This window comes from Peromyscus californicus, unplaced genomic scaffold, assembly GCF_007827085.1.
Source record: "Peromyscus californicus insignis strain IS unplaced genomic scaffold, ASM782708v3 Scaffold_17__1_contigs__length_78620276, whole genome shotgun sequence".
Lineage (NCBI taxonomy): Eukaryota > Metazoa > Chordata > Mammalia > Rodentia > Cricetidae > Peromyscus > Peromyscus californicus.
The window spans coordinates 54252363-54316900 of record NW_026294469.1 but is presented as its reverse complement, the minus strand read 5'-3'; the positions used below and the strand labels follow the sequence as shown (position 1 = coordinate 54316900).

At 46.6% G+C, this 64538-nt stretch overlaps 1 protein-coding gene across 1 annotated transcript; it reads right to left on the bottom strand.

Moving 5' to 3' along the window:
- Positions 1-5822: 5822 nt before the first annotated feature.
- Positions 5823-59026, bottom strand: LOC128112910 (O-acyltransferase like protein-like). The gene is made up of 15 exons (XM_052742353.1): positions 58337-59026; positions 48084-48223; positions 46301-46379; positions 40343-40484; positions 38342-38565; positions 35755-35934; positions 34944-35046; positions 29561-29662; positions 21073-21238; positions 18594-18673; positions 16445-16558; positions 13335-13467; positions 10552-10738; positions 9027-9169; positions 5823-8744 (listed from the first exon to the last, which is right to left on the bottom strand). Exons 1-15 carry the CDS (start codon positions 58482-58484, stop codon positions 8619-8621), a joined length of 2067 nt encoding a protein of 688 aa, XP_052598313.1. The 5' UTR covers positions 58485-59026; the 3' UTR covers positions 5823-8618.
- Positions 59027-64538: the final 5512 nt, after the last annotated feature.

Below are 64538 nucleotides of genomic sequence, written 5' to 3'. Positions count from 1 at the left end.
GGGAATGTGCCAGCTGAGCCTGCCAAAGAAACAAGTAGGCCAACGAAGCAGGTAGGAGAGCTCCACATCTTCACTTTCCCCATATTCTCCTCTCCCCCATATCCAACCCCCAGTTTCATCCTGAGCTCTGTAACAGACTACCTGTTGTGGCCTTTCCTCCCTCTGTCCCTGTTCCCCGGGGACTAAGCAGCTCCTGGTAGAACATTCTGCTTTCCTTCCTCCTACGGACCTACCCACCCCCAGCCCATCCCCATGCCTAAGTGTCAGCTTCCAATGTCTACAGACACATTACCTGGAACCCCCAGTGGCCACACATATTAGGACCTAGAAGAATTCCCAACCAGGCAACACACAGTCACCACACCATCCTAAGAACCAGAGGGGACAACAAAAACCAAGGAACACAACACCCACCCAACACAGACAAGATCAGATGTCAGCACCTAGAATCACAATCAACCCAACTAGATATCAAGAAAACAAATAACTCAGTTAAAAATGGGGTGCATATCTAAACAGAATTTTCAAAAGAGGAAATGCAAATGACTGAGAAACACTTAAAGAAATGTTCAACATCCTTAGTCATCAGGGAAATGCAAATCTTACACCCATCAAAATGCCCAAGATCAATAAAACAAGTGACAGCTCATGCTGGTGTGGATGTGGAGTAAGGGGAACACTCATCCATTGCTTGTGGGAGTGCAAATTAGTACAGCTACTATGGAAATCAGTGTGGTGGTTCCTCAGGAAGATGGAAATCAATCTACCTCAATATACCACCACTCTTGGACATACACCCAAGGGATGCTTCATCCCACCACAGAGACACCTGCTCAATCATGTTTATTGCTGCTTTATTCAGAGTAGCCAGAAATTGAAACACTGTAGCTGTCCCTCAACAGATTAATGGAGAAAGAAATGTGATACATTTACACAATGGAATATTACTCAGCTGTTTAAAAAAATAAATCATGAAATTTGCAGGTAAATGGATAGAATTAGAAGAAAAAAAAATCATCCTGAGTGAGGTAACCCAGATCCTGAAAGACAAATATGGTATGTACTCACTTATATGTGGATATTAGCTGTTAAATCAGTGATAATCAAGCTACAATTAATATAACCCCAGAGGTTAAGGTACAGAGTAAGGGACTAGGAGGAAAAGATAAATGTCCCTAGAAAGTAGAACAAGTAGTTACAGATGGGGGACAGGGATTTAGAGTAGGAGGATCCAGAGGGGAGAGACATCTAAAATGAAGACCCATTTGAGGGGTGGTGTGGAAACATAATACAGCAGAAGCTTCCTAAAATATATCCATATGTGAAGGCGATCTAAATGAAACAGCCAAACAATGGTGAGTCAGAGCCTCACCTGGACATCTCTTGTCACCAAATGAAGCTTCCGGTACTGGGAATAGGTTGGCCACAGGGGTTCCATGGATCCCTTTTGCTCCCTCATCCCAGCATCACGGACTCTCACCCTCTGAAACCATCAGCCCGATTGAACAGTCTCTTTCATAAGTTGCCCTGGCCACGGTGTCTTATCACAGCAGCAGAAAAGTAACTAAGACAGAGGGACAGCAGTGGTCACCTGTGCCTCAACTTTCTTACTGCATCCAAAGACAATGAGTCTCCATCAGAATAAGTGAAAGGTGCGACTTTACCAAACACATTGTGCCCGTTAGTTTTTATTGTCCACTTGATACATTTAGGGAAGAGAGAAATTCGATTAAAGAGTTGTCTAGATCAGATTGGCTGTGGACATATCTGTAGTGCATTTTCTTGATTGGTAGTTAATGTGGGGAGGCCCAGCCCACTGTGCATGGTGCCATCATGCCTGGGCAGCTTTCTTCCATGGTTCCTGCTTCCACTCACACCTTAAGCTCCTGCCCTGGCTTCTATCAATGATGGACAGTTAGCTGGAAGTGTGAACAGAAATAAACCATTTGCTCCCCGAATTGCTTTTGGTCCTGGTATCGTTTACAGCAACAGAAAGCAGATGAGAACACACGTGAGGACATTAATACACAGCTTCGGTGCCTAGCTGAGCAAGTGTGGGTAGTACGAGATGAGGCAGAGAACACTTTTCAGTACGTGGCACCTGTTGGGATCATTCACACTCTGAATGGACCCTGGAGTCTAAGCAGCAAGCTAGCCCAGCTCACAGATAGCTGTAGAGATGCTGTGGGACACCATCAGGGATTGGAAGCATTGCCCACATCTCGTCTGTTTTTCTCCATAGATGGTGGGTAGATGGTGATAAAAACCACAGATTTCAGAACTTAGAAGGACTGGCAGAAGCATCCACACACTGACCCTCCACTTTGAAAGTACTATTCCTATAAATTTGGGTTTTTGTTACTACATGAGTTTCAAACACATCTAAAATTGGAGAAAATGTATAATGAAGTCCCATAAATCACTGACGAGCTTCGAAAACCAGATACACAACTGATCTTGCTGATGGGCTGTCCCTATGCCAGTTCTTTCCAGTAGTATTTGGAGGCAGAAATCAGATTTTATTATATAGTTTTATCCATAAATATCTCAATATGTATCTAAAAATAAAGGCTTTTCAAATAAATATAACCACAACACCATTATTGCAGAAAATGTTAAGCCCTCAATATCAATACCTACTGATTATCAATTTTTAATTGTCTCATAAATACCATAGTTCTTTAACATAACTGTTTCAGGATTCAAATAATTTCAAATATTCTATAGATTTTGTATTTTCAAATAGAAACAAAATCCAAAATTAAGTTTCTTTATTCCTCCCTTATATTTATGGAAGTACAGTAACAGGGAGAGTATGTTTTATTATTATAAAGGTCTTGCAAGGCTGTGTTAGTCACTAGAAATCTATTCTCATGGGTCCTGTGTCTAGAGCCTCACACAACTAGAAGCATTTGGCTGTTGAGCTGCAGAACATGTTGGCAGATGGGTCATTTCCCAAGGGAGTCCAGTCACATTGGCAGTTAGTTACCCCATCTATGCCCCCAGCCCTCCAGTGCTCCTGTGTGGCCTTATTAAGTTAAAAGGTTCATGGAGCCTCTGCTGTAAGATAGCATCTTCTGTGCATGACAGGAAAGCTGCACCCATTAAATCTCGACAATATGGTCACCTAAAGAAAACCTCCACCGTGACACCACCTGATGACATTCTGTCATGAACGGGAAAATCTCACAAAGCCCCCCCTCTAGAGGAAGAGCTTCAGGCAATTGAGGGCTGCTGAGAAAGGGGGAATCAGTCTTCCCCAGGGACTAGCCTCCTGATAGACTATCCAACCCCAAGTGGTCAGCCCTAAAACCATACACATACAAGTAACACTAAATGGTCTTAGCAGGTTATATGTGCGAGTGAGTGTGTGTGTGTGTGTGTGTGTGTGTGTGTGTGTGTGTGTGTGTGTGTGTGTGTTGTGTATATGTATGTCTGTAATAAAAACAAAGATGAGGTAATGAAGTCAATAGGGAGTGGAAGGGACATGAGAAGGGTTAGTGAGGGAAATCTCTACCCCACCCTCACCCCCCCCCCAAAAAAGGGAAACTAAATATAAATTTAAAAAGAAAAAGCTTGAGGGTGCAGATGCCTGTGAAGCCACCAGGGGGCACTCGAGGAACTTGCTGAAGATCAGAGCCGCCTAAAAGCCAATTGGGCAGCTGCATCACAGAGGAGAAAGAAACGCCCAGATGAAGCTGGACTTTTCCCTGGTGCAGGCCAGATTCTGCCAACAGAAGGCAACAGGCCTCAGGAAGCTGTGCTTCGTTCCCACACTGCTGGGAAAAGGCCAACATTAGCCATCATGTCTTATCAGAGGATTTGGTGGTTTTTAGTCCTCCCACTGGGCAACGGTTTTCCTTACATATCTGCTAGACAAAAGAGAGAAATGTACAGATGTGAGCACTTGGTAGCCCTGTCGCTCTTGGTGTTTGGTTTTGTTGCTTACTTGTTTGTTTGGGGGGAAGAAAAGGGTTTATTTCAGCTGACAGTTCTCTCAGGTCACACTTCATCCCAGGGGCAAGTCGGGACAGAATTTAAGACAGGAACCTGGAGACGGGAACTGAGGCAGAGGTCATCGAGGAATGCTACTTACTGGCTTGCTCTTCTGTTGAGTCCTGCTCAACCAGCTGAACGGTTCTGGAAGGGGGAGTGTGGAATTAAGAAGTGATATCTATGAAATACAGATGTAGATGAAGAAAAAGACAGAGACACAGGATAGCTTCAGGAGGGCTCTGGGTCAATACCACAGACCCTGAGTTTATTACTCACAGCCTTTAAATATCCAAAAGCAAGGTGGGGCAAAAAGACCTCCCACTTTCAAGGACATCACAGTTCAAAGTACGAAGTACAGTTAAGTGTAAATGCCTCCTTAGCACTTAAGACATCTGGTGACCACGCCTATGGCAAAACATCCTGTAATTAGGCCTTGAAGTATAAGACACCTGGTAACCACGCCTTTGGCCAAAACATCCCATTATGCAGCCTTACAGGGCAAAACAAGCTCGGACTCTCTGACCCTGAGTCAAGATGAAAACAAGCCACAAGCTGGAGTCTCTGTGGGCCCCCACACTCTTCCCATCATTCTTAGTTCATATCTCCATTACTAAGTAAACAAAGGCAGCTGCATTACAAACAGTATTAACGCCACGTTACACACCTAGAAAAAGACTCAAAGCCGGCAACCTAGACACCCAGATTCTCCAATGGACCTGGCAAGTATCCCCTCCATCTACCTCCTTGCTAGAAACGGAGGAGGATGAGACAGAAGCCGTTCACAAACGGCTAAGTGGCGGCGCTTGTCAGCCATGCCGACGGAGGAGAGCGCTGGTTGGCGGAAAAATCACGAGCCATGGCTACCTTTCTAGAGCTTTATTGGGAGAGAGAGGGAGAGAGGGGGGAGAGAGACAGAGAGACCGCACGGAGGGAAGAGAATGGAAGGAGAGAGTGCGGAGAAGAGAGAGGGCACAGAGGGCACACCGCTCTTTAGGCTGGGAAACTGCCGCCGTCGCAGGCTGGTGACGTAATTAGGGACATAATCCTTGCACCTTCTCTCCTGGTTAGTTTTGCCTGGCACTTACACGCCAGCAGTCCACATTCCCTGATGTGTTGTATTCCCAGATCTCAGTTATTCACAGTTAGCAGCCACTGTCTGAACATGTTAAGAAGGAACTTTCAGAAACACTTTCTGCTTTCTTTTTTCTTCCTTTTTTCTTTTTTTTTTAAGTTTATTTATTATGTATACAGTATTCTGTCTGCATGTATGCCTGCACGCCAGAAGCTCTCATTACAGATGGTTGTGAGCCACCCTATGGATGCTGGGAATTGAACTCAGGACCTCTGGAAGAACAGGCAGTGCTCTTAACCTCTAGGCCAGGCCACACTTCTGTTTTCCATCACTCCCCATGTGGAGTTGTGTGATGAAGCCTCTACTCGTATTCTCCGCAAAGACGAATCACCCCTTGGTCTGAAGGTCAATGCCTCCCTGTTTTCCACTTAGGAGCAGATTGAAATCTCAGTGCCACAGAGTTCTTGTTTAGGTAATCCCGATTGTGATTAATAACAACCCCAAAGCTCAAGAGTAATGATGCTGGTAATTCAGACAGTAAAAAATACAGAACAAAGTACTTTCAAGAGAGGAGGGGCCGGGCGGTGGTGGCGCACGTCTTTAATCCCAGCACTCGGGAGGCAGAGCCAGGTGGATCTCTGTGAGTTCGAGGCCAGCCTGGGCTACCAAGTGAGTCCCAGGAAAGGCGCAAAGCTACACAGAGAAACCCTGTCTCGAAAAACGGAAAAAAAAAAAAAAAAAAAGAGAGGAGGGGCCACGTTCACAAAACTTTTATTGCTATCATAGTTATAGAATTAGTATATTGCAGTATATTATAATTATCCTACTATGAATTACTATTAGTTATTGTTTCTTTCTTACAAATTATACTTTATCATAGGTATATATGAATACAGAAAAACACAACATACAGAGGTTGATAGTCTACCATAGTAGCTTCAGCCATCTACTGGGGGACTCCTGAAATGTACCCTCTGTAGATTAAGGGGGCCACAATAGCTTCCTAAGGCTGCTATAACAAAATACTCCAGCTAAGTGACTTGAAACAACAGAAATGTTCATCTGTCACATGCTGTGCTGGCAGCCAGATGTCCATCGTGGGTTTGTTTGGTCCTTCCTGAGATGGAAAACGGTCATCTTTGTGGAGGGGCCCCAAAACAGCTTGACCACACAGTAGCCATGACAGGCTTAGGGGCCTAGGCACAGCTTCTGTGACAGGCTTACTGGCAGGCAACACCCAGATCCAGGAAAAGCCTTAAGCTGATACCACCCAGGGATCCACCCAGGGGTGAGGAAGTACCTGACATCCCAAACGTTCCAACCATTAGATAAGGTGGCCAAATGTCCTTGAGTCTAGCACACACCTGTTTTTTGTTTTACAGATACTCCCTAGACAATTGTCAGCCAATCAGGGTCCTAGACCCTGGAATCCCCTTATCCCAACCTCTGCTATGATAAAAACTCTGCCCCCACCTGAGCTCAGGGCTCTCTGCTCTCACCTCTGTGTCAGACAGACAGAGGGACCAAGCTCTGGAGCTTGAAATAAAGGTTCTTTGCTTTTACATGCGGTATTCGGTCTCCGTGGTGGTTTTTTTGGGGGTCCCTGTGATCTGGGCATAACAATCTTCATCTAGTGTCTTCACATCATCTTCCCTGTGTGTGTGAGTGTGTGTATGTGTTTTAAGTATGTGTGTCTGTATGTATCTTTTATAAGAACACTAGGCATTAAACTGGGGCCTGAGGCCTCAGAGACCTCATTTAACATAAGTACCTTGGAAATCTCTCTAAAAAGGCAACATTTTGAGGTATGGGGGACTAGAACCTCAACAAGTCTTTTAGGGGAATATACATAATTCAGCTCATAATAGGAACCGTGTTTTAGGAAAGATGACTTTTAAAAGCCTGTGTTGACAAAGTCTTATGAGTCATAAATGCTAGTGGGTCACAGCACCCTAAGGACTCAAGGTAAAGTTATAAATCCATAGGGCATCATAACAATACATGGACAAAGCTAGTTGTTTCTACAATAACACATATAGAAAGCTATATGAAGCAATTTTGGTGAGGATAACAGCATTATAAACCACATGAGCTTTAAGACCTAAATGATGATACATGTACTACATTGGGTAATTGCCTGATGCTAAAATGTAAACTGAGGCACAAAAAAAAGTTTTAGAGTATATTTGAGCAAGCACTAATTGGTACTAGGCAGCTCCAAACCCAGTGTGGTCCAGGTACTTCGCATGGGAACTCATCAGGGCGGCATGGAAGCCAAGCCAATGTGATTGGTTACAGTTCCACAGCTGTTTATTTGGTCTCCTCCCATTAGAGAGTTTCCAGTTATGTAAGTTGTTTGTCTACTTCTGATTGGTTGCATTTAAGTTTTGTTTTTCTTTAATATGCAAATGTACAAGAAGTAGTTCAACTTACGGTTTGCTTAGGTTTTCAAATCAAGCAAAGCTAAGGTCATGTAGAAGGAAAACTCCAACTGTGTGGCTTTTTATGGTTTGGGCCTGGCCTCCATTTTAATACTTTAACACTATGGTCAGCAGTACAGAAAATCAAATCCAAGTCAAGAGAGAAAGGGAGAGGGAAGGAGAGGGGAGAGGGAGGGAGGTAGGAGGGAAAGGGAGGAAGGGAGAGAGGGAGAGGAGGGAGGTGAGAGAGGTCAAAAAGGGGAATTTATGTGCTCAAACTATATTCTTAGAGGTGGTTATTAAAATGTTAGGAGTTGTATGTCACTAAGTCATGAGTAAAATAAAACTGCCTTTTTCCCCTTTGGAGCCATATCTGTCTCAGTCTAATCTCAGCTGTGCCGTTTTCTGGCAGGATGGGGGAAGTGAACTCAGTAGCTGGACAGCCTGTGTCACAGCTTGATGTACCTGGTTTGTAAAAGCCCTTTTGTTCTGGGCTTTTGTTAAAGGGGAACTTGGGCTATGGGAGAAAGGAGGGTTTAAGCTTAACTTACACAGGAACAAAGCTTTGTACCTAACATCTGCCTGGCCTTGGTGGATATTTACCTTACTTCAGGAGGCTAGCAGGTGGTTTGATGCTTATCTGCAGTCTGCCCTTGGATGTTTGAGAGATGTCTCAGATAAAATGCTTTTGTCCAGAGATGGCCCTGGCCAGATACTTGCTCATGGAGATAATTATAGAAAGGCAAACTTCTTGGTCTAATGATAAACAGGAGAACAAAAGCCTGGGGATCTTATCCAAATACCCCAATAGGGGAAATTGTGCCTAATAAATTATCAATCAAATGGAAAAGCTATAATAGCACACAAGAAATTCACTGTAGGAGATAGCTAATACATACAAAAGCAGTATCACCAAGACTCCTTGATTCTTGGCTTTATCCTCTGGAAGAGTTCTTTTTGCTACCGTCAACTGAATTCCTATTTCATATTTCTGTGGCTCGCAGCACTTTTTATAGTGAACACAGGTTATCCATACACATCGTACACAGTAAATGTTCACAAAATCAGATTCACATTCCTTCCAAGGACCACAGGTGGGCTGTGGTTCTCCAGGGTTTCAGTCGGAATGCTCATGGCCCAGCAGGCACTGGTCCCCACAGGCCCCACTTCAGCTCCTGCCATGGCCGCTCGATGAACAGCGTCAGGGCCAGCCCACAGAGGAAGGTCAGCACACAGTGTCCAGAGAAAAGATAGAACTGTGGACAAAGAGGGCACAGCGGACAGCTTACTCCATAGGTCCCCCCATGTTTGGCTCTGAGAGTACAGTGCCCCCATGCCATGAGGCAGAGCCAGGAATACACAGCCCCAAACATCAGAACAGTTTACCCTGGACTGAAGTCCTTCCCCTCCCTCCTTCAGCTAAATCCTGGAGCAGAGCAACTCTAGAAAAGAGCAACAAAAGCCAGCTGTTGGCTCTGCTGCTCAAGAAGAGCAAGTGGTGGAGCTAAGGCAGGACCCAAGGCCAGGCCCTCGCTCACCATATTGGTGTCAGTATAGTGAAGAAGGGTCTCCTGCAGTCCGTTATAGAGGATGATCACTATGGGGTGGACGAGGTAGCAAGCGTAACTGATGCTAGCTGGGAGACGCCAGATGCCGCAAGAAAGCACACGCGTCACCAGACCTGGTGGGAAGAGGGACAGAGTCACAGAGTCGCAAGCCCATCTGTGATGCTACCTTACACATTGCAGTATTCTCTTTTTAAAAGAGCACGTGTGTGTGTGTGTGTGTGTGTGTGTGTGTGTGTGTGTGTTGTATGTTTGTGTATATGTGTGCACTCTGTGTGTGTGTGTGTGTGTGTGTGTGCATGTGCATGTGTCTCTTGGAGGCCAGAAGAGGGTGTTGGATCCCCCAAAGCTAGAGCTAGAAGTGGTTATGTGAGCTGGCCAACATGAGTGCTAGAGCTAAACCTGGGTCCTTCAGCAGCAAACACTCTCAATTGCTGAGTCATCTCTCCAGCCCCCGCAGGCCCCTGTTGTGTCTCTAGACATCCCCTGGCCTCCCCCTGCCCCACTCTACTGCAATGCCTTGCAAGAGAAGAATTCTTTCTTATCTATTGGTGGACCTTAAATGCATAGAACGTCGTCTGGCACAAAACAAGTATACAAACACATTTATGCAATTCAATGACTAAACCTGGAAACACTCAGCCCAGCCCCCAACCCCTGGTAACACCTGGGGTCCCTTTGGTGACTGCTTCCACGAGGCCTGGAAGATGCGTGTCCTATCAGAAGTTGGGGCCACTTGTTTTCTCTTTAAGCCACGGGGTCCCACCATGTTGGCTGAGGCTAATACTAAACTCATCCAATGATGTCCCTAGAGTACACAGCTGTCCTGCCCACTCCCCATCCCCACCCTCCACCCCTGGGCTCTGCTCCATGGCTTTCAGGATTCAAGGAAGTTTGGAAACAGAGATTTTTCCGGGTGGTGCCTGAGTGGTGTTTGGTGGTACCTCTTTACCTCATCCCTACCTCAGGCCAAATAGAGACGTGGGGGAAGGAAATGCCAGGAGTCTTGAACATTGTTCTCTCTCTAATCGGGAGAAAATTCCTTTCTTTCTATATATGCCCGTCATCTGCTTGCCCCCTCTGCCCAGCAAAAGCCAACGGCACAAAAATGTTCCCTCTGGTTATGGAAGGGACCTTAGTGACTCTTTAACCTCCTCCCCTCAGACAGAAACTGAGGCCTAAGGTGAGTGTGATCAGTCCTCTGTTACTATACCACCTCATTTTCTCACTGTTTTTTCAGAGTTCTTGTCTAGCCTCTTAACTAGCTTTATGGGGAGACCCAAACCTTGTCTTTCAGAACCTACCTTATAAGGTACATAAACCAACACAAAAAATAATAGATCGAGCGTTATTTACCCCAAAGATAGAGACAAAGTATTCTTCCTGCGTTGGTATCAATCATCCCTCCCTACCTCTGGGTGCACACCTTGTCTTTTAACTTTGTCACCCTCTGGAACAGGGTGTGAGCCCAAGAGCAGAGCCAGTGGCCCCCTCCTACCTCCATAGCCTTCCTGACAGGCAAAGATGACCCAGCCCACGGCTGCCGCCCACAGGGTCCGATGGAGGGCCTGGTAGATGGCAGCAGCCATAGGAGAGGTGGGGGAGGTGTCATCCACTATGTATGCCAGCGAGACAACTGCAAACAGCGTCAGCAGAGAGAAAGTCCAGCCCAGCGTGGCCTGCATCTGAGGGGAACAAGGGGCAGTTCACAGCTGTGAATCGCTGCATCCTTTTGCATACGCTCGCTTCTTTGCAGCCATTTCTATCACTTGAGATCTCTGGGTGTAAACCTCAATCACTACAGATTTCACTAAAACATCAGCTTAGTGGTAGGCAGGGGTTAGGAACAATGCCGGTGAAGGGGGTGTGTACCTATAAAGGGATGAGCTGAGCTGGGTGTGGTAGCATATACCTATAATCCTGTTGCTCAGGAGACCGAGGCAGGAGAACTGTGAGTTCAAAGCCAACTGGGCTACACAGAGAGACCAGATCTCAAAAAAACAAAAAGTAATTGTAGAAAATAATAGCCCATTGAGTGACACAATGACTCTGCATGTTCAACTGTCATTAGATCACTTTCATGCACATACATCATGTGCTTGGATCAAATTTGCTCCCTACTAATCCACACATACCCCATCTTCCCTCCCTCTGGACACCTTCCCATCCTGATAGTCTCTCTGCTCTTCTCACACATTTAGTTTTTAATACACCTCAGTCTATTCAGAGACAAGCAGGGAGGATTGGGGTGAGGGATTAAGGGCTTATGGTGACAGAAGAGCCCTTGCTCCTTGATTGCAGTGACATGTACAAATCTCTACACAGGACAGCAATTTCCAGAACTACACACACACACACACAAAGACGTACAGGGGATACTAGCAGTCTAAGGTCCCGGAGTTGAGCAATGTCAGTTCCTGGGGATGATAATATACCATGGTGTGGGAGCCTGTTCTCGGGTTCCTCGTGGCTTTACCCAGCAGGTCCACATAGAGGATGATTAGGACCACGGGCCTGAGTGCAGGTGTCTGAGATGGTCTGCACTTGGCTGTGCTGGGGGGAGGTCTTTTGCTCCACCCCTTGGCATCTCTATAAACACCCTGGGGCAGAGACAGTCGGGGTTCGTTGGAATAGCTTCCAGGCCCTCTTAAGGCTATCCTTTATTTTTTATCTATTTATCTCCACAAGATCCTCCACAATAAATCCTTCTATCTAATATTTCCTGCTGCTCTCACTCAAGAATACTCTGTGGACTGTGGGGTTGGTGGGTAAACACCCCGCACCATGATTCCCTGGCATGGTGCCTGATGCACAGCCTGAAGGATGCGCAGGGCCTCTCACACTGTTTTGTTTTGTTTTTACAATTTCCCACAAATATATAATCAGTTCAGAATCAGTTAGAAGAGAACTTTCCTCTCCAACACTCCCTCTACTCCTAATGTCCCACTCTGTCCCTTAATCAAAAGGATGCCTCCATCCCCTGGCTTGGTTTAAGTCCTGGATTTTATGCTACATGTCTTAATCTCTTCAGACCCAGACCTATCTTCCAAGGCTCTCTTGCTTCTCTATGCTCTAGCTCGTAAGCCGCCATGATGACCAAGCTGAAGTAAGAAGCTTGTCTACCCTCTTGTCTCTGAGACCTACTTGGAGCTCAACTACCTGTCCTCGGTTGGCTGTAGAGAAGGAGAGGAAACTGTCGGGGGGTTCCTACTCTTTTAGTTTGAACTAAGTCAGTCTCAGCCCCTCACCCTTTGCTAAATCTTAGTGTCAACAAGTCCGCGATCTCAAGAAATACAGCTGAACCCATGCTGTCCTTCGCCCCTTGCCTACCTGTCTGCTCACAGGGCCCTCCCTGCCTCATCCCCAGCAGATACCGCATGCTTGGCTTCCTCTGGTAGGAACCGGAGTTCTCCTTCTTCCCAGCACTCAGTTTTGTTTCTCCAGCTCAGTCTGTATCCCTAGCTGCATGCTCCCGACCCCAACACTGCCCTTGACATGGTTCCCCAATGCTTCCCTTTGTCTTACCTTCTCCCCTTGGCTAATAAATACCCTGTGCTCCCTGGAACCTCGTGTCACCTGGGCTGTGTTCAAGGGTCTCTTGGATGGCTCTGTGTTACATTCTACAGCCAGACAGTGCATTTCCAGAACATCAAAATGCTGACATGTAAAAGGTACACTCTTCTATACAGTCACTTGTCCTGATGAATCTTTCTGTTTGCTTGCTTGTTTGTTGGGGTATTTTTTTTGTTTTTTGTTTGTTTGGTTTGGTTTGGGGGTTTTGTTTGGTTGGTTGGTTTGGTTTGGGATTGAGGGAGGGTTGGTTTCTCAAAAGAGGGTGTCTATGTGTAATCTTGGCTGTCCTGGAACTTGCTCTAACTCACAGAGATCCACCTGCCTCTGCCTCCTGAATGCTTGGATTAAAGGTATGAGCCGCCACACCCAGAAAATTCTATTTCTTCCTGTTGCTGTCAGTCATAGAAGTTTTCCTAAGGACCAGAGTCTCTTTTCTGAACTGTCTATGACAAAACCAAGGCCAATGAAGGTCATACAGAGCCCTTGGAGGGGCAAGAATTGTGCCCCAATAGTGCAAGTGGATTCTTGGTCCTTTAGCTCAGAAAGGAAAAGTCCTCCTCACGGTTTAGCATGGATATACAACACACTGCATCACAGTAATGAATCCAGCAGCCTGGCTCCACCTCCACTTGGAAGAGCCATGTGAGAGAGGCCACGCCAATCTTAGCCAGACTCAGGCCCTTACGGGGAGGCAAGGGGACAACATACCGTAGTTTTGAGAACGCTTGTAGGGTGGTCCGAATGCATGAACATGCTCAGGAAGAGGCCCACAAGGAACGGGCCGCACCGGCAGTAGGGCTTGGTATAATACTCTGAGAAATACAGTGCAGTCTCGTTTTCACTGGAAACAAACAAGGAAGCAGGGCAGAAGCTCAGTTTTGAGCTGGATGAGGAAAAGGGAACGTCCTCTGGGGTGATCCACAGGTCTAGAGCCAGATTTCCCAATAATGCAATAATGATCCATACACAGTGACCACCTAGGCCCTAGACTCTAGGGCCTTGTGTCACAGCTGGCTTGTTTAAATTCTAAATTCCCTTGGGCTCCGTACCCAGATCTCAAAGACATGTGATGATTTCATTTGTTTTAAATCCTTCTTCGTGGTGGCTGATCCACCGCCTCTAGGGGTGAATGGAGTGCCCAGAAGGATCTGGGAGAGTAGGGGAGTTCCAAACGAGCTGGAGACATTTGAAAGCTGGGACGTGATGGTGAAGACTTTTAATCCCAGCACTTGGGAGGGAGAGGCAGGCAGATCTTTGTGAGTTCTGGGCCAGCCTGGTCTATATAGCTAGCTTCAGGACAGCTGGGGGGGCTGCATTGAGAGACCCTGTCTCCAAAAGAAGAAAGAGAGAGAGAGAGAGAGAGAGAGAGAGAGAGAGAGAGAGGAAGAAGAAAGAAAGAAAGAAAGAAAGAAAGAAAGAAAGAAAGAAAGAAAGAAAGAAAGAAAGAAAGAAAGGAAGGAAGGAAGGAAGGAAGGAAGGAAGGAAGGAAGAAAGAAGAGAGAAGAAGAAGCAGGAGAAGAAGCAGGAGGAGGAGGAGGAGAAGGAGAAGAAGGAGAAGAAGAAGGAGAAGAAGAAGAAGAAGAAGAAGAAGAAGAAGAAGAAGAAGAAGAAGAAGAAGAAGAAGACGACGACACTATTCAATGCTGTGATCATCCCCTGGCACTACCAGCTGCAGCCTGTTAAACCTGAGAACCTATTAGGAAGCCAAACTCATGCCTCCCCCAAGAACACTGATGAGGAGGAAGCTGGCAGAGGACATGCATGGTAATACACCCTCCAAGTGATCTCATTGTCCTTCGAGTTTGAAAAGCCCTGCCCACAGTATCCATCACAGACGTCCAGCTGACACCAAGACCTATGAAATCTGAATCTGGACGTGGGACCCAGGGCTGAGGATTATCTAAGTTCCCTGGCACTCTAAAGTACAGAGAAGCTCGAGAATGCCTGCTGGGAAGCTTTCACTGTTTCCCAAGGAGGCTGGAAGATGCATTCAGCTGAGGCCCCCTCGATGTCCACACAGGGATGATCAGAGGAGAGGAAGTTGCTGGAAGATCAGTGGGTGGTTCTCCAGCTCTGACTAGGAACTCTTTAAAACATCATTTCCCTGGGCACCAGCACCAGGAAGTCTAAACAATTGGTCCAAGTTAAGACTGGAAGCCTCTGTTGGACCTAAAAGCTTCAGTGGTGGTACACACCTCAGTCCAGCAGTCAGGAGACTGAGGTAGGAGGATCATGAGTTCAAGGCCAGCCTGCATTGCTCAGTGTGTTTGAGGCCAGCCTGAGCTACAGAGTGAGACACTAAAAAAAAAAAAAAAAGAAAATAGAAAACAAAAAAAAAAAAATCCCAACAAATAAATTCTCCCCAAGGGGCTCTAATGAGCCCCTAGAGGTAGGAACCATGGGGCTACACATAAGTAAGCTGCCTCCCCTGCCGCCAGGGCACCCACAGAAGCTGACAATGTAAGGGCACATGCTCTCCTACCCAGGAGGCTTGCAGTGAAGTCATTTGCACTTACATTTAGTTCTGGGCCATGGTGCGTGTGTGTGTGTGTGTGTGTGTGTGTGTGTGTGTGTGTGTGTGTGTGTGAGAGAGAGAGAGAGAGAGAGAGAGACAGAGAGACAGAGAGACAGAGAGACAGAGACAGAGACAGACAGAGAGAGACAGAGAGAGTGAGACAGAGAGAGAGAGACAGAGAAAGAGAGAGAGAGAGACAGAGAAAGAGAGGGAGAGGGAGAGGGAGAGGGAGAGGGAGAGGGGAGAGGGGGGGGAGAGGGAGAGGGGAGAGGGGGAGGAGAGGGAGAGGGAGAGGGAGAGGGAGAGGGAGAGAGAGAGGAGTTTCGGATAGCCTGCAGGCGCTGACTGAGCTATCTTCCCAGCCCCTCTAGGCTTATGGTTTTGGGGGGCTGTTTGTTTTGTTTTGTTTTTTGAGACAGGGTTTCTCTGTGTGCAGTTTTGGTTCCTGTCCTGGATCTCGCTCTGTAGACCAGGCTGGCCTCGAACTCACAGAGATCCCCCTGGCTCTGCCTCCCGGGTGCTGGGATTAAAGGCGTGCATCACCACTGCCACCCGGCTAGGCTTATGATTTTATTGGGAGGTCAGGAAGGGCTGCTTTGGAAAATGTGACATTTGCATGGACATCTGGAAAGACGGGCGGGGGGCAACCCTGACAGACCCCAGACGCTGATGGAAGATCGTTCTAGACTGAGAGAACAGCAGAACCACGGGCTCCGGTGTGGCTGGTCTGAAGTCAGCAAATAAAAGGTTGCAGCCAGGTGGCTTTGGCTTTGAGCTTCCCAATGGCTCGCCTGATTTTCACGCATGCGGTGCTGACTGCTGTATTGAGAAGAGTCTAGCTCCTGTTTATACACGGACTTCTAGGGCAGGATCAGAAGGAGCTTACTGTGGATGCAAAAGAGCTTGGAGAGGTGGATCCTAAGTTCAAATAACACCTACGCTAGCCTTTAGCTGCTGTATGACCTTGAAAAGGTAACCCCAACTTCATCAGGGGTTCAGTTTCCCCATCCAGCAAGATACCTGCTACACTAAGGGAGAACCCCATTTCAGCCACATGGGGGTGCTCCTGTCCTCCGAGAAGCATTTCCTTGAGTCAAATACATGTTAGAGGACCCATGCCTACGAGTTGAAAGGTTGGGAAATTCAGAAACGTTCTTCCGGATCAAAGGTGTATAACCCAATTTTCCCACAAGTTGATGGGCATAGGACGAACAGCCTGATGGCTCTGCAGACCTCTCTGGGATACCCTGGCCCTGGTGAGGTCACACAAGGGACCAAGAGGACCAGGTTGGAACTGTGTTACCTGGCTGCTGATGGGGACGCCACCGGGAGTTTATAAGCCAACGTGAGCAGAGCGGTGGCCGCGAAAGACGTCAGGAACAGCAGGGCCCCGAGGAGGACAAGGACACGTTTATTTCTGTAGATGAGAGGGCAGGGGAGAATGCCTTTCAGTTGCCTTCCCCATAGCATGAATGAGGGAGGCACTACCATCCCAAGAGCCCTGGGGCCTTGCTTTCAAGGGAGAAAGGGGGGACTTCAGTGGAGCAGAGGAAGCTGGGCTGGCTGGGAGTTCCTTCCTGAACTGCCTGATCTTGACCACTGACCAGCAGTGAGACTGTGGACAGGACCTTGAACTTGGGCTTCTCTTCTAGACAGGGATAGGAAGAGCACCCTTGCCTTCCCTGCCCAGAAGCTTGTACTGTGGCTCCAAAGGAGACCATTCTTGGAAACGTTGCTTGTCATCTACGGAGCGCTATATGGACATGAGAGGTGGTTGACTTCGAAGTGGAGTGAGCTGTTCAAGGCAGGATGGGACACAGATAGGACACAGCCACCCACTCCAGGGAAGGGGAGGGAGAACAGAACAGGGAGGAAAGCCCAGCTTTCCTCGCCAGCATAAGCCTGAGACAAATGTCGATGTGGGAGGCTTGTGTGGGAGTGGAGAAGAGAAGCAGGAAGGCAGGGAGAGCCAATGCAAGGTAAGCTGTTGAGGTAACCAACACTCAATTCTTCCAGCGTGTTCTACAGCTTTACGTAATATGTCTTAGAACTGTCTGAGGGGATGAAGGAAAAAAGGATTTCCCCAATATCTTCTGTTCCACAGGTGGCTACGCACATCAATTCCTGCACTCTCAGGGGTTGTACACGAAGGAGTCCCCGCTGTTACATACTGCAGGATTCTGCAGGCAAGGAAAAGGCCTGAGGACGCCGGCTCTAAGTGAGGCACTGTCTGGTGACCGGGAACAGAACTGGGCGGATGGGGACTGTAAGGATTTGCTGTGCCACAGAAATGTGGACACTCATGTCTCCATCTTTTAAAAGCAGTTTCCCATTGTGACTCAAGAGCTTTCAAGACATTCATGCCCTATGACCCACTGATTTCCCCCTCAGGATATGCATTCGGAAGAAACACTGGAGTTGGAGACAAATGGTTGTCACGAAAATATTCATGGGAAGTTATTTATGAAAGCATAAAATTGGAAGCAATCCAAGGATATAACAATGGGAGAAGGTACAAGTAAATTATGGTTCATTCAGGAGATTAAATGTTAGGCAGACATTACAGTTATGTTTACAATCAGGAAAATAATATAGTAAAACTACTTTTAAAAGCTGTGGAGGAGCATGCTTTCGTCTCTTAAAAAAAATTGAGCAGGAAAAAAAAATCAAAAAGACAGCACCAGAATCTTGACAGTGAACCTAGTTTGCCATGAGTGATGGACTGGGGTGAATATTTTCCTTCCTCTTAATCCTAATGTTTCCTAAATTGAACACATATTTTAACAAGGAGGAATAATAAATTTCTTTTTTAAATGGCACACTATAAATCTTCCCGCGAATTACTGAGACTGTAAAGCGTTTCTAAAACTAACACAATTAAGGTGATAGATACGGGCTGTGGGGCGGCAGGTACATTGACACATGGCTAAGGGCAGTGTAAATTACTCCCCTCTTCCCAGGGAGCCATTTCCCAGTATGTAACAAACACTTAGGAATCCCTGCCACCCTTTAACCTGGTGATTCCACATAGAAATATGTCCCCATGGAAAGAGCTACAAGGAAAAGTGGAGTGTTCAAAGGCAGTCATCACAGTGCCATTTATAATCATGAAAAATTGGGCACCATCTAGATACCCAACCATAAAAATGGAATATAAATCCTGCGACTGACAGGTATGCGGGCTATGTCAATATGTGGATATGTTTATGTGAACAGCTGGAATGGAAAATGCTGAGCACTGGGTATTCCACACACCGGTGATAAATCTGGGAAAACATGATGATTTATACGTGGCTGCCAGAAGACGTGGAAGGAAGAGGGAGCAGTGCCTCCCGATCTGGAAAGTTAATTTCCTACATTGTAAAAAGCTGCTTTCTACAAGGCTGAAACATATCTGAGAGTTCCGGGCCAAAGGACCCATGGAGGGGAGGGGAGGGACATCTCAGACCCACTTTCCATGGACGAAGAAGATCAGCGGCGTCAGGAGGTGGAACTGGAAGTCGCTGGCGAGGTACCAAGTCCAGCCATGGCACTGGGAAAAAGGAGAAGTAAATGTGACTCCTCCCTTCCAGGTACAGGGGCTGTAGTGTGTCTGCAGTTTGGCCTGTTGAGCAGGTGGGCGGGGCAGCTTCCATGGGAAGAGGAACTAGATACCCTTTGTCCTTCCTCAAATCAGCCTTTGGACCAAGCCTGATGACAGGTCTCATGGAGATTCAGACACTCTTCTCTCTTGTTTCTAAAAACCAACATAGCTTGTCTCCTAGGACAGCCATGGGAACGGACTGGGGTCATGATTCAGGAATGCAGGAGGTGGCTGTCCTCATGGTGTGACTGGAATTCCAAGAAGCCAGAGAGGTCCTTTCCCTTGCCTGGTTCCCACTCCCAGCTCTAGGTGGAGAAATTGTGTTCTTTCAAAAGCAAATATTTGGCTCACATTCACAGTTCCCACTAGAACCAACATGGATGCCTGGCCAAAGTCACGGGGGCCCACCCGCTCTCCATGCTTGCGGTAAATGAAGCCAGCCATTGTGGACATGTTTTATCTCACATAAGAAAATTCCTAGTGGCAATTTTCCTGTCATTTCGGATCCCAGGGCTCAAAGGAGCCCAAACTTCCTCAGGATAGAGGGAAGCTTTGTCCACAGTTAAAAAGACACCTTTGAAGCCAGGCGGTGGTGGTGGCGCACGCCTTTAATCCTAGCACTCGGGAGGCAGAGGCAGGCGGATCTCTGTGAGTTCGAGGCCAGCCTGGGCTACCGAGTGAGTTCCAGGAAAGGCGCAAAGCTACACAGAGAAACCCTGTCTCGAAAAACCAAAAAGAAAAAAAACCAAAAGACACCTTCGCCATGGAGAAAACGTGAATGGTCAGGCTTGAGAGCCATGGCACCTTGCTTCTAAAAATCTAAGGTAGGCTTCCACTCAAAGGGGCAACTGGCTCCTGTCCTTGCCCCTGATTTTTTTTTTTTTTTTTTTTTTTTTTTTTTGGTTTTTCGAGACAGGGTTTCTCTGTGTAGCTTTGCGCCTTTCCTGGAACTCACTTGGTAGCCCAGGCTGGCCTCAAACTCACAGAGATCCGCCTGCCTCTGCCTCCCGAGTGCTGGGATTAAAGGCGTGCGCCACCACCGCCCGGCTGCCCCTGATTTTTTAATGGCCCAAGCTAGTCTGCATCCAGGAAAATGACCCCACCCATCTCCTGGGACCCTATCACAGACGTGCGCTCACCTGCAAGAGATCAGCATGGACGGTGCCCTGTCAAAACTACTGGGCGTGGCCATCTCATGAAAGAGCGGTTACAGGCGAGAATTAGGGACCTGCCATTCAGCCCACAGGAGGACTTAAGGACATGACCGAGTTATAGCTACCTCATTTTCTTTCACTCCAAGTTCATTATTGTCCTGCTAGATGTGTATTGTTATTGTTGTTGTTGTTTTGTCAACTTGATACAAGCCAGCATCTTCTGGGAAGAGGGAACTTAAACTGAGGAAATGCCTACAGTATATTGACCTGTAGGTATGTCTGTGGGAACATTTTTTTAAGATTTATTTATTGTATGCATGAGTACTCTATCTGCATGGACACCTACATGCTAGATGATAGCATCAGGTGCCATTATAGATGGTTGTGAGTCACCATGTGGCTGCTGGGAATTGAACTCAGGACCTCTGGAAGAGCAGCCAGTGCTCTTAATCACTGAACCATCTCTCCAGCCCGGGAAACATTTTCGTGATTGATGACCGACGTGGGAGGGCCCAGCTCCACTGTGGGTGGTGCCACCCTTAGGCAGGTGGTGCTGGGTTATATAAGAAAGCAGGCTGAGCAAGTAATGGGGAGCAACCAAGCGTCCATAGTCTCTGCTTTGGTTCCTGCCTGGAGATCCTGCCCCGATTTCTCTCAGTGATGGGACCGTGACCCAGGATGTCTAAGCCAAATAAATTCTTTTCCTTCCCAGGTTGTTTTCGGCTAATGTGTTTTCATCACAACGATAGAAAACAAACTGGAATAATTATGAAGATTTAGATTATGTAGGCATAGATCCTGTAGCTCTGAACCAGCTCTGTCCAGACTGGCCTGAAATTGATTCAGAGTTCACCAAGGTGGGGTGGGGGTGGGGCATTGCTGTGATGTCTCACCCCAGCATAGCCCCCCTGTGTGAAGGCAAAGAAACTGTCCTTTCTGCTGTGGTGACCTGGACTGGTTCAGGATCATTTGGAGAGGGGAGCTGTCCTGGAGACCACACAGTCCACCCTCATTAACACCACTGCAGCCCTTTCTTACTTATAACAAGGACCCCTACACCAGCCGGTGCCATACCCCTAAAACCCCCACGGAGATGGGGCTTAGGTTGGCCCTTGGGAAACTGGCCAGACCATGTGACTGAGACACCCTGTGTCCACCCATATGCCCTGTGCAATTCGGCTCTTGGGAACTCACGGCGTTCTGAACAGACACGAAGTTATTCAGCAGCAGCAGATTCGTCCACCAGACTTGCCGGCAGTTATCCCAGTGGAAGTGCGGAACCTCCCAGACAGGTCCCCAGGGAACCAAGGAGAAGAGTCCAACCAGCAAGCACACTGAGTACAGATGAAGAAGCTGCAACCTGGCAGAGAGATACGGAGAGACGATAACGCCGGGAAGGTGCCGTGGACTCACCTCCCCGGGCACACAGGAGACGGGAGGGATGCTTTCAGAAACCCGTGACACCGGTGGGCAGCCTCGAGGGCCCACAGTCTTGCTGAGTGGCCCACCGTGGGCTGCCACAAAGGCAGGAGCACTGCTGCTGGCTGCGAAAGCCATTTATGTCACCATCGAAACAGAAACTTGAGATAGTCCTGTCTGGTTGCTCTTTTTTTGGTTTTTTGTTTTTGTTTTTGTTTTGTTTGGTTTGGTTTTTTGGTTTTTTTTGGGGGGGTTGTTTTTTTCAAGACAGCGTTTCTTGGAGCCCATCCTGGAACTCGCTCTGTAGCTCAGACTGGCCTCGAACTCACAGAGATCCACCTGCCTCTGCCTCCCAAGTGCTGGGATTAAAGGCGTGCGCCACCACCGCCTGGCCCGGTAGCTCTTATTCCATCTCAAATTACAGCCCAGAAACGTCAGAGCGTCTCGTCCACAGTCACTCATCCGTAAGATGGGTACAGCTCATATTCTTCCCATGTGCCTCATGAGACAGAAACTTCTTTCCTCCCTCCTTCCCTCCTCTTCCTTTCTTCCTTCTTGGCTGTACACTTTTTCACCCTTCTAAACGGGATTTGGCACAGCTACAGACTGATGATTAATACACAGGGTCCAGGACTGGGCACGGGACTCAGTGGGCAGAGTCCTTTTCTACCGTGCACAGAGCCCTGGGGTTTGATCCCTGGTTCGACATAAACTGGATATGTTATGTTAGTACAGGCCTGTAATCCCACAACTCAGCAGGATCAGAAGTTCAAGACCATCCTTGACTACGCTGTGAGAGAGAGGCCAGTCTGGACTACACGAGACCCTGTCGCAAATAAAGAAACAAGGAAAAGTAAAAAAATACATATATACACTGTCTTAGTTAGGTTTCTATTACTGCGAAGAGACACCATGACCACAGCAACTCTTGGCAGCTTATAGTTTCAGAGGTTCAGCCCATTATCATCATGGCGGATAGCATGGCCGAATGTAGGCAGATGTGGTCCTGGCTACATCTTGATATGCAGGCCACAGGAAGTTGACGGAAAACTGGGCAGTATCCTGAGCACAGGAAACCTCAAAGCCTGCCCCTACAATGACACACTTCCTCCAACAAGGCCACACCCACTCCAACAAAGCCACACCTCCTAATAGTGACACTCCCTCTGAGTTTACACAGCGGGGAGGGCAATTACATTCAAACTACCACATACATGGTCCAGATCAGTGGGATGCAAAAGAAATAGAATAAGACAATCTGCCACTCACCGGGCTACACTTCTAAAGCTAAAGAAAAATTAACTACAATGAACTTAAATATTGTTTCTTTAGCTGATAGACCCAAAATATGATCATTAAAGAATATTAACCAACATAAAATTTATTAAGATGCTAGCTGCTTCTTTGAGTACGTAGTATCTCTAGGTTGAACCCTGTGTCCGGTAACTGCAGAGTGGACCACACATATGGAAAGTTGGAAGAGAAGGCATGGTTGGAAGGGATGCACGATTGTGGCATGGGGTGGGGCTAAAGTCAGAGCCCTTGTTGGTTGGTTGGCTGGGTTCTGCAGACAGACTCTTTTGTCTGTATTCCAGGATGATCTCAAACTCTTGATCCTCCTACCTCTGCCCTCCTGGTGCTGTGATTTCAGGCATGCTCCACCATGTCCCCACAGAAGCCCTCTTTTATGGTTTTCCATTTTTCACGTGTGTATGAGGTGTGCATGTGTGTACATATGTTTTTGCATGTGTGTGGGCACACGCGAGTCAGGGTCAATGTGCATTTGTGTGACTGAGCATGTGGAGGCCCAAGATTGTAAGGGAACTGTCCTTTATCACTCTTCCACTTTATCCGTGGAGACAAGGTATCTCAATCAAACCCAGAGCTTGCTGATTCAGTTGGTCTAGGTAGCCGGCTTGCTCTGAGAATCCCCTGTCGCCATCTTCTGGGGCTGCCATGCCTACCAGGCATTTTACTTGGGTCCCTGGGGAGTCGGTCACTTAGGTAACACTGACCACATCCCCAGCCCCAGGAGTCCTCTTTTTAAGAGATATTTTTAACTACAGTGTGGCTCAGTGGTAGAACAAGTGCTTAGTATGGACAAAACATTGGGTGAGATCCCCAGTGCCACAGGATAGACAGACAGACAGATAAAGAATACATTTAGAAATTTAGGGTGGTTTTTCACTCAAGTAGAGCAGAGCCCGTGGTCCCACAGCCCCTCCAAACAAATGGATAAGAGCCCAGGACTGGGTGAGGTATGACAGATGGAAGCTGGCAGGTCTTGGCACAGCCCCACTTAAAGGTGCCCACGACAATGGAGAACTAACCTGTTCTTCTGGTCACCCGAGGAACGGGCCTGTTGCCTTCCCTTCCCTGCAATGACAGCATCCTCCATACACAGTACCCCGAAAGCATTCAAGACACAGGGATGGAATTACTGAGCAGTGTCACCGAGGAAAAGCAGGTAACTGTGTCCCAGATCTGCTCACCTGCATTTGCTTTGGAGCCAATCTCCCTGAGGCCTGCAGCCTGAGGCCGGCCATGCTGTGGGATGTTCTGTATGTCAAATGTGTTGCTGATTAGTCAATAATTAAAACACTGATTGGCCATTGGCTTGGCAGGAAGAGTAGGCGGGACAAGGAGGAGAATAAAGCTGGGAAGTGGAAGGCTGAGTCAGAGAGACACTGCCAGCCGCCACGATGAGAAACAGCATGTGAAGATGCCGGTAAGCCACGAGCCATGTGGCAAGGTAATAGATTTATAAAAATGGATTAATTTAAGCTGAAAGAACAGTTAGCAAGAAGCCTGCCATGGCCATACAGTTTGAAACCAATACAAGTCTCTGTGTTTACTTGGTTGGATCTGAGGGGCTGTGGGACTGGCAGGTGAGAGAGATTTGTCCTGACTGTGAGCCAGGCAGGAAAACTTAAGCTACACGGCCAAGCTTGCCAGCAGACGGAAGTTCCTGCAGCTGCTACTGCAGGCCTCTGTCTCCAACCTGCCTGGATTCCCTTCCTGTCACGTGTCTCTTCCTCCTCTCTGGGAGAGAATCAGCCCCTGCACCTTTCAGAAGCAGGGCTTAAGACACATGCTTTGGGAGGGCACATGCTACCCCACCCACCCTGATTCTAGCATCTCCACCCCTTGGCAATCTCTCCAGAGGATGGTGTTAAAATGAAGTCTTCAAGCCAGTGGGCCATAGTTGGGAGTGAGGTTGAGCCTCTGGGTGGGTGAGTGGCAATCCTGAATTAGGTGGGCTAGGGAACCAAACCAGAAAGGCAAGTTTGAGTTTTGCCTAAACCATTCACATGTGTGAAGGTCATTTCAATTTTGTCTCTTTCCTCCCCCATACAAAGAGGGTGATGGTCACTGCCTCCTAAGATCCTGGGAGAATCCTGTGAGGTAAATAAGGCAACAGAGTGAAATGTCTTCGATGCCACAGAATTATACCTGTGCTACATTTTTGTCCTGGTTACTAGGAGAATGAAAGATCTTGGCCTGCATCACAGAAGTGTGAGAAGCAGACATATGCATATCTGGTGGGTAGGATGGATAAACAAGAAAAATCATACATGTGCCAACTCCATTTGCAGGGATTTACCCTATAAGCATGCCCACCAAAATCTCCCCACTCAGACCTGCCCATCCCATCCTGCCCACCCAAATCTTCCCATCCAGATCTGCCATATATCACCTTCTAATCTAAGAAAGCAAAAATCTTGGAAACTTCCTCCATATCCATCATTGGGGTCAACTCAAATACACAATGGTCCATGTATACAAAGCCCCATAGGTCACATCAGTGGTGTGGGTTCTATCAATAGAGAATACGCTGGGGCTGTGACATTAAATGAAAAGGCCACATGCAGAACAGGATGGTGTCTAAGTCAACTAAGCCACCTCCCTGCCCCCTAGCTATGAACTTTTAAGTGTGACTCCTAGTTGGAGAGATCAGGCAGCGCTAAGACCCCAGAACATCTCCTCTACTTCCCATTTGACAATATCCGATCCAGTTTACACCCAGAAGGTGAGCGAGTGGGTGGATTTTCTTCTTATTATTATTTTTTTCCAGATAGGGTCTCACTCTGCAGCCCTGGCTGTCCTGGAACTCACTCTGTAGACCAGGCTGGCCTCGAACTCACAGAGATCCACCTGCCTCTGCCTCCTGAGTGCTGGGATTTAAAGGCATGCGCCACCACCGCCCGGCTTGGGTTTTCTTATAAAGCAGTAGCTTCCAGCCCACCTCCTGATGTCCCACCCTTGCTCCATTCCAGTACCCTTGCTGCCTGGCAGGCAGAGGAATGCTTGCAGCCTGCACATCTGACCCCATGCCTCTCCTGCTGGCGCTCTCTAGAGGGTTCTGTCCCGGAATAACCTCAGAAGAACGTGGAGAGAGCAGAGAGCGCGGTTGCCCCTGGGTCTAGTCCTTCACCTTCGCCCTCCATGACCTCACCCCGACTGTTCTCCCCACACCCCCAACTTCCACACCCCATCTGCCAGCAAAGAGCTTGGGCGGGGGGGCTCCTCAGCTTCCCCAGTCACTCCAACCACACTCTGTCCTCGGGGCTTTTGCACTCTGTTACCCCTGAATGGATTGCTCTTAGCTTCTAGCATTTTCTTTGTGTGGAACATTCCTTTGCTTCTTTCAAGATCCTGGGCGAAAGTCACATTCCCTTCCTCCCCTTCAGGAGGTCAGCCCACCCCACTTCTGTCTCTCAATTCTCACTTTATGGCTCTCAGATCACTGGTCTATACTGTGTTTATTTGCATACTGCATTTTAATGATAGATTATTTATTTATTATGTATCTGCATTTACTAGAATGTAACCTCCACTGGAAGGATTTTATTTTTGTTGGGTTAATAAAATGTTGAATCATCAGATCTTAAAACCATGCCCGATACACAGTGGCCTGTGATGGGTTAATAATGAAGCCGTCTTAGCCATCTTGTCTCCTGTACTTTTTTTTCTTATATAGCCCAGGCTGGCCTCAAATTCACTAGGTAGTCAAGGCTAGCCTTGAACTCCTGATCTCCCATCTTCCATCTTCCGAGTGCTGGGGTTATAAGTGTGCCCTACCATGCCCAGCTTGTCACCTGTCCTCTTGAAGAGATAAATCCTAAATGAATAGGAACAACGAGTTCTGAATTCATAAATGACAACATCCTAATTGCCAGGGGCATGACTATCCTGTCCCTGAGGATCTTGGGAAGGGCAAGGCCAGGATGAGGTTAATACCACCCACCTCTATTTTTCAATAAAGTTTTGGCTCAAGTTGGAGTCATCCTCTTCCTCGCTCTGACTCAAATCCCTACACTTCCAGAGTTCTTTGTCTCAACAGTGCCACCGTGTCTGCTCAGCCTTGTTACTCAGGTTGGGAAATTCACCTGCCTCTGAGTTCCCATGTCCCCGTTCCCACTGCCAGGGGCCAGATTCCAGGGTTCCACACTTTATCTTGCTCACAAGTCATATCATCATCACCCGCTCCCACCCAGTGCCCTTGTGCCCCCCAACCATGGCTCCCTCTGCCCGGAAAAAAACTTTCTCCCATTTCCCAAGTCGTTCCGTCCCAAAACAAGCTTTCCACGCTCCTGGTTCCCTCACCCTGAACTAAGCTGTTCTGAACCTGGGGCCGGGATGGCAAGGCCTCCATTCCGGCAAACCTCAGGCACGACAAGTTGCTCAACCAGAGCCTCACACTCGGAAGACTCGGAAATCCTGCATTTCCCCTCCCCTCCCCCACCCCCATCACCAGGAGGAGGGGGGCTGCATTGATAAAGCTCAGAAGAAACCACAAACCACAGTGAAAAGCAGCAGTGCTGGTCTACTCCTAGCCCCTCCTCTTTCTTCACTTACAGAGAGAAAGGCAGAAAAGCCTTGGGTACCAGCAGGAGCTGTGACGATGCTGTACTCACTGGGGGCTTACTGTCTATCCTGAACCTTTCGAAGTTCTTCATGTACATTTTCTCATCTCTCAAGAATCCTACAAAGTGACACTAGTTTCACTACCACCACCTTGATTTCTTTTCTTTTTTTTTTTTTTTTTTAGACAGAGTCTCAGGAAGCCCAGGCTAGCCTCAAGCTCTCCATGTAGCTGAGGATAGCCTTGAACTTCCAGTCCTCCTGGCTCCTTCTCCAGAGTGCTAGAACTCCAGGCAGAAACTATCACTCAAGATTTATGTGGTGCTTGAGACTGAATGTGGTGGTATTTTACTTGTACTGAAATGTGATTTTAATTGTATGTTAATAAATAAAGTTGCCTGGGGGTCAGAGCTATTAGAGCCATAGCAAGTGCGTGGCGGCGGTGGCGCACGCATTTAAGGACCTGGAGGGCGGTACATACAGGCAGTAACGAGACAGTCACATGTTTGGGTTTACAACCAATGAGAAGGCAGAACAGCTAGAGTATATAAAGACATACACACAGGAAGTAGGTCCCTTTCGGAGAGCTCTCTTGGCTGAAGAGGATCCCTGAATCAGGAAGGGTGAGGCTCTTAGCTCTGACCTCTTGGCTTTCTTCTCTGAATCGGCTCTGTGTTTCTTATTTAATAAGACCGTTGGTTACATCTACAACTGAATCCAGGTCTTCAGGCATTTGAGGCAAGTACTGTACCAGCTGAGCTACATGCCCAGCCCCTAATTTCATTTTATAGATAAGAAAACTGCGGGAGCCCATTTTCAGGTTCCTCATGGCTTTACCCAGCAGGTCTACATAGAGAGGATGATTAGGACCACAGGCATGAGTGCAGGTGTCTGAGATGGTCTGCACATGGCTGTGCTCGGGGGAGGTCTTTTGCTCCACCCTTTGGCGTCTCTACAAATACCCTAGGGCAGAGACAGTCAGGGCTTCAGCCCCTCTCAAGGCTATCCTTTATTTTCTATCTGTTTATCTCCACATTCTAAATCCTTCTATCTAATATTTCCTGAATCCTCGTACTCAAGAAAACTCTGGGGAACTGTGGGGTTGGTGGGTAGATGCCCCGCAGAAAACCTAAGTACAGAAAGGCTGGGATAGTCACATTAACTGGTGCATAGTTAAGCCAGGACACAGGCCAGCAGTGGAACCGTGGTATCTGTTCCTGCCCACGCCCATTTCCCCAGCCCTGGGGATCATTTTAACTGTTTTCTGATGGAGTGGTGGTTAGTTTTAATAACAATTCATTACAAATTAGAATCACCTGAGTAAGGGAGCTTCAACTCGAGAATTGTCCTGACTGCCTTAACCCATGTGGGAAGACCTACCCCAATGTAGGTGGCACCTTCCGGCGGCAGTCCAGATACAAAGGATGCCAGAAGACACGGTGTTTGCCTTCAGTCCACTTGGCCTTCCCTCTTGCTGCCGAGTTAACTCACCCTGGTGCTGCTGCTGCTGCTGATGATTCCTTCACTGACATCTGAACCCACATTTCCAGGTTTCCTTCATAGGCTAAAGACCAGTGGCTCTCTGGGTTCTCAGCACCAATTTGGGACTGCTAAGTCACCAGCCTTGTGGTCTGAGCAACTGCCTGGTTCTCAGTCTCTCAGGTGTGAGACAACTATAGTTACTATTGCAGTGAGAGTGGGTTTAGTAAATTCTTTTGATATATGACATGTGATATATATATTATCATATATGTGAATATATATATATATATTCATCCTATTGGTTCTATTTCTCTAGGGAACACTCTATAGTATATTATAGCAAGATGGAATGCAGGGAGCTGGGTTCTGGTTCAGTCCAGCCATGTCTGAGAAAAGGGAGGGACTGGAGAGCAGGAGCTGAGGTGTCCTCTCCCTTTAATTCCAACTCTCTCATTACATCACTGCCATCACTATTCTGTACTCTAAACCAATATCAGAAGTACTTCCGCTTCAACCAACCACATATTGCCTAATAAGGAAGCACAACCATGACCCAAGCCTCACCTAACACTGTTCTTTGTCATGTGTTATTTTTATCATCAGACTGGCACGCTGACTTCCAGGATCACTTGCAGCTATACCTCTTCTCCTGCAGAACACAGATCCCATGGAAATGGATAGGACATCTATGGAACTCTACTTCCAGCCAGCTGAGAACATGTTTGCTGATGGAAGACACCAGTTTTTCATGACCTCTGCCATCACAGAAGTTGAACTATTTTAAGCCAGTCAAATGCAAACATAATTAAGGAAGAAAACTGTTTCTTTCAAAGACTCTTTCTAAACAAGGTTGAACATTGAGAAATACCTATTTCATAGCCAATAATGAATTGAAATATTACATAAGTTAACCTACCTTGTAAAACGTTTGAGAAAGTATCTGAGCATGATTTTAGGGGTTATTCCCGCGTTTGTGCTCCGGTGCATCTTTAGAAATGACCTTGCACTTAACCAACCACTAAGAGAGAGAAGAGAGTAGCCTCAGAAGTCAGTTAGCAATAATAGAGTTCATCAGTGAGCTGCCTCGGTTGTCTTAGTCAGGACAGGTTAAGGGATGCTGCAGTGACAAGGTAGCCCCACACCTTAAAGCAGCAGACTTTCGATTCTGTGTTTTGTTTCACTTTGGTTCTGTTTTTCTCATACAGTATATTCAAAGCCTGTTGGCCAAGTCTCAGAGTCTTCCTCACTATGTGCTAACAGGAAAATGAGTGCTCACAAATGACCACAGCAGCGAAACAGAGCACTGGAGTGTCTCAACCCAACAACTCAATGTTCTAGCCTAAAGTGGCACATGAAAGCTGTTGGCATAAATTTTCGAGGGTTTCAACAGAAGGCTAGTGGCAAAACGAGGTATAACTTGTTGATTGGAGCTAGTAATGTGGTCCATCCACAAGTCCAAGCACCTGGAGCAGGGGTTCTCAACCTGTGGGCTGTGACCACTTGGGGATCAAACAACCCTTTCATGGAGATCACATATCCCCATGATATCTGATATACAGGTATCCTGTATATCAGATATTTACGATAGTAGCAAAATCATAGTTATGGAGTAGCAATGAAATAATTTTATGGTTGGGGGTCACCACCACAAGAGGAGCTGTATTAAAGGGTCACAGCATTAGGAAGGTTGAGAACCACTGACTTGGAGGATGAAAGGTCAGGAATATTGGGCTAACAATACCAATAGCTGCCATGCTGTGTGCTCTCTCGCTTGCGCTCTCTCTCTCTCTCTCTCTCTCTCTCTCTCTCTCTCTCTCTCTCTCTCTCTGTGTGTGTGTGTGTGTGTGTGTGTGTGTATGTATGTCTGTCTGTCTCTTTCTGTTTCTGTCTCTCTGGTTGTATAGTTCATGCATGTTAGTATGTAAATACATGTGCCCATGCCACTAGTGCAGAAGTCAGGCAAAGACATCAGCGTCTTCCTCTGTCACTACCCCCCTTATGGCCTTGAGAAGAGTCTCTCACTGAACTAGGAGCTCACTATTTGGGGTAGACTGGCTGGCTAGTGAGCTCCCGGGATCTGCCCTCTCTGTCCCACAATGCTGGGGCACATGCAGTCATGCCCAGATTTTTGATGTATGCTAGGGATTTGAACTCGACTCCTCAGGCTTGCAGGAGCTCAAGTACTCTTCCACACAGAGCCATCTCCACAGCCCTATTGGCCTTTTAAAGTAAAGCCGTGAAAGACTCCCAATGCTATAGCACCACACCATTTTCAAAATGCTTTCCCTAACAAGATTGTTTCAGTTCTCCAACCATACCCAACTTCCTCTAAATAAACATTTGTTGAGTAAACAGGCAAACAGATGGATGTTTGAATCCTACCAGGAGCAAGAGGGAACATTTTTTATCTTTTTTGGGTGGGGGAGGCAGGGGGGTTCGAGACAGAGTTTCTCTGTGTAGCTATGGATTCTGTCCTGGAACTCGCTCTGTAGACCAGGCTGGCCTCGAACTCATAGAGATCTGCCTGTCTCTGCCTCCCGAGTGCTGGGATTAAATGCATGTGCCACCACTGCCCATCGAGGAAACATTATTCCCATTTTTCCAAGCAGGGAAAGTGACACTCAGATTACTAATCAGGCTGCTCAAGAACACAGAATTCCAGTTTTGTTTCTCTGATTTTGAGACATGGTCTCACATAGCTCCCAATGGCCTCAAACCCCTGATGTAGCTGAAGATGACCTTGAACCCTTGATCTTCCTGCTTCTACCTCTCAAGTGCAGGGATTACAGGAAGATCATAGAATTCTTAACAGGCACGTTCTCATAGTGAATTCACCACCCAAACATCAGCTTTGAGTTACAGCTTGGTGGTGAGCAGGACTGTGAGTTCCTCCACCTTTTGGCATTCAGCCCTCTGATCCTTATGTGATTCCTCGGAATAGCAAATGTGTTTCCTGTTGCACAGCAAGGATGCCTGTGTTGGGCCCTACTTGGAAGGGATCCTGGTGGGTTGGGGAATGCCTCTTCGACTTCCTTTGAAAAGCAGCAAGCTGGATTTCTTATAATAGGAACCAAATGCATAAAAGACATCTAAATGAAAGCCCTGAGAGCTGGAAGTAGGGCAGCCAATTCTGATTCTGGCCTCTCTTCATCTCAGGAAAGGATGAATCTGGGCCATTCTTTCTTCTCAGAGTGCCTGGCACCCACTGGCAGGCAGCCTTTGCTAAGCAGAACTGGCTCTTGTTTCATGTGTGGGAATGTACTGTTTAGCCCACGAGGAGGGGCCACTAAAACGAGGGGAAACAGGCTGTGAGTCCCAGAGTCCTGAACGGACTGGGGAAGGGGAAATCACTTGTCACAGATTAGTATGACGCTAACCCAAGAAGTAAGAAAGGATTTCAAAAGAGTGGCCACAGCTCTCCTCCAGGGTAACTGGAACCCTGTTTTTTCTGTGTATCAGTGATAAGTATCAGTGATCAAGGGTCAGACATGAGACCCATGAAACAACTGCAGCAGAGTAGCCCTAATCTGAAATGTGTGGACCCCAGTGTGGGTTAGCATTTGGGAATGCTTGCACACATCTAATGAGGTATTGGAGATGAGGCCCGAGGCTAAGAACAAGTTCTACAGGTTATAGGCCTGAAGATGATTGCAGACAATATTTTTGGCACACCTATGTTTTGTCTGGGACCTATAAACTGTAGAATTTCCCACTTAGGGTATTTTGTTAGCACTTAAAAAGATGCAGGTTTGAAATATTTTGGGTTTCGGATTTCCAGGGATACTCAACTTGTATTCTTAAGTTCTGATTCTGACCTTAATAGTATGGGCAAATCATTTTGTTTCTGGACCTTGAATTTATTATCTGCAAAAATGACGATGATACTCCATTATTCAATAGTAACTGTGGGAAGTGGGAGCTGGAGTGATGGCTCAGCCCTTAACAGAACTAATTGTTCTTCCAGAAGACCCAGGTTCAATTCCCAGCATCCACAAGGCAGTCCACACCATCTGTAACTCCAGTTCCAGGGGATCTGACCCCTCTTCTGGCCTCCTCAGGCACAAGGCACACACACAGTACATGAATATATATGCAGGCAAAACACTCAAACATAATTTTTTTAAAATAATTTTTAGAGTAAATGTGAAGGGCTGGAGAGATGGTTCAGTGGTTAAGGGTACTAGCTGCTCTTCCAGAGGACCTGGGTTCAATTCCCAGCACCCATAGGGCAGCTCACAACTGTCTGTAACTCTAGTTCCAGGGGACCTGACACCCTTTCCTGGCTCTCCTGGGCAGCAGGCACATGTGTGGTATGCAGGCAAACATGCAGGCAAAAACTGTACCCATATACATAAAAATTAAATAAATATGTGTGGTATACATGTGTTTTGTGTGTATGTATGTCTTGTGTATGTGGTATGTGGTGTACATTGTGTAGGTGGTGCATGTTGTGTGTGTGTTATATATGTTGTGTGTGTGACATGTATGCATGTGTAGTGTGTGTATGTGGAATGCATGTGTGTGGTATGTGTGTGTGTGTTCATGTGTGTGGTGTTATGTATGTGTATATGTGTGATGTGTGTGCGCTATATGTTTGTATATGTGTGCATGTGTGTGTGTGTGTAATGTATGTGTATGGTGTGTATGTAGGTGTGGTGTGTGTGTGTATATATGTGGTGTATGTGTGTGGTATGCATGTGTGTGGTATGTGTGTTTGTATGTGTGGTGTGTATGTATGTGTATATGTGTGGTGTGTGTGGTATATGCATATATGTATATGGTGTGTGTGTGTGTGTGTGTGTGTGTGTGTGTGTGTGTGTGTGCTGTGTGCACACGTGCAGTGCAGGTACTCATATAGAGGCCAGTGTATGCATACCCTTCCTGGCTTCTTACATGGGTAGAGGAGATTCTAACTCGGATCATCCTGCTTGCAGAGGAAGACTGTTACCCCGTGATCCTACTCCCCAGTGAGCCATGCACACACACATATACACCACAGACGCACACATCACATATGTGTAAACTTGAAATGAAAGAATATGGGAACCATCTGAAGTAATAACATAAACCCAGCACTTGGGAGGCTGAGGCAGGTGGATCTCTGAGAGTTCAAGTCCAGCCTGGTCTACCAAAAAAGTTCTAGGACAGCCAGGGCTACACAGAGAAACCCTGTCTTAAAAAAACAAATAACAACAAAATAAAATAAAAGCCAGAGGGAAGCAGGCAATCACAGAATGATGTTGAGGAATGGAAACAAAGAGACAAAGCAAAGAGAAACGTCTTTCTTCGTCTCTGACGCACTGTGCCCTCCCACTGCCTCTGCGCTCCTCCGCTCCAACACCCGGGTTTACCCTGTGCTTCACAGACCCGAGTGTGCGTCAGGATCATCTGGAGGGCCGTGATACCCTGCACTGCTGGTCTCACCCTGCGCATCTGGGGAGGGGCCTGCGAGCCTGCATCCCCAGCAGGAATTATTCCAGGAATAAGAGGCTCAGCATCCACAGTCCATATGAGCAGAAGGTATCTCTCTCTGCTTGCAATATCCCTGGACATTCACTATTTACAACCCTGCCCTGGGCCACCCGGTGAACCCTACGTTACCCGGTGGCTTCTTGTGCCATTTATCAAACTCTTAATAGTTTTAAGAAGTTACAAAATTAAGAAAGAGATTGGGAAATTTTAGGTCAATCCTTTAAGAGAGTGTGACTCTGTGAGCCTCGCACTGTTTTGTTATGTCTTTTCCTTCACATGTTGCTGGAGTGAGAACTGGGAATTTTAGTCTGAATCTACAGCACTTCCTAGAGCTTGAGAACCACTGAAATGAATGATTTCAACAAATATAATCAACGGGTGTGGGCTGTCGAGATGGCTCAGCGGAGTGGTGTGCCTGCCGCCAAGCCCGATGACCCGAGTTCAAATTCCGGAACCCACACGGTGACAAGAAAACTAACTTCTGCGAGCTCTCCTCTGACCAGCACACATATGTCATGGCACACATATACCAACATAATACATACAGACACATACATGTACACACACAAATAAATAAAAGATAACAAAAACATTTTCAAAATTCAACTTTTCATTTTTCAGCATCATTTTAACTCGTGGACGAAACTGAAGACACCCCAGAGGGCCACTGTGACAACAGCCCTATCCAGAAATAAACAGAAGCCGAGCCCCAGGTGAATTAATGAGTGCCAATTGCCTTTTCCCGGGAAGGGGAGACTGACCACCCTCCCCCAAACCCACATCTCTTCACAAGCATCACAGCAGAGACTACACGTCAACCTCGTCACCTGATCAGGAAAAACGTATCCACCCCAACGTAGAACGGGCCACTCCGAGAGTAGAGGTACAGCGGGTTTGTCGGCACTCTGGCCCTCCATTCAAGCACGTTATCTATAACAGATAGGTAGAAAAGCAACGTTGTTTCGTTCATCCGAAGGAAACCAGAGGACTTCACTTTGAGAAAAAAAGCAAGAGGTATGCTATCAACATCTGTTTGCATTGAGCTGTAGGAACAATGTCAGGGGTGACTGAGGCCCCTGTCACCCGGGCTGTGTGCTCCTTTGTGCTCTTATGATGCCCACAGTCCTCTGGGACTCTCACAGTGTTAGGGCAGGTGCCCATCATCTCAGAGTCTCCCTGTAACTGCCCTCGGTGACCCGGTCTCTAGTTCTGATTCATCTGCTTGGTCCCCTGCTGAGAGATGACCTTTGTTACTGGATGATGGACATTGAAGTGTGGATGAGGGACTTCAGGGTGTGGCAATGTCCAGAAATGGTGATTTTCCATGGATGCACCACATTTGGTTATACTTGCCTAGTCTTCAGTAACAGGGGAAAGCTACTTCCTGTCTTAGTAGACAGAGGGAGCACACAATGGCCAAATATCACCGGGTACCTGATTTCTACCGAGGGAAGTGGCAGTGATTGCAGCCCTGGGAAACTTGGCATAGGAAGTCTCAGTGTGTCACTAGAACAGAAGGAAGGCTGACTGTTCCCGAGACAGCTGTCAGGGTCCCATCCCATGGCCCACCGCTAGTCCACATAGAAGAGGCTCTCTTTCCCAGGGGTGCTGGAGAAGAAGCCGGTCAGCTCCCCATACCCAAAGACAGCCAAGCAGTCATCTGACTGGTGTGTCCCGAGACAATCCAAAGGAGACTCAGGACTCGGATCCCGTTCAGGGTCTGGCAGGTGCCTTCTGGCAGCTCTGGGGTACAGATGGCTGGCATGTTCTTTTGCCAAGAAAAGCACTGTAGAGCTCCATCCACGGCTCCTAGAAACCCTGAGAAAAAGTGGAGCTATTACCAGCCCTCATGTAAACCAGACCCATCCAGACACCACCCTAAGGTAACCCAAAACGCATGCAGAGACCTCAGACTCTGGCTCAAACACTGGAGTGCTCAGCTCAGGCTTCCCACAGTCCCCTCAAGATCTGTCTCTGGGCTCTCATACCTGTCCTTTGGAGCTTGACTCTCCTACTATTCTTGACCTAACATTGGTGTTCCATGATGCCTTGTGTTACCCGAGTTCAGGCACCCAGGGATATCTTACTGGGTTGCCTCCTGGAGCCTTGAAATGAAAGAATGTGCCTAGTCTTATGGCAATTGTTATGCCGTGTTCGGTTGATATTCCTGGGAGGCCTGCTCTGTTCTGAAGGGAGCAGTAGATCTGGGAGAGGTGGGGGAAGAGCAACTGGAAGGAAAGGAGGGAGGGGAAACTGTAGTCAGGATGTAATATATAAGAGGATAGATAGATGAGAGAGAGAGAGAGAGAGAGAGAGAGAGAGAGAGAGAGAGAGAGAGAATGCCAATAAAATTCATGCAGATCAGGGGGATCTCAGTTTAGGGGAGGAACCTAAAGGCCCACGCTGATGCCTGATACTTAATACATATATCTGCTTTACGTCAGAGATGGGTCCTAAGATGGGCATCTGAGGTCCAGCCTGGCATTGTTGAAAGCGGGGGAGGTGTGCTGTCTGTCAGTTCACTACAGTGTGACAGAGCCTCTGGAACACAGCTGGGCCTTGCTCAGCAGGATCAGGGCAGCCCAGCAGGAGGTCTTGGCACAGGCCTTCTTTTCTCTCTTCCAGCTAAAGTACAGAGACTAGGGAAAGGGGAATTTAAGAGGCAAGCACATACTATTGCACCGAACTCCATCACCTTACCCCATGTTGTCTCTTATTTTATATAGGTGGAAGTCGAGGTTCAGAAAGACCAAACAATCGGACCGAGGTCAGGGTTAGAAGTCAAGGCAGCTTTGACTGGGAATGGCTAAGCACCTCTTCTCTCTAACGTGCTGAACTTGGACCTGTCTATAGGACAGCCAGGTGCAGAGAAAGATGTACAGCCACATCACAAGAGGCCACCACAGGCTTCCGGAACCTGGGAAAGCCCATCATTAGATGTGATGGGGTTGTAATATAACCAACAGAGTGGGCCTACCTCCAGGGCTCTGTGCAGATACTCTGTGTAGACTGACATTGCCCCCCTGCAGGCAGATCTGCACCCCCTTCTGCATGGGAACTGGTCCCCAGAACTCTATGCCTGCTGAGCACCCTTTCAGACTAGCTCTATCTTTTATGGCTTTTTTGATATTGGGGTTTATATCAACTGTTACTATAATTAAGTCACTGTCGATGCTGATTTTGTGTAAAGTTCAAATAAGATCAGAGAAAAATCATTGCTATGCTTTCCATGTGGGACATACTCCTTGAAGCTACTTAATTACATAGTCATCTTTGCCCTGCCAACTCCCTGAGATTTTTGAGGTTTTTTTTAAGCCCCTTTTAGAGCAAGGAAAGACCATTTTGAAAATCTGAGGGGAACTGGTTGAAAATTACTCCATAGAGATGAAAGGTATTTGCATGAACAGGCAATTTTTTGAATGATGTGGAGATGGTAAGTATGTAGGTAAGTAGATAGATAATAGATGAAGATAGAAGTTAGATAGATAGATAGATATTATCACCTATCTATTATCTATATATCTGTTTTTCCCTTCCATATAAGCAGGTGGAAATGAAGTTGATATTCTCTCTCTCTCTCTCTCTCTCTCTCTCTCTCTCTCTCTCTCTCTCTCTCTCTCTGAGTCATAGTATGTAGTAGTCCTGGCTGGCTTCAAAACCACACAAGATTCTTCTGCCTCTGCCTCTGCCTCTTGAATTTTAGCATTAAAGGAGTATGCCACCATGACCCTTGAAACTAACATTCTTCATTATTCACCAAAGCATAACGTCGAGGGCCCAATCAAATCATCATTTTGTTACATTGTGGTTGAGTCATCTATTTCGGACTCAGATACATTGATTAGCTTTGCTTGCACATTCACCCCTGGCAGTTGTACATGAATTTACATAAATCTATAGAACTAAAAATAGCCTTGATCATAGAATCTGTTCCCAGGGGCATAACTACAGTGAGCCCCTTAACTCTCAACTGACCCAGGCTTTGGTCAGCACAAAAACACACTGGATAATTGTACCCGACATAATTCATCATTGTTAGTGACTTCGCCTTGCCTTAGCACCCTGATGGTAAACAAAGACTGAATTGTAAACAGTGGAGATCCAGCCTCTGCTGACATTTAGGGGCTGCTGGGCACTCACTAGAATCCAAACCGGAGGAATCATTTTCCAACCACACACTTCTCTAGGTCATTTCTCTGGGGTGGCCCTAGTTTAAAATGCTTACTTTTTCCTCTGCTCAGGGGTCCTGGTGGGGAGAGATGAACTTGGCAATTGGTCTGTGGGCTCCTGCTTCTTTGCCCATCGCTCTCCACATTTCTCAAAGGCAGATTCTCACAGCCTGCCGAAGTCCCGTGTGCCGGTGATGGCCTGAGGTCCAAGCCCCATTTCCTGGCCACCATGTAAACAGTCCCCACCACAGGAAGGACAAGGCCTAGCAAGGTGATGAACCTGCAGAAAGAAGACACCTGGCCAGGCCTTCACATAACACCAAAGATGCCAAGAAAACAACACCATGCAAGACAAAATCACCAACTGGACATGGAGGCACTCCTGTAACCCCAGCATATAAGAGGCTGAGTCGGGAGGCTCCTGAGTTCAAGGCTAGCTAATATACAAAGAAACATGCTGTCTCCAAAAGAAAAACACAACAAGAAAAACACATAAAAACTGACATAGGAATACTTAACAACTTAAGAAAAGGAGCTGAAGAAAGTTCAAGAGATAAGAATGCACATTGTTCTTGCAAAGAACCAGGTTCCATTTTCCCAGCACCCACAATGGGGGCTCTCAATCTCCTGTAACTCCAGTTCAGGTGATCTAATGTCCGCTCCTTCCATGACACCTACACACATATGGTCCACATAATCTCACACAGGCATACACATACACATAAATTTTTTTTAAAAAAATACATCTTTTAAAAATTCTAAGAATAAAAGTAATGGGGGAAAATCACAACAGAAAAGATGAATAAATTTCACTCACTCTCAGCTTAGAAAATTATCATAAGGATCACTTTTCAGCATTTGGGCTCAAGTGGAGTGAAAATTATTATAAACAGACAAAACAAAACCAAAACACTGAGAAAAACATTTGTAGCAGTGTATCTCGGGGTAAATAGCCCAAATAAAGAGGATGAACTTGAAAAAAAAACACCAAAAAAAAAAAAAAAAGAAAAGCTCAACACACACACACACACACACACACACACACACACACACACACACACACACACACACACAGAGACAGAGAAGAGGGTGGAAATTTTACAAAAGAAAAATACAAGTAACAATCTCAGGGGAAAAGAAACCTTCCTCACCAGTTTTTAAAAAAGACATGACTTAAACATCTATATTCACAAGGATGGCTTTGATCCTGGTGAGGAGCTAATGTAGCATGTATGGACATCCCTGCTAAGGCACTATAAACAAACGGTTCAGTTGTCAAGACCTAGAATTATACTTCTTTTCAATGTGTGCCAAGAAATGATCAAAATGCAGAAAGGTAAAGGGCACTTTGGTGCAACAGTCAGGGGAGAGGCCAGGCTTCCAAGCAGAGAAAGGGGTTTTCAGGAGCGACTGCAGATGGATGCATTTGCTGGTGGTCCTGGACCCCACTGAAGTTGGGGCCTGGTCTGTCTTCCCTGGAGTGCTTTCATTTTCCTTGTTTAACGGTGATCTCCCTGTATTTTAGTCAACACAGGATGCTGTAACAAAATGCTATGGGCTGGGAGCTTATGAACAATAGAACATGATGATGATGATGATGATGATGATGATGATGATGATGATGATTGAAGCTGGGAGTCCCCAAATCAAGTCACCAGCAGTAGACTTTGGGTTTCTAGTTGACTTTGCATGGTAGAAGGAAGGGGTGAGGTACCTCCCCGGGTTCCTTTTAAGAGGACATTAATCTCACTTGTAAGGGGTGAGGTACCTCCCTGGGTACCTTTTAAGAGGACACTAATCTCATCTGTAAGGGTGGTGCATCAGGGCCTAGTTACCTACTCAAGGCCCCACCTGACTCCATCACATTCGGGTTTAAGTTTCAATGCAGGAATACTGGGGTGGACACCAAACTCAGATCACTGAACTTTGAAGCCAGACAACATTGGCCAGTCATCATTCAGTGAATTAAATTCAACACTAAATGCAGTTGGCGAGAGAGGTTGATGAGAGGACACTGACATCACCCCCAGCTGGGCACCTCTGATGCCCATACTTACAGACACACGGAGGCAAACGTGTCCAGCCGAAACACCCCAGCAGCGCATCTGGCCACACTTTCACAAGATGAGGAGGAAGAGTTTCTCGTAAACAGGGAGAGGGAAGGTGCCAAAAATGAAGTATTTCTGAACCTTAGCATATCTGCCAAGAGAGGAGAGGCTGCCATGTTACTGCATTAGACCTTTCCGAGTGTATTCCTCTCATTGAAACACAAAGCTGGCATTTTAACGTGCATTGGCTTTCCAAGGCTGACGGTATTTTTAAGTTGCGTCTATACCGAACATGTACAGACTTTTCATCATTATTCTTTAAACGATACAGTATGACTATAAAATAACTATGTGCATAGCCTTTCATCGGGTGTTATAAATAAGCTAGAGATGGTTAATGGTGCCCAGGAGGATTGCGTATGTTCTATGCAAACACTATGAAATTTTATATAAAGGCTTGAGCATCTGTGGATTTCAGTCTCCTGGGGGTCTTAGAACCAATCCACCATGAATACCAAAAACTAAATTTATCTGCTTTATGAATAGTGGGAGGGAAAATAAGAAACAAAGACCCCAAAAGGGGGAAGAGACATGTGCCAGGGATTGAAAGTGAACACTGTTCTTCCAGAGGACCAGAGGCAGTTCCCAGCAATCACATCAGACAGTCCACAACATCCTCTAAGTCCGGTTCTAGGGAATCTCACACCCTCATTTGGCCTCCACAGGCACCTGTGCACACACACACACACACACACACACACACACACACACACACACACCTTAAAAAAATAAATGCTTAAAACATAAAAAGATGCTGAAAGCCACGTGTCTTCGTTAGGGTTTCTATTGCTGTGACAAACGCCAGAACCAAAATACAAGTTGGGGAGGAAAGGGTTTATTTATTCGGCTTACACTTCAGCACTGCTGCTCATCACTGCAGGAAGTCAGGACAGGAACCCCAACAGGGCAGGATCCTGGAGGCAGGAGCTGACGCAGAGGCCATGAAAGGATGCTGCTGACTGGCTTGCTTCCCATGGCTTGCTCAGCCTGCTTTCTTATAGAACCCAGGACCACCAGCCCAGGGATGGCACTGTCCATGATGGGCCCTCCCCCATCGATCACTAATTGAGAAAACGCCTTACAGCTGGATCTCACGGAGGCATTTCCTCAGCTGAGGCTCCTTCCTCACTGATGACTCTAGCTTGTGTCAAATTGACACAGAAAACCAGCCAGCACACCACAGAACTACTAGGCATTTGACCCAAGCAGAAACGGGCCAGACTCTTCTGAACTTTCAGTCCATTGATCTCTCACATCCCTTCTGGCCCACAGCCCTGGGAATGCTAAATCTAAGAAGGGGCTGGGACAGACTCCAGTCTGCTTGTGAGCAAGTCTCTCCAAGAGAGACAAAAATATGCAATAAAAGGTGGAACAAAACAACGGGAGACAGCCACTCTGGGATGGGCACCGTTCAAAGCCGAAGCTCAGAAACACCGGCTTAGGACAGGGCTGATGAATCCTTGGAAGACTCGGTACGTAACGCTCTTACTAGTGAGATTAGTGTTCTGTCTCAAATGTTAGTGAGACTGACCCAGAGTGTGAAGGGACAACTATTGGCCCTCTCCCTAGAGGCTTCGGAACTGGAAGTCTGGGAGTGATCTGGAATCTAGACTCTTGCAGCTCCCCAGGGCCACACTCAGAATTGGGACCCGGGCAAACGTTGAAGACACACGGTTTCAAATAGTGGTAATACCCGTTATTGACAGCCACAAACACGACAGCTTACTGAGTGCCTACAAGACATGAGGCATGGTTCCATCACTATTTGTAACTTTTACCAACCGACGACAAGTGTCCACCTTAACTAACACATGGGAGAATTTGCCTCGGATACGTTCATCACATTGAACATACTAGTTAAGAATACAGTTTCAGGAGGCTGGAGAGGTGGCCGTGAGGGAGCATGATGTTCTTCCAGGGGACCCAAGGTTCGATTCCCAGCAGCAGCAGCAGCAGCAGCAAAAAAAAAAAAAAAAAAAAGAAAAGAAAAAAGAGAAAAAGCTGCTGATGGCATTGTCATAGCAACCAGTGACTGGAAAGGTCTGAGGATGACGATGAAACTGACCGCTCAGAACAAACAGACCCAGATAAGGTTGTACCTTCTACCTCTGCCCCACCATCAAAGCTCACAGGAAGCCATGGAAACAGAAAGGACCAGAAAACAGGAAGCACATTGGAAATAACGCTCTTGATGAGGTTGTCAATAGTTCCCTGCAGATGCCTCACCAGTTTTTAGTCAAAGAACTTTCAGGAACTATGAAGAAGATCCTGGGATAGATAGGCTGGAGAGACGGCTCAGCGGTTACGAGCACCGACTGCTCTTCCAGAGGTCCTGAGTGCAATTCCCGGCAACCACATGGTGGCTCACAAACCATCTGTAATAAGGTCTGATGCCTTCTTCCGGCCTGCGAGTATATATGCAGAGCACTGGTACATAAAATATAAATAAATTAAATTAAAAAAGAAGAAGATCCTGGGGGCTGCAGTGTGTGTGGCTGCCACTCTCATGACATGATAGTGACATCAGCAGTGGCGCAGTGGCGCAGTGGAATGCTTCAGTAATTAAGAAGCAACAAGAGACAATGTTTCAATAAAAGATTACTGGACAAAAAAAAAAATTTCCTCTTGAATCCTAGATGACTCCAGTTTCTCAGTCAGTGCTGGGAGAGGCGAGGGGAAACTAGCCTTGGCCGAGCCACACAGGTCAGCTTGATTCTTTTAACAGGTGAGGCTGTTCGAAACCAGCCAACCGTCAAAGAGGGTAATGATGGGAAAGCCTGGTGAGCCTTGAAGCCAGGCAGTTCAGATCTCAAACAGTGTGAGCATCATAAAATGTCAGCACATTTCTGAAGGACAGACTTAGAGTGAGCCCCTGAGAATGGAAACGTGTAGCTCCAAATTGTTGATGGCAGATCAAATTTGCTGGCCCTGGTGTTAAACAGAGCATGGTGTGTTTGCAAGCCCAGGAGGTACTGTGTATCTACAACCCAAAGAGACATGGTGTGTCTCCAAGCCAAGGAGGCAAGGTCTATCTGTAAGCAAATGAGCATCGAGAACTCCCAGCTCAGGGAGACGCCTATGCTAGACTCTCCTAGGTGGTTCCAGAAGCGATTAACCTCATCAACACATGGTTTCAGATGTCTGCTCTCCAGAACTGTGAGAAAATAAAATTTTTCTGAAGTCATCTGAAGCACCACAGTCTGGTGATAAGAGCCTTGAGAAATGAATACAATAAGAGATTTGCACTGAATTTTCTATCTTTTTTTTTTTTTTTAATCTAGCTTTAGTCTGGACTCTGTCTACCCTGGGATGACATCATTTCCTTCTCAGGAAGCCATGCACATTCATTCCTTTTCTCATTACCATAACCAAACATCTGGCAATAAGTAACTGAAGGCAGAAAGGAGTGATTTTGGCTCATGGCTTGATACAGTCCCTCACAGCTGTGACAGAGGGAGCGTGAGGCTGCTTGCTCACATCTCTGTGGGCCCGGAAAAAGAGAATGCAGGCACTCATCTTACTTCCTCCCTTCCCCTCTATTATTCAGTCTACACCCCGAGCCACACATTGGACCAAAGACACACATTCAGGATGAGTCCTCCTATGACCTCTAGACACACCCTCCCAGACACTCGGAGGTGACAATGGAAGTTAACTGTCACATCACGCACCGTCTCTTAGTTGAAATGCTCTAACATCCCATGGAAACCACTGTGCAGCAGGTCCTCCAGCCTCTGGCTGCTGGTCGTCCGTCCCTCCTACCTATCCAGGGTTTCTCTCCCGGTCTCTCTCTGTCTTTCGATATCTCTCTTTCTCTCACCGTGCCTCTCTGTCTCTGTCTGTCTCTCTGTCTCTGTCTGTCTGTCTATCTCTCTCTCTCTCTCTCTGTCTCTCTCTCTCTCTCTCCATCCCCCCCGCCCCCCAGCAATGCTTTGATCATTCTGCCTTGGCCTGTCTGCCCCGGCTGCTCCTCTTCTGCTCCAGCAAGCAGCACCTGTGCCAACAGCAGCCACCTGGCATTCCTGAACTGCTTGCCCCCACATCTGGAGGGGAGAACTAGCAATTCCCTCAAAAGGCTCTAAGAAATAACTGACAAATCCTTTCCAGATGGGGAAATGTTCCCCAGGGCAAAGAAGCTCTGATCTCAAGCCCTGTCTGTGCCAAAGCTGGAGAGAGGTTCTGCTGTCCAATTCTAATTTCCCCAGCACCGCCCGCCCCACGTCAGCTCGGCTCACCCTAGCCTGGGCCAGTTCTTCTGGTTTCTCTGAGAGCGCCTTCTTCATGTCTCTCCGAGAATGAGTGTCTCAAAATATCTTTTTTATCATCGTTTCATCCCATTTAGTCAGCTCTGGCTAGCCAGCTTAGCATTAGCCAGAAAAACTGGAGTGACTGATAAATCACCTAAGCCAGGCAAATAGTTACACTTGGGGCCTCGATTACTCATTTGAAATGCTAATATCATAGTAGCTACACCTGTCTTTGTTTTTAGGCTATGCATCACTTCTCCATCAAGAACCCAAATGTGACTTTGATTTATAACGTTTTTTGGTTTTTTTTTTGGTTTTTTTTTTTTTTGGTTTTTCGAGACAGGGTTTCTCTGTGTAGCTTTGCGCCTTTCCTGGAACTCGCTTTGGAGACCAGGCTGGCCTTGAACTCACAAAGATCCGCCTGCCTCTGCCTCCCGAGTGCTGGGATTAAAGGCGTGTGCCACCACCGTCCGGCTTTATAACATTTTTTATTTGATTTGTAGTACTGGGGCTAGAACCCAGGGTTTCACAGCTGCTGAGCAAGGGCTAGGCCTCTGAGATAGGTCACCAGCTCTTCTTTTTGATACAAATATATCTTGCTCTGTAGCCCAGGCTGATCTCAGATTCATGACACTCCGCCCTTATCTTCTGGAGTGATGGGGTTGCAGACATATGACCACAGGCCTGGTTTTTTGTTTGTTTGTTTGTTTGTTTAGTTGGTTGGTTGGTTGGTTGGTTGGTCGGTCGGTCTTGTTTGTCTTTAAACAGCACATGAAACACCAGGCTAGATAGATAATGCGCCCAAAGCTGTGAGTGTTGTTATAAACTTAGAGGACAAGTTAAAGTCACTAAGAATAGCTGTGCTACCAACACTTTGAAGGAGAACTTAGTCATGAGCTGTTAGCTCTTTTATAAATGACCAAAATTAATATCAATCACTAGTGATAAAAACAAATTTTAGGCTTTAAAGCGCTTGCTTGGACAATTTTGAAAGACTTATAAAAGATCAAACTAGTTTCCATGGGCTAAAATGTCTTCCTCTGCATGGCCAAATGTCAGACATGATTGTGAGGTAGGATGTTAGGAGCCTCTGAACTTCAGAGGCTGTCAGTCCCCTGCTACAGAGACCGGAGACTGATGCTCGGGGGAGATTAAATGATTTGCTCGGGGTCACACAGCTGGGAAGTGACAACCAGGCCCAAAGGCTGGGCTCTCAGAGCAAATCCACTGCAACCTATTGGCCTCACCCAATCCAAGTTCCAAATGGTTTCCTGACCCAACAGTTGGCAGCCACATGGGCAGAGCAGAGAAGTCACAGTATGGAAACCAGACACCGCCCACTCCTGTCTCCAGGCCTAATGAGGCAGCTGTGGGGAGACCATTTCGCTTTCCGTCTTTATTACATCAAGATCCAGCAGTTATCTATCGGCTATTGTCTTTCTCTTCCTCCCCCGGGCCTCTCCACCACCAGCCCACCACCTCCGTTCCCAACTTTCCTCCCCTCCGTTATTCCTCGTTAGGCTGACTGACCAAGATGAAGAGCCGGTGTGGTCCTGGAGGTCCTGGAGGTCCTGAAGGCGCCGCCTTTGTTGTCTCTAAGCCACTGGAATTTTCAAACTTCATGCTAAGACAGCAGTTTGTGTTTTTTTTCCATACTTACCCAGCTGAGACATCACGGTCACATCCTCTTCACCGCAAGAGTCAGGGACACACACACCCACACTATAGTCTGCTCCATCCTGGGAAACACAATGCCACAATGCCCTTTAATGTTAGTGCTTACAGTATACACACATGCCTGTGTGTGTGTGTGTGTGTGTGTGTGTGTGTGTGTGTGTGTGTGTGTGTGACCTACTCTGATAGCAAAACCATTCATCTGAAAATGACCCTTAAACAGTCATCCAGACCTTCAGTGGGGCAAATGAGGCCCAGGAACCACACCCCTGTCTCCATGGCTAACTGCTGGAAGGCTCGTAGAGCACCAGGGACAAGGAGCCCGTTTCCTTCCACTTCAGACTGTGCTTTCCAGCCAGACAGCAATGTCATTTTATTTCAGCTGTGTGTGACACATGTCAAATCAATTTTGTATTTAATAAAAGGTTGCGTGATGCCTAGGTTTCTATCTGAGCAAAGGATTGATATGCTTTAAAGGTAAGTCAAACCAATTGTAATCAGTGAGCTATTTAAAAAGAATTTTTTTTAAAGGACACTAAGTTGGGAGAGGGTGGGGATGGGAGGTGGATCTGAGAAGAGTTGGGGGATTGAAATATGTTGTTTTAATATATGAATGTATGAATTATGAAATTCTCAAAAATACTAAAATTTTATATTATTTTAAAAAGATAGAGTGAGCCCGAAAATGTTAGTCAGCTGGGTTAGTGGGTATTCAAAAACTACAGCTCATCTGCTTGGATCACTCAAATTCACATTCAGAGCTCCATTTCTGGGGCCAGGGCTACAGGTAACTGGACTCCAGGTGCTGCTCCAGAAATTGATGCATTCAGGGGTTCAAGCTCAGTCACTAGGTTCTGACCCTCTTGGTTTGATCCACACTCCACCGAGCAATGGCTGCTTCCTTGGTAGAAAGGATATAAAGTTGAAATTTGCAGGGTTAGGTGGGGTAAGAATTCTGAAAGCTGAAATATGGCAGAGATCCCCCCACAGGACCCCAATGGAGTAAACTGAGATGGGCAGAGAGACCTACCAATAAGCCCAAAGATGGAAGATTGCTCTTCAAATTACTGGCCACCTTTGACCTTGGATCCTCCACTTAAAGGTCAGCCAGGAGGTCTCTTCCAGTGTGGAGGGAGGAATATCTGGACAAGCCTACGTGGTTTTTGACAAGGGCGTCCTATGTCACTCATTCCAAAGAGGTTGAATATATTAAACCAACTATTAAAATAATGTTTCAGCTGGGCATGGGGGTGGATGCCTAAAATCTCAACACCTGAGAGAGAGAGCCCAGAGCAGCATTTCTCAATCTGTGGGTTGCAACCCTTTGGTGGGGCGCAGGGCAGGGAGGGCGCCCTTTCACAGGGGTCTCATATCATATACCCCGCGTATCAGATATTTACATTATGATTTATAACAGTAGCAAAATGACAGCTATGAAGAAGCAATGAAAATAATTTTATGGTGTGTGTATGTGTGGAGGGGAGAATCCACAACATGAGGAACTGTTTTAATGTGTCACAGCATTAGGAAGGTTGACAAACCACAGGCCTAGAGGATCAAGAGTTCACAGTTCAAAGTAGGGCTAGGTTGCAAGTTCCCGGTCAACCTTTTCTACATAGAGAGATCTTGTCTCAAAGAAGCAGAGGATCACCGCTTCTGATGAGGCCTCTTAGTGTCTTTTTGTGGTTTCAGTTAGGAAAAGCAATTGATGGAGTCACATTCTGATATGTATCTTACATGCTGAGAGCACACGGGTCCCCTCCACTCACCTGCAGCAGATGAAGCTTGCAGTACTGGCCTCGGAATCTTCCCTCGGGGCCCCGGGTGGAAAGGCACTCGCTGTAGGATCCCAACCTGTCCAGGTTGCCACTAAGAACGTTGCTTCCAAGCTTCCCCACCGAGTCATACACTGCATTCCAAAGCAGAAGTGTGCAAAATTAGTGTCCTTATGCCACTTGGAAATGAATTATGAGGACTTGAGTTTGAATCCCCAGAGCCCATGTGAAAAGCTTAGCTGGGAGCCTGTACCTGTAACTATGTGTGTGGGTTTCAGCAGAAGCCAGAAGGAGGCTTCTGATCCCCTGAAACTGGAGTTACAGGCAGTTGTGAGGAATTCTGGTTTTCTGAAAGACCAGCAAGTGTTCTTAACCTCTGATCCATCTCACCCGCCCCTTCTCATTGCTCATAATAATCTTAATTTCAGCTCTGTCTGGACACACGGGGGTAGATTTCTTTAACATATCTTGTTCAGTGTTCTGTGAGCCTCATCCCCCTTTCATCCTGGAGAAAGCATGGCTGTTTCTTGTTCAATAGTCTTTCCTTCCCTTTGTTGAATTTCTATGTCTGGTTCCTATTATCATCTGAGCATAGTCATTTTAATCCCCGTCTCTTTGCTTTTCTTTCTTTTTTCCTTTTCTTTATTTTATGTGCATTGGTGTTTTGCCTGCATGTATATCTGTGTGAGGGCATCAGATCCCCTGGAACTGGAGTTACAGACAGTTGTGAGCCGCCATGTGGGTGCTGGGAATTGAACCTGGGTCCTCTGGAAGAGCAGCCAGTGCTCTTAGCTGCTGAGCCATCTCTCCAGGCCCCTTCTTTTTTTTTTTTTTTCATTTTCCATATATTCATCTTTTCTTGTTCTATTTTGAGAGGCCTATTGAATTGAGCTAGCTCACCAAATTTTCTTCACCTCTATCCATCTCAATATTTACTCTATGGACTATGGATCAGCTGCAGTATTTTCACTCTCTTTAATATCCAACAGTTCTCAACTTTACATACACATGCATATGCGTAACTTCGTATTACCAGTATTCTTTCATCACTCCGATCATGTTTATCTGCTTATTTTATTCCTCGTCAGCCCATCGGCTCCAGTGATTTAGTTCATGTAGCACACAGATTTGTTTCGTTCACTTTCACTCCTCCCTGTGTTTGCCCCAGGGAGTTCTGTGCTGTGGCCTTTGCACACTCCTTCCCTTTGTTGAGGACAGTGAGGGATGTGTGCAGCCCAGGCCCCAGCTGGACCCTCCCCTCAGGATTTTAAGGACTGTAAAGACAGAAGATTGTAACTGTCCTCGAAGGAATGAAACACCAAGTCCACGTCTGTGGCGTTGGAGAGGTGGCTCCACAGCTCAGAGCACCGGGGTCCAGAGGACCCGCCTTCAACTCCCTGCACCCACATGACAGCTTGTGATTGTCTGTAACTCTAGTTCCAGAGCATTCGAAGTCCTCTTCTGGTCTCCTCCTGCACTGCGTGCATGGGGTGCAGAGACATGCAGGCCAAACACCCATACACATATAATCAGTTTTTAAAATTTAAATTAAAAAAAAAAAAACTTCTGACATGTGGTCCCATCTCTAAAATATTAGGAGACGCTTGTGCCCCTCCCTTCAGCTACCAGACAACTGAGACAGTGGACGGTGAGAAATCAGAGTTTTCCCAGGGAGCTCAGGCTAGGAGAAGGAAAAGGCTGAGCTGAGCAACAGCCACCGGGAGCTCGTCTCCTGGAAAGAGATTTCGCACAGCTGGGAGCTCGTTAGACCACCTTGCTGGGGGGTCTACAGCAGGGAAACCGTGAGCAGGACCATTTGACCCAGACCCTGAGCTGTGCACACCGTTTACCTCCCATTTAAATCTAAACTTTGTATGAGGACCCTGAAGATGGGCTGCGGGGGCAGAGGGAGAGCAGACCACTGGACCACTTGGCTCCTCTTCCCAGAGTGGCTACACTGAGTACTTTGCTTCTCACTATGACTTATCTGTTCCTTGAGACCAAGCTTTGTCCCATTCTAAGTTACTCCGCATTGTGTAAAATGGTGTTTTCCCAGGATGTGCCTTGCCCCGAGAGACTCCATTTTGCAAGCAGCTTTTGACTTCATTTTGAAGACGGAGGGTGATTGTACTCCTGGGTGGATAAGTGAACACATGCACACACAGAGAGACACACATGCACATATGCACACGCAGGTATACACACACACACACACACACACACACACACACACACACACACACACTCCACCGGACTCCAGGCACAGCATGCAGAATCCAGGGGCTTCTCACAATGCTGACATCAGTGTCTTAAATGTGGCTTGCCTACCTTCCTTCCTTCCTTTCTTCCTTCCTTCCTTCCTTCCTTCCTTCCTTCCTTCCTTCCTTCCTTTTATCCTTCCCTTTAAACAAAACAAGGTTTCAATAAGGCCTTCTTACAGGCTAGGCAAGCATATGTCCTAGCCCCTTTTCTTTGTCTTTATTCTAGCTCCAGATGGTTTTTTTTTTAATTACACTCTATTCATTTATTTGTGGGAAGGGGGTAAGGCATGAGGAGGTCAATGGAGGTCAACGGTGATGCTTGGACAAGAATATTTCCCAGGTGATACTAATATGCATCCTTGTGTGACTTCCCTGGCCACTAAGATTCCTCTTGGACTCCTGAGCAGGGCTTCAAGGGGCCCTTCATGCCCTGACTTGCCCTCTGGCCTCATCCTGCCAGCCACAGTCAGAACATTCCCTCTGCTCCAGTCTAGAGGTGCCCTGGGCTAACACTTGTCGACCTTCCGGCTTGGGTAGTGCTTCCTCCCAGTCCGCTGGAAATAACCGAGTCATCCTTCAAGTCTGGACTAGAAAGCTCTCTCTCCCAGGAAACAATGCAGACTCTTGCTCAGTGTGTCACACTGAAAGATATGTCACTGTGTCCTGTCTGTCTCCCATGAAGGTGAAATTGGGCCCTGTGTTAGCCAGTGTACGTCTTAGAGAAAGCGCTTTGTGGATGTTGGCCCAATTGGACCAAACTTTGACAAGGTTAGTCCAAATGCCCAAATCCAGCTCCAAAAGATTATTCGGAGGTTTTCCCTGAATCCCAGAATACCAGATGTGTTCATTACAGCTAGACTAGAGTGGTTTTCAAATTACGTTTCCTATCACAGAATCTCCCAAGCTTTGTGCCCTGAAGTGTAAGGGTCTGGAATTGTAAGAGCAGCAAGGAAGGCAACAGGATGGATAACCCTACTGAGCTTTAAGCCCTTGGGGCAGAGTCTGCAAGGCACATGTCCTGGAGTCCCCGTCGGCTTCCGTTCTTGCTTCCTCTCCTGATCGCTTTGATGGTTTTCCCAGCTAAGCTGCTCCGGTTTTCAAATTGCATTGCGCTCCTTTCTGATCATGGGCTCACACGGACAAACTGCCCATCTCTGGCCTCCACCCTACTGAGATGCCGTCGAGAACCTAAGTGACACCAGGACATAGGCACGGGCCAGATCAACATGCTGTCACAGGGAGGGAGGAATGGATCAGGACGAAGGGCACAATGCTGCACATCACCACACTTGTTCTGAGTTTTCATGTCCAAATGACTAAAAGCAACATGTTCAAATCAGCTGTGCTAACTGGCAGATGCTTCCTTCTCCTGCAGTGGTGATGACATGTGGATATTAAAATGCAGTTTCTGGGTTTGTTTTCTCACAGTTCTGGGATCAAGCCCAGGGCCTGGTACAAGTGAGGATGCACCCTACTACTGAGCTATTTTTGACAAGGTTTCTCTCAATGGCCTAAGGATCTCATCCTCCTGCCTCCGTTCCCTAACTACCTGGGATTATAGACACATGCCTCTATCCCCAAAGTGTGGGGAATTGCAGCGTGCATCACCATGCTCACCTGGGATGTGGATATCTTTCGGGATAGAGCACACTATCCCACCACAGTATGGATGCTTTGTTATTAATTTATGAAGAACTTTTGGTTGTTGCGGGGGACGGGGGGCAGGGGGCTGGGAACTGAACCCAAAGACTTTCATGAGCTGAATAAGCATTCTGCCACCAAGCCAAACCTTCAGTTCTGCATGGATGTTTGATAGCCACAGAACCTAGAACTTTCTATGGGATCTACTACATCACCCTCTTTCTAGTAAGAGATTTTATTGGTTTCTGTGGTGTTGGTCCTGAGCAAAAACAAACAAACAAAAACCTTTCCAATAGACAGCTGGGTCGGTAAAATGGGCACGATCCAAACTCTGAACAGTCAAATAGATTGGCTGGACCATACCTCTACTGGTAGAGTTCTTGCCTAGCAGATGGAAGGCCCTAGCTTCAAGCCCCAGCACCACACACACACACACACACACACACACACACACACACACACACGCAAACAAACAACACAACAACAAAAATGCCCATGCTGTGGTAGACCTCAGCAGGCTTCTTTACAAAGTCCTAGCTCAGATTGGTGCCGCCCTTCGTAATGTCTACTATGGACTGCCTCCTCCGACAAGGGTCCCCTGGGGGGGCTGGGTGTCGAGGAAAGAGTTGAGGCATACAGACAAGATAAAACAGAAAATGAATGATAAAGCCAAAGAGACAACAGAATCCAAATGGGAAGCTGGGCATCCTGTCATAGTGCGGGCTAAGAAACTTGAGGCAGGGCCCAGGGATGTGCAGGGTTACGAAATGTTTTAGAGGTAAAGTGCTGTTTTGGAAAGCTGTGAAGATGAGATGATCAGAAGCCAGACAAGAAAAGTACTGCAGATTGCTTGAGAACTTCTGCCTAAGCCTCCCACCCCCCCAACTCTGTCTGGAGAAACAGCAGGGAGGCCAGGTCAGAAGTCTGGGGGTGTTCACGTGGTATAGCTTCCACTCAAGGCCTCGGCTGTGGACAGCATCAAGAATGGGCAAGCTTGGACTTTGAGAAATGGCTGCAAGCAGCACCACTGTATTTTAGGCCCGGGCCCCTCACTAGAGATATGTGGGCTTCTGTTCTTCCACACCAGATGATAAACACATGATTTAATTCGGCAGAGTGTGTTTGGGAGGTCGGAGCAGTCGGTATTAGCATCTGTCTTCCTGTTCCATAGCTATCTTAACAGTCCCCACACCCAGAGTAGCTTAAAGCTTAGAAATCCATCCTCTGCTCCTGGAGCCTAGAAGTCTGAAGCAAGGACAGGGCAGCTCATTTCAGAGGCTCTGGGGAGTCCATTCCAGGCATCTGCTAGCTGCTGATTGCTGGCACCCCTGCCATTACATAGTGTTTTTTTCTGTGTGTGTCTGTGTCCGGACTCTCTCTCTTTTAAGGACAATGATCACTGTATCAGGACCTACTCGAACCTCACGGTTTGACTGTTACATTATTTGACTATATTTACAACACAGACACTATTTCCAAGTAGAGTCACATGCATAAAAATTAAAAGTCAAGGTGTAAGCAGGGGTATTTTTGTGTGTGCGTGCATGTTCACGTGTGTGCAGGTGCACAGGTGTGTGAATGCATTTGCATGTGGGGAAAGGCCAGAGGCCAACCTTGATTGTCCTTGGGCACTGTCCACCTTGTTTGAGACAAGGTCTCTCATTAACCTGGAACTTGACAAATAGACTGGACTAGCCGGGCAGAAAGCCCCAGTCAGGGATCTCTCTCTTGGCCTCCCCAGCAATGGGGTTATAAGCATGGACTACTAAACATAGGTCCTTCAAGGAAAGCATTTTATTAACTAAGCTATCTTCCCAGACTATAAACATATTTTTGTGAAGACACAATTCAATCTACATCTTTCAAGAAGGTATATTATCATTATACTGATACAAAGGACATGTAGCATAGGGCTGGAGAAATGGCTCAGAGGTTAAGAGCACTGACTGCTCTTCCAAAGGTCCTGAGTTCAATTCCCAGAAACCACACGGTGGCTCGCAACATCTGTAATGAGATCTGGTGTCTTCTTCTGGCCTGCAGTCATACATGCTGTATACATAATAAATAAATAAATCTAAAAAAAAAGGACATGTGGCACATGATTAGTTTGCAAGGGCTGCCATAACAAATGCCACATGATACCTTCACCAGCAGGCATACTTTTCCTCATAGTTCTGCAAATTGGTACATCAGGGATGGCAATGTGGGCAGAGCTGGTTTCTTCTGAGGCTAATCTCCTTGGTTCAAATGGGCCCAGATATACAGCACATATCTTCACACAGTCTTTCTCCCAAGCAGGCCTGTGTCCTAACCTGGCATTGGACTAGGGCTCTGTTTATCTCATTTTAGCTTCATTGTCTCCTTAAAGACGCCTCTCCCCATCTCCACACACAATGACACATTGTGATGTTGTGGGTAGGACTTCAATATATGAATTTAAAGAAACACAATTCAATCTGTAACACCACAGGTTACAAACAAAAATGAAATCCATAATACCCCTGAGTATAAACCCTGAATGTAGACAACTAGTTCTCACAGACTACTTAAATGAGTTTCTCGTTATCTCTTGTAGCCATGCCATATGGTTTCTGCTCACCAACAGGTGTAATCCCAGCACGAATATGGGTGGTTATTTTGTTTGCCTTAATAAGTAATACGAAGTTGAAACAGAATGTGTGACAAAACTGCATTCATTTGCTTGCGACTTGAGCAACTTGTGTACTGAATCCAGTAACAGATTGATCACCGAAGAGTATTTCACATTTTTTTTTTTGTTTGTTTGTTCGGTATTGAAAAGTAAACAAGTCCCGAGCTGCAGGAACTGCTCAGTCCCTCTCTAACCCGCTGACTCTGCCTCCCCAGGTGATGTACCTGACTGTGAAGGAGAAGCCAGGTGTGGCAGGGATTGCCACAGTCCAAGCCAATAGCTTCCCAATCACAGATTAGAGTAGGCTGGGTGTGTAGCCCAGTGGTAAAGCGCTTGCCTACATGTGCGAGGCTGCTAAAAGAAAAAGAGTATGCCCTTTAATCCATCCTTCCCACTCAGTCTCTCTAAATCACCACCTTTTCTTTTCTAGACTAGCCAAGCATCTCCACACAGATATCACGGGTCTTCTTCCCATAGCATCTCCTCAGGCCATGGCGTGTTATCCAGCCCCACACAGCCCAAGCCCATTACCATCTTTGTGCTTTGGGTTGGAGAAGGTGTTTTAAAACATAATTATACAATAAAAGGCATAAAGAATAACAGAAACACCCATGTTCTCACAGTTATCTACTTGAAACAAATAACCAGGGCCAATTATTTGAAATCTAGTGTGGCCCCAGCTGTACCGCATCCTCCCCACCACCGCCATGCCACCCCAGACTACAGGTGGATGCTCTCATTCTCATACCTTCCTTAACATTTGCGCTGCATGCATTTAAGCAGCAGACAGCCTTAATTGCCTTAATTGGTTTAAATTTAGGCACTTTATTCCCTCTTGATGCCATTTCTCTGGCTGGATCAGTATCGATAGATGTACCTCCCATTCCTTTTTGTGGGGCTGCATTTTGTCTTGGTCTTTTCTTGTTTCTTTTCTGGTTGCCTATTTTAGGCAATGATCAAAGGTAAGGATTTGGTAATTTGAAAGCCTCCTCCTGGAGGACTGTCTTTCATGGCATCAGAAGGCACCCTGTAAGCTTCCAAAGGAAGCAAATAACCATCAGTCTTACCCAGCTACGATGGCTGTGAACCACAGTATCAGCCAGCATGGCATGATAACCCTCGGGATGCAGTTGTGGCATGTATATCTTTGCAGTAACCAACAGCTCTCTAATTGGACTTAATACCTGCTCAAAAAGAGGAAAACCATACCTAGTACTGGAAACTCAGCCAGCTCCTCAGGGCCAGTGACGTCATGGATCTTGGAGGAGAACCTAGAACCACCACTTTACTAAATCAACAGAGTACATACTAAATATTTGTCTTTATACCCACAGATAAGTGTAGTCTTCACCCTCATCAAGGAACTTCTCTTTGCAATAGAAGGAAAGCATTAAACACACACACACACACACACACACACACACACACACACACACACACACAATCAAAATGCAAAGTTGTGGAGCCCAGACCCAACAGTTACATCTACAACACAACTCCCAAAGCTAAAGCTCAGGGATTATTGTGGAAGTGGGGCGGGAAGATTGTAATAGCCAGAGGGTCGGGGAGTTTGCTATGAGATTGTGCCTCCTAGTAATGTCAGAAGCTGCACACATAAAGTCTCGCCAGCAGGACTGCCTAAAGATGAGATGAACAGGGATGATGCCAATAGACACACTAGAGTGGTCTGAACCCTACACAAAGAACTGCAGGCAACAAAGGAATGTGGGGCAGGACAAACAGTTTTCCCCAGGGCTAAGCACACCAACTGGTTATCCAATGCCAAACAGTCAGCCCTCCAAACATATGTATAAGTAACATCACACAGACTGAGAAGGTTGTATTTATGTGTTTAGGAAGATATATGTGGACAGAGACAGGGAAGGAAGGGCTTTGGAATCAGATGACACAGGGTTCAAACCCTACTTCTACAACTTCTTTCACACAAACCCTTTGCATCTCTGTGACTCTATTTCCTCCTCCACAAACTAGACAGCAATAGCTCTCCCCTCCCATAAAGGGGACCAAAAGGGACAATTCCTATACAAGTTTCTAAAGGGTATCTACTACTTATGTCAAAGTGCTTACTCTCCACTCTTCTGGTTTCTCCTTCCATATGTCCACCAGAAGAATCCTGATGAGAACCAAGGTGAACAGCACATTCTGTGCTCAAAAATCTCAGACAGATGTCAAAGCAACTGTGTAACTACAGACAGACAAATTTATCCATTGCAGTACACTGGCAGTCATCTGCCCATTCATATTGGGGTGTGGTGATTTCATGTGTATGCAGGTGTACGTGTGTACTTAAATATGGAGACCAAAGGTCTACCTTAGAGTGGTCCCTCCAGAGTCATCCATCTGGATTTGGGGAACAGATCTCTCACTGGCCTAGGACTCACTGATGGGTAGACTGGCCATCCACTGAACCTCAAGAATCTACCTGTTTCTGCCCCTGCCGCCTAGGAATTACAAGTGTGGCCCCTACACCCACCTTTCTTGTGTGGGTGCTGGGAATCGAACTTTGGTCTAGCTGCAGAGTAAACTACCTTAGAACTGAGTTATCTCCCTAGCCTGAGAAATCTCGATTTTAATGAAAATGTTCAATTTCCAGGTGCCTACAGGCAGAACATGGGTAGAGAAACTTGCAAGGCGGACAGTGTGCGTGTGGCTGTGACTGTTTACGACTATCTGCTGCCATCTCAATACCAGAATCTGTGCCTGCTGTCACACCGTCTGGAGCCTCTTGGCCAGTTGCCTGGTGCAGTTGCAACAGCCCTATTACTATCACCAAGTCTGGTTATGAAACACAATCGATTTCAAAATAGCTGTTGAATTAACTGGGTTTATGTTTGGCCACCATTCCATCAAACCCCAGGTTATCTGACCCCGTGGAGAACAGGAGTCGTTTCAAGTGTTATGGCATTTTGACTTATCCAAATGCTCTGTTTTTATCCTCTATTAGGATACAGGTGGTTTTAAACACCGAACAAAGGGGCTGTGTGTTCTAAATGGAAATGGAAATGCCTCTGTTAGCCTAGCTGGCTTTAAAAAAGAGTTTTTGCATTTTTCTTGTTCATGATTTCCATCAGCAACAACAATGAATCTCACTCCGAGTGAAGGTATCCTTGATTTCAGCCGTTGTCGGGCAGAAAGGTACGCATATAATTTTGAGAAACACACACACACACACACACACACACACACACACACACACACACACACAAAACAAAACAAAACAAAAAAAAAACCAAATTGCAACTATCTGAAAGCCAGACAAGGAACACACAAAGAGGTCTCATTGCTCACCGGAGCCCATGCATTTTTCCAACACAAACCTCAGAATCTGCTACTCTCAGCACAGCACAGATGAGCTGGTTTCAGTAAATGAGAAAGCAACTCACTATCAGAAGCAGATCTAATGTCTCAAAAAGGAAATAAACCCAGGCATGTGGTGCAAAGTAAAATGCTATTGATTTCATTAGTAAAGCACACAGTATTTAGGAACAATCTTCTCATTACAATAGCATTTCTAGACTGACTTTACAGCCCTCTGCAGTGACAATTCTTCACCTGCCTCGGGTTTGTCTACTCTTTCCTGCTTGGTGCCTTTTAAAATTGTCATGGGTTAGTCTAGAAAATATGGCGGACTGCTCTTTGCTCGGCTACTGAAAAGGACAGGGAAACCTACTTACTTCTCAGAGCGTATTCTTTGGGCTTCGGTGAATTCAGATCAGAAAGGAATTCATCAGTATCTTGCATGCACTTGAGAGAAATATTTCTTGCAGGAGAAACAAAAGGTAACATGAAGTGCAGGCAAGCTAGCAAAGTGAAGGCCATCATTTCTCAATCTGTCAGGACCGACCTCTTTCTTGGACAAAGAGCCTAATATTTATGAAGCCCTTGTCTGTAATGTGTTGGGGGTAAATGTGACGCCTCTCACTCCTTAACAAGCGAAGAGACAAACCGCATCTCCTCAGCCACCTGCAAAGCGGACAGATAAACCATGGAAACCAGTTTATATACAATTTGTTATTGTCGAGTGAGACAGAGCTGTGGATGTGGTGCCGTTGGCCACCTGGCTTCCTTTAGTTATGCAGATTAACATGTCCAGCTCATGAGAATAAGATTCGGGCTCTCTCTGGCAAGGTGGTCTGGTATATCTCTCTGGGTTTAAAAACAAAACATGTTGATGACGTGAAGTAGCAATATTTGGATTTTGACCAAGAGTGATGATAAATCCAACCTGTAAAATGATTGGCTGGATGTTAAGCAAAGCAGGGCTGCTCTGTGATCATCAAGAAAGGCTATACAACTCTTAATGGATTTACTGGACTCTGAAAGCAGTGTCAGCCTGGGCATGACTCAAGAGCCCACAGGAAGAAGTTCTTGCTCGAGGCAGATGTACACACCCACCCACACATGAAGATTTAGAACACACATCCGGGAAAGGAAGTGATGCTGAGTGTTGATTGGGCTTTAAGAAAACAAAATGTGTGGGTCACAAGGTAAATATTCTCACTCGAGAAAGGCTGTCTTTAAATAGTAGCTGCTGCATCTCCACGTGAAGAGTGACATGTCTGCACACCTATTTACACTGCCTGAGTACATGTGTGGGTAGTCAAGACTCAGTTGCACATCCTGCCACATGTTTAGAACATCCTCTAGCATCCGAGGCTGCTCAGCCAGCCTCAAAAGGATACATGCACGTGTACACAAACATGCACACACTGTCTCCCCTATTCTTCTTTGGATTCCTGTGTTCTCTTGGGCCACCCTATCGGGAAATCCTTCCCACCAGCCTCCTCAGTGGCATACATGCAGGCAAAACACCAATGCACATAAAATAAAATTTTTTTAAAGTATAGTGTTTATGTCTGGACATGGTAGTGCACATTCTTAACATCAGCACTGGGGAGGCAGAGGCAGGTGGATCTGTGAGTTCAAGGCCAGCCTGGCTACATAGTGAAACCCTGTCTGAAAACTTAAAAAAAAAAAAAAATTAAAGATGTGTGTGTGTGTGTGTGTGTGTGTGTGTGTGTGTGTGTGTGTGTGAGAGAGAGAGAGAGAGAGAGAGAGAGAGATCTGTGTATTCACAGCGTGCACACATGTGGAGGTCAGCAGGCAACTTTGGTGGAGTCTGTCTTTTCCTCTCACCTTTATGTGGGTTCCAGGACTCAGGCTCAGGTTGTCAGGCTTCTGTGACGAACATGTTACCCTCTGAGCTACCTCCCAGCTCAGTTTCTATTTATTCTTTAAGTCACTCTTGGCTGCTCTAGGAAACCCTCCTGGGCTCCCTCCCACCAGAATAGCCACTTCCTGTACCACACACTGGCTTTGCACACTCCTTAGTCTGCATGACAAGGTTTACTTTCTAGCTCTGTCTGGTGCTAGCTCAATTTTTTAAATTCTTCTTTTTTTGGGGGGGGGGCATGGTTCTGGGGATTGAACCTAGGGTTTCATACATGTTGGTCAAGCACTCTACTGGTGGGCTCTCATTTTGCTTTTTATATTGAGACATGGGCTTACCAAGTTGCCCTGACTGGTTTGGAACCCACTCTGTAGCCTAAGCAGTCCTTGAATTGCCATCCACCGTCCTCATTCTCCTGATGCAGGCCCATCAGGAGCTAGCTCAGTTCTGCCGTCTGTAAACATCATGTAATCACCGGCCTCCGGTAAGTGTTTGTAGAACGAAGATAGAGTTCAGGACACATGAACTTTTAAACTCTCCTGTCATGAGCCTCACATTACAGTTAGTTTTCCATGCCAACTGGTTTTATTTTTGCCAACCACCTCCCTGGTTTTGGTTTTGTCTTATTTCAAAGTGTATGGAAGGCTGGGGTCACGATAGACTGTTTGCCTTCTATGCCAGAACGAAGTCCTGGATTCAGTACCCAGTCCTGTGCCCGCCCCCACTCCAAAATGTGAAGAAGGAATTGGAAACGACACCAACAAGCAAACAAACGAGGCTTAGCTAACTTGAATAGTTATGAATGGTTAAACAGAAATGTCTCTGAACCTTGGATTTATTCATAAAACAGTTGCTGGTATATACTCATCAAAAATCAGAATGACTGGGGCTGAGGCTGCAGGTGAGTTGGGAGACTGCTTGCCTAGCATACGAGAGGTCCTGGCTGAATCCCCAGCATCACATAAACCAGGCATGGTGGCACACGCCTGGAATCCCAGCCCTGAGGAGATAAAGGAAGGTGGGTCAGATGTTCAAGGCCAGCCTAGCTACACGAGACAGTCTCAACAAACAAGTGAAACCTTACTTTTGGATAATTAATGGTTTAAGGTCCTTCTAATGTTTCTCTCAACTCCTAAAAAAAAAATAAAAATTATCACTAGTCGAGGTTTAAGGGAACTCAGTCATTTCACAAGGATATTTTAGACCCCTGATTTATGCAAGACACCATACTGGGCACAAAAATAGGACAGGAAAATAAATATTGCCTTTCTTTCCTGCCAACAGGCCTTCATCATTTCCTGAGGCGGCAGCCATCAGCTGACCAATGTTCTGAATGCCAAGGTCATTTCCTTCTAAAGCTGGCTATGCCAAATGAAAGGCCACAGGACATCATCATCTGGGGGTGGAATGGGCAAAACAAGGCTCTGTGTTTGCTGACAAAAGTACATGTCAATGTGATGGACGAAGTGTAGCTGGTCCCTACTGCCCTGAGGTGGGGACATGAGAAGAAATGGGACTGTGCAGCAGGAAGCAAGCAGAGCTGTGGAAAAGCTGAGAAGGCCCCTCCAGAGCGTGACAGTCAGTCAGCAAAGAGACAACTAGCATCAGGCAGGGGGGATGCTGCGGAGAAAAAGAACACAGCACAAAGAGGGAGGTTCGTGTAGCAGGTGTGTGGGTGGCTGACCGGCATGCTTCCTTCCTTCCTTCCTTCCTTCCTTCCTTCCTTCCTTCCTTCCTTCCTTCCTTCCTTCCTTCCTTCCTTCCTTCATTCTTCAAAACAAGATCTTGCTAAATGGCCCAGGCTACCCTCGTACTCATGATCTTCCTGTCTCTCCTTCCCGAGCTGTGGGATTTCAGGAGTGCACAACTGTCCACTGGCAGGCTCACAGTTTAGCCAGGAAAACAGAACAAGCTCTCGTAGCAGAGCGCTCTTCTGAGCTAAATAGAAAGATATGGGCCGTTTTCCTGGGAATAACTGCGGGAGAGCATTGCAGAGGAGAGAATGAACAGCCAGCCGTGGGTGGGGTGGGAATGTGAGGATGAGTGTGCAGAGGAGGGGGTGGGGTGGGAGGAAGCAGTGGGGGATGAGGCCCTTCCAAGTGACAGGATGTGGGGGAAGGAGATGGGGATCAATTTCACTTCCAGTTATCCTGAAGAGTCTCTTCTAAAATAGCCAGCATGGGTATATCGCTTGGTGGATGTCTTTCTTATTCAGAGGGCAGCAGAGTTTAAATTTCACTGTCCCACAATGTGCACATCCAAGATGGCTCCACAGATCCCTTTATGAATTTAATTTTACTTTAAAAATACGTGTGTGTCTGTGTCTGTGTGTGACTATGCGCATTCAAGTGCAGGTGCCCATGGGGTCCAGGAGAAGATGCCAGGTCCCCTGGAGCTGGTGTTTATTAAGCCATCCAACATATCTGCTGGGAGCCAAACTCAAGTCCTCTACAAAAGCACACACTCTTAACCATTGAGCCGTCTCTCCAACTCCAGCTCATGGGTCCCTTAGAGGTGACCAGCCTCTGCCTCCAACCAAACAAGAGCAGTCACCCCAGTCACGGCCACCAGTATGGATACATTTAAAATACCCCTGCTTCTACAGGAGAGTCAGAATAGAATGAGGGCCAGGTGAGTGATCTTCTGGCCTCCATAGGAGTAGTCCACAGCTGTCTCCTGCCAAGATCCATACATACAACAGCAGGCTCCCTAACGCAGATCTACTTTGTGGGCTCTTATCAGTCTGACACCATTCCCTCCTATCAGCAGACCTGTGCCTGCCCTGTTCTCTGCCACACACGATATTCTCAGAAATAACTGGTCTGATTAAGCCTCACATGACATGAAGATCAGAGAATAGCTTGGACTAAGCCTACAGTTTCTAGAACTGAGAGAGGCATTATCTGTCACAGGGGACTCTAAATACAGTACTTTCCCACGTAGTCTTGTAAACGTGGTGGTTGTTCCTGTTTGGAGACAGATGTGACACGACAGATGTATGTGACAGTGCACTGTACAACTCTGAGAAAAGCTCCAGGATAAACAACTTGCTGCAGAAAGAGCTCCTTTAAACAGTGTAATATACGAGTAATATAAACTGTCGTGTCGTGACTCCGAGCTAGCCTTTTGGACTGAATTTAGAAGCTGGCAAAGGATGTTTTTCTGGGAAGCACTGTTCTATTTCCTCAGGTAAAAAATATCCACTTGGGGCAAGGAAGGGTGTAATTCCAGGACAAACCTAAAGAGCTGATGGCTCTGTCCATCTTTACCTTGCCTGGAAAGATGCGACACATGCTGGCAAGAATACAGGTAGCCTCGGACCACTGCATCTGTCCTCTTCTGTGCCTTGGTTCTGGCAATGGACATGGCCTGCTCCTGCCATGCCTACTACTGAGGGGCTCTGTTCCATGGCTGTTTACCCAAAACTGCTTCGTCTTCTCAGTCCTGATGGTAGGTCTGTATTTGGCTAGTCCCTAAGTGCCTCAACATCCCTTGTTTCAGTGAACATCTTTGTAGATGTCCCTTTCTGAAGTCTCTTAGAGTTAAACCTTTCCAGGACTGGGGAGAAGTCTCTGTGGTTAAGAAGAACATATTCTGTTCCTGCAGAGGACCTGAGTTTGACTCTCAGCATCTACATCAGATGGCTTTCCACCCCATATGACTCTAGCTCCAGGGGTCCTACACCTTCTTCTGGTTTCCACTGGCACAGGGCTCATGGGCACAAACCCATACATATAGATGCAACTAATCTTAATGCTAAAATAAGATTTTAAAATATCATTAAAGTGAAAGCTTTTCTAGAATGCTGCATTCTGCTGGGGGACTACTAAAACAAGATCTGTGTTGAATACCCCAGCGCTTCCCTTTCCAAGAAGACAGAGAATGGAAGTGAGCAGATGTCCAGGACAAAAGTGGGGGGAGCTGGTTATAAAAGTTTCACCACATAATATATTGAGGGGTTTTGGGTTTTGTTTGAGACAGGGTCTCACTCTGTATAGCACAGGCTGACTTTGAAATCATGACATAGCCCAGATCAGCTTAAAAACAAATAGCTTTCTGCTTGCCTTGGCCTTCCAAGTTCTAGGCTTACAGGTGTGATGTTTTGAGTGCATACTAAAACAATCACCAGAAACCAGGGCTGCGAAGAGGGTTGAAGTGGATATAAAAAGAAAACACTTAGGGAAGGCTGACAGTAACCATGTTTCAAATCAGCCTCATGTCCAAGCCACATAGACCAAGGCCCGTGTGTTGAGAATGAGTGTTATGGGGGTGGTGATAACTATAGAATTACTGGCTAGTCCAGAAGTTCTTAATAACAGTAGAGCTGCATGTATCGATCTACATTTCCTTCCTACAACTGCCCTGACTGTGTGCCACAGCTTTTGCTTTCATTTTCATGTGTCCAATTTCTTGATTTCTCTTTTAATTTCTAACTGATCATTTCAAGATTTCTAATACCATCTTCATACATTGTGGTCAGGAAAGACACTTACCGTTTTTCAGTCCTTCTAAACTTGCTCAGACTTGTTCTGTAACTAATATCATAACTGTCCTGGAGATTGTCTCCTGAGTATTCAAAAGGATATGTATTCTGTTGGTGCTGGATGGAATGTATAGTAGATGTCTTTTTTTTAGGTCCGTTTGGTCCAAAGTGTAACTAAAGTCCAATGTTTTCCTAATCGGTTGGTCTGGGAATGGTCCTTGTT

Bases quoted from the DNA above. Each gene is read 5' to 3' on its own strand.
- LOC128112910 (XM_052742353.1), bottom strand. From the start codon at position 58,484: ATGATGGCCTTCACTTTGCTAGCTTGCCTGCACTTCATGTTACCTTTT. The intron at 18,674-21,072 runs GTGAGTTCCCAA...CCTTTTTCCCAG, and splicing joins TCGTGTCTGTTCAGAACGCC to TGCCATGGCTGGACTTGGTA. The intron at 8,745-9,026 runs GTGAGCGAGGGC...CTTTGTCCACAG, and splicing joins ACTATACTGACACCAATATG to TTCTATCTTTTCTCTGGACA.